General features: G+C 40.2%; 1 protein-coding gene across 3 annotated transcripts; it reads right to left on the reverse strand.

The window, feature by feature from the left end:
* Positions 1-3141: 3141 nt before the first annotated feature.
* On the reverse strand, positions 3142-57582 carry OGDHL (oxoglutarate dehydrogenase L). 3 transcript variants are annotated; one of them, XM_072339520.1, is made up of 23 exons: positions 57453-57582; positions 54437-54671; positions 48369-48548; positions 43512-43614; positions 40482-40597; positions 38671-38825; positions 35740-35886; positions 35114-35204; positions 33932-34111; positions 33392-33520; positions 32846-33025; positions 32427-32579; positions 30947-31049; positions 30268-30396; positions 27546-27696; positions 24524-24651; positions 13028-13206; positions 9548-9619; positions 7958-8083; positions 7142-7214; positions 4895-5058; positions 4122-4276; positions 3142-3406 (listed from the first exon to the last, which is right to left on the reverse strand). In XM_072339520.1, the coding sequence occupies exons 2-23, from the start codon at positions 54641-54643 to the stop codon at positions 3283-3285; spliced, it is 3045 nt and encodes a 1014-aa protein (XP_072195621.1). In that variant the 5' UTR covers positions 54644-54671; positions 57453-57582; the 3' UTR covers positions 3142-3282. The 3 variants fall into 3 exon arrangements, with proteins under 3 accessions (XP_072195621.1, XP_072195622.1, XP_072195623.1); XM_072339521.1 differs by having other exon boundaries at positions 57403-57539; XM_072339522.1 differs by having other exon boundaries at positions 57368-57470.
* Between the last annotated feature and the right edge of the window lie 3366 nt (positions 57583-60948).

Raw genomic sequence — 60948 nt, forward strand, 5'->3', positions numbered from 1 at the left:
TGAAATGGTGTTTCATCATTTCACACAGTGTCTTTAGCAATGACAACAACTGTTTTCCCTTCTAAGTTAATTAGGCTTCCATTTGCCACTAACGACGGCTCGCTTGAATATCACCAAGGAACTGCCTGGTGCACTTTATTAATAATTGAAAACTTTGGAGAAGCCTGTGAAATCTTTTCTGCCAAAGCTGATCATTCCTAACATGTTAATTTTACCAAATGATTTTTCTTCTTGTTCTTTTTGGATAATAAGACACATTTCAAACAGCGGCATTAAGGAAAGCATGATCAGCATGAAAAGCTGAGAAATATTTAAAAAAAAATCAGAAGTGATTTGAAACAGTTTGAAAACAGGCAATATTCATTCATTTCCTTCTTTCAGGTATGTTCAGTTTCTTCCAGCCTGCATGGTGTTTCCTACACCTTGCCATGATGATGAAGAAAGGAAGTTAATCTCCACCCTTGGTTTGCACACCCTTGGTTTGCTGTAGTTACTCTGCTCGTTAACGTTTAGCGCCTAAGAAGGACAGAAAGATGCATGCGAAACGACCCTCATCTGCAGAGATTTGGTGCACTAAAACGATTTCATCAGCACAGAAGGTCTCCACAACAAGCACAGACCGAAGATCCAGGACCTGCCATCTCATCTACAGAGGCGGGGGGAGGAAAAGCAGCAGTCCAGCACCTGTCCCTGCCAGCAGATCTCGCTGATGGGGATGATGGCTGCAGCTGACTAAAGGCCAGGCATTCCCCTCCGCTCACAAAAGAAGGAATTTTTAGAGCAAAAAAACGCCAAATAAAACCATATATTTTCACACCGTCTTTAACTCGAATGTCTTTCCACACAAGATCAACCGTTCTCACACCTCAAACAGCGGTATTCTGCATCCTGAGATGTCCTTGCCCATTGCTTTCACCAGAAAGCCAACACTGCACAGTTCTCAGCCCTAGGCCTTACCGCCCCCAGCAGCTCTGAAAACAGCACAAATACCCCCACCCGAGGCCGATTCCCACCAGCCCTGTCTCTTACCTGCCCGTAGAAACACCAGCAGCCGGGAGCCCGCAGCCTCCTGCTCCTCCAGAGCACCTTTTGCAACAGCCAACCTCAGCCTCCTTCAGTGCAGTTTAACACCACAGCTCTCATCTCTTCAGGAACAAAAACGGCAGACACCGTCCCTCAAGAGCCTGGGCAGGGATCTCTGCCCCACCACCAATCACCAGAGGCCCAACTACAGCCCTCCTTTCTGGGACAACAAAAAGGGGATGTTTTCAACAAAGACGACAAAGGAGACAAAGTAAAGCCGGGAGTTTGGGACAAACCCTTGAGCTTTAAGCAGCCACCTCCACACAGGCTTGTTCCACCAACTGTAATTAGGTGGCCACCTGTGCTGAGGAACTCATTAGCACCTGGTGCCCTAACCAGGTGTGAGCACCTCCTGTATAACCTCAATGTTTTTATCACTTTAACCCAATGGTTCCTAGTAATGAGCTTTTTCCACTTCAAATGCTGCGTGTCTCCATCTTTGCCTCTGAATTTAAACAAAGGAAACTGGGGAAACAAACAGAAACCTTAACAAATGAGCTGCCCTAGCATTCTCGTGAATGGATACTGATGGCAGCCTTCAAAGGAGAAGCTGTCAAAGAGAACAGGCATAACAAAGCATTTCTTTCTTACATATTTTATTGATTCGGCTCGGTTTGTTTTTTTACATTCTCTGATGGAATTTTTATGCAACTGTTATGCCACGATCTATGATACACAATGAAAACGGAAACCTGCCATTCACCGCTTACATTTCTATGTTAATTTGGTTCCCTACCTCTGCATACGCTGCGGTGTAAGTGCATTTATCATATCTCATGCAGCACTGACCTGCTTCACGCAGACTGAGAGCACAATGAACGGTGCCAGCGATATTTAGGCGCATTCAATTATTGCCACAGAAACACGGATTCATAGCAGCATTAAAATACTTTGGGCGATGGTTACAGCTTATCAGCGTAATGTTTTGAACTGCAGAAATGAACAGGAGACCATCTTCACTGCTGTCAACCGCAGTATTTTCCAAGTTCATTACATTTCAAATGATTGAATTAACTTCAATGACAGAGAAAGCCCAAGGCAACCAGCCTGATTTAAAAGGATGCCACTGATTTTTCATAAACATTAGACTAAGATGGGTTCTGGATCCCACAAAAGCTCCCTAGCACATTGATTTTACACTCTGACACGAGGATATATCTATTTTTACCACACTATCTCCAATCCAAGTGAAGGGACAGCATGAGGTGCACATCCTCTTTCGGTAACCTGCTTGTACTAGCAGTAGGTGATCACAGCTCCAAGTTTTTCATAGAGCTTTTTACTTTGACAAGATGCTTTTCAGCATCACTTGACTATTTCCATCAAGCATAAACTGTCAAGCCTCATTATGTCACAGCCAATACAGCAACAGTAGGGTAGAACTTACTTCCAGGAACAAGAGCGTGTCCCAGGAGAACATTCAAGACAGGGAATTGGAAACAGAGGTCTACTCTATGTGCTTTCCAGTCACTTGTTATGAATAGATCAAGCACAACCCTCAGGCACTGCATGGTCAGGGGGCCCTTACACAGCTTGCTATTGTTTCCTGCCCCAATGCAGGCACAGCCATTCCTCTGATTCCTGCCACACTCCTTATTTTCTTAACTGCAAGGTTCCCTCTGACATCCTGCAAAAGGATGCTTCGAGCCTTGCCACATCAGCTTACCATCTCTTTCCAGTGCCCACACCCAGTACGTTTCCATACCTAAGTAATCCATAATCCATCAGTGACATGGTAGCATCTTTGCTTTTTGGTTTTGTTACTCCTTTCCAATATGTCCAGAACTAACTGTCAATTGCTGTCAAATCACGCATCTTGTTTCTTTAATGGCTTCCAAACTCACTTTCCTCTTTTTTGGGGATGTGCACAGTTGCATCATGCTGTCCATGCCTGCTCAACTTACAGCGATGTGAAAATGTCCATAGTCTGCAATCAGAGCCCTTCTGAGCTAGACTCTCCTTGTCCCAAAGACTTCCCAATCTAAATAGAAAAGTGGCACAGAATGGTGGAAGTTGCTTTTTTAGGGGGGTTTTGTTTTGTTTTTTTTTTCTTAGAAACTGGGAGAAAAGTGCACAGTAATGAAGTTAGCTGCTGGATCCTTACATCATTTCCAGCATTTTTCCCATTCACTTTTAATTCTTCATTTGGCTGCTGAAATTTGAGACAGTTGTAGACTGAGATGAGTCAGTGTCCTGCAGTTAGAATGTCTTTCCCTCAAAGGCCTCCAGGTTGAAAGCTGTATCCAGGAACCTTCGGAGCGACACCAGATGTGTGTTCTTGTTGCCCGTGGCAGCCGCAGCAGCAGGCTCTCGGCCAACATACCTTTGTGACAAAAAGAATTGGGCAGACAAATGAGGCAAGAAGAGAGATTATTTTGACACTAACCAGTATGGGAGCGCGCTGCTAAAATGCATTCAAGTCAACTCAGCAGATCTGAACGAATTATTATTCAATCTTTCTTAAATAAAAATATAATTAAATCTCATTTGCACCATCAGTTATACCTTCCAGTCAGCTTCCACCTCTTTCTCCCTCACTGCATCTTCTCCCCACCTCACCCACAGCAGACAGCTACACTGTCTCATAATTAGATAGCTTGCTCTTGGCAATGAAATGCTCCTTCAACAGCTGCACATGCAGATTCAAGGTAATCACCTACTGTAAATGCAAAGCTAAGTGAATGAATGTATTTCTTACAACTACTGTTTTCTCCAGAAGCCCAAAATGTAGATGGAAATTATTTATTAATAAAAAACAGATTCTTAGACAAAAGACAAAAGGCCAGAAGAGTTAAACACTGTGCAAAGTAGTAATAAACAGAGCTAGATGCTACTGATTGACTTTGAGAACTACAAAGATCTTTGTTATGTATTTGAGAAATAGTTGCCTAGACTCTTCCTCCTTCAACCAAGAACCCAAACTCAGACTTTTCTGATTTACGGACAGAGTCTGCCTTCTGCATAAGTAAAATCCTCAGTTCAAACGCCTGCCAAACAAACTGGGCCAGGGGATGAAGCAACTGTTAAAAGTCTCATACCAAATAGGTCGAGTGTGGTTCACAATAGTGCGGAAACGAGGTTTGACATAATCGTAATATCCACTGTTTTTGTGTTCCTCCTGACACCAAACTAGATCTGCGCCTGGATACTTTTCAAGTTCTTCTTTGAGCAGGTCAAATGGGAATGGTGAGATCTGGAAAGAGAGATTTGTAACTGGCAAAACTTTCTCTTATGTGGCTTTAGCCTCCGGTAGTAAATCTTTTCACCTATCACGTATTATAACCAACTATTGTAATTAACCATTTAGTATCACACTACTTGCCTATATTCTTTAAGGTAACTCATATACCCTTAACTGTTTTCATTCTGCCAGAAAGTGAATACGTGCATATTTCATAGTTTCACAGATATGAATGGAATTGGCTTATAGTTTATATTTCCTGCATTTCTGCAGTTCTTCTAGTTAAAGAGCTGCCACAATATGTCTGTAATTAGTTAACAATATAGCTTCAAGGTGTCATCTGCAACGTTTTAACCTAGCAGACTGGATATACAGATTTAAGGTACCACAGTACTGTATTGTTCATTTTGTTGTTTGGAAAACTCACCAAACCTTCTCATTGCCCACTAGGCCATTGACTTACTACTTCCTCAAACACCATGAGGATTAGACATTATATTGTTAGTTGCGAAGTGCTGTATGAAAACCAGCTACCAACATCATCTCTGGCAAGAGCTATCTTTAAAGGCACAGTGAGCCCTTGCTCAGCATCTCCCCAGCATCTGTCTTTGGAAGGATCAGGGAGCTCACCTGCTCAAGTCTGGTTATAGCTACTTGTTTCTCCAAGTCTTGATTCTTTCTCTCTTTCACAAGATCATAATACACTTTTCCTGTACAGAAAATCACTCGCTTGACCTCATGTGGTGCTTGAGCTGCCAGTCCATTCTCAGGAATCACACGTTGAAAAGTGGTACCTAATTAGAGCAATAATTAGAAAAGCACTCTCAGTGAAAGTGGATGATGGAGAAATAGATTAACAGAGAATTATATTTTAGCTTTGTGTTGTGCTTTAGAGCTTTAATTTTCAGTTGATTGGATAGCTGACTGTCCTGGTTTCAGCTGGGATGGTGCTGATTTTCTTGACGGCATTTGGTACGATGCTGTGCTTTGGCTTTGGGAGAAAAACAAAAAACAGATGAAAGGCAGGCTGCATGGGCAACATTTTCTGAGCAACAACGCTGTCACAGCAGCCATGAAACAGCAAGTTACCCTGCACTGGTGCAGACTTCCACAAGTGCAGCTTGCTAGCTATTGCTCATTGCTGGCAAAAACACGTATATCATGGTGGTAACTACGTTGAAAATACTGTCTCGTAGATGAGAATTTGCTCAATCAGAAAGTGTTATTGTGCTCTTGGTAACTGTTGTAGTTTCCACATAAATAAATGGGAGGCATTACTTACAGAGTAATCTACATGTATACACATTACTATCATTACTAGTATTTTTCCTTTTTTGACTTAGTAATTAGTATATATATATTTTTAATCTCAACTTCATAGTTTTCTTTTTTTCAGATGCATAACCTGACTGCTAGCAATCTGCTCCTCTATGGTATTCCCAGCAGAACAGCTTGCTGAGGATATATGAAAATGGAAGGTATGAAAGGCAGTAATCCTACACTGGCACGAAGGAGGACTTGAGAGTCTAGAAATTCCTTTTCTTTGGTCCTTGCTATGATTGATTAAAATGATTCCCACATTAACCAGCTGCAAGGTAGCAGACAGCAGCATGGCCTCCCAGTCTGAATAAGCACACCCACTTACTAGGAGAATAAGTGACTGTTTGAAGAACCATTTATCTTGGTGGGAGAACAGCAGCAACACAAACGTGCAAAAAGGAACTGATTTATGTCAGAATTAGCCTGTCTCACTGAACAGCAGAATTCATCATTAAAATACACTGAATATGTGCTTCACTGGGCCAGCTGTCTCAGCTTTCAGTCCAAAACAAAGCAAAAAGCGAGCTGAGAGTCAGCAATACTTCTTGCTGTCAACAAGACAGTAGGAACATGAAAATAGTCAGAACTGGATATTAACTGAGTATTTTGGCAACTACTGAAGGTTATTCCTCCTACCCCTGAAGTAGAGGGGGCTCTCATTAAAGAAAGAGACAAGTCACAGTGCCCACGGGATTTGTAATTGGACTCATTCTAAACAGTATTTGAGCAGTAATTGAAACTCAAAAATTTGCTTGAAAAGCAAACTTCATTCACTTACAAAAAGGTGATACCGCAACATTTCCAAATGTTGGTGTGCTATAGCATGCCTTGAAAAACCTGAGCAGGTATTTCTTTCTGACAGCAATCAAGACACCAGCTAGAATCTGAAACAGGCCACCACACCTAAGCACACTCACTATGAGCAATTATTTTTCACCATTTACTATGCTCTCCTCATGCCACTCTAATATATTCTAGCCAGCGCAAGGCAAGATCTACTCCTTCATTTTTTGATGTTGCATCTGCAGTGACTATATTATCTCTTGGTGCTGCCAACAGCAGCATCGGGTAGTAGTGTATAGCTCTGAACTCACTGCAGCAATGAACGCAGTGTAGATCTCTGGTTTGACAACTCAGCCCCAAAAATGGCATCAGTAGTAACAAGTAGAACCTTGGTTGTTCCAAATGGGCACACTGTGATTACAGCCTATTCTTTCCATCTATGGGGGGCAGAAATCAGAACAATCCAAACTTTCATATTCAGGTAAAAAGAGCAGGAAGATCTAATAGTCTACCTATTGTAAGGAGAATATCTCTACAGAGAAGGGAATGCAAAACTAATGGCTAGTTAGTTACTAGATAACCTGTTAAACAGCTATATCCAAATGCATACTTTTCAGCCAAAGTCTAGGCTAGAGCTTGTTAAATCTGCTCCACAGAAATTAAGCCAAAGGAAAATACAAACTCCCCAGAACAGATTCTCTTCTTCATGTTTTCAATCTGACATATAACTTGGTATAGCTGATTATTTGAACATAACACTTTAACATCACTCACCAGACACCATTTCATCAAAACTGGATTTAGCTTCTGGATGCCTCAGCAGTGACTTGGGTGTCAAAATGATTAACTGTAAAACAAAAATGCTTTATCTATGTAATTATTTGCAATACTCTTAACAATGCTCATACAAAAGACACAAACTGAAAATATTATACATCTAATTAATATGAATAACAAACAATTTGTGTGTGTGTTTTTTTTTTTTTCCTGTTTTGAAAGCCTATGGAGTTTAATAATTATTCCAAAGATTTGGGTAATTCACTCTATAAGGATTCTCAAAAACCACTGCTTTATGCCTCTCTTTATGAATAAAACCAAATCACAAGCTATAAGCCAGTAAAATATCCCATAGTTGTACCTTAGTCTTCAAGTTAAAAAAGCCAGCAGAGCTTTCTCCAAAAATCCTCCAAAAGCACAGAGGGAAAGAGTCTGGCACTGGAGTGGAGAGAGCGTTAAGACTCCAAGCACAAAGAGCCTGTTTGCAAGATGGCAGTCAGCGCTTACACAAATAGACAAAGGTTTTTTGGAGCACAAGCAATTGAACATGCAGGTAGTAATTATGCAATCTGTTTGCCACACAGTGTCTTGACAAATGCACAGGCATAAAGGAGTAAAGCTGAAAACACAGTTTTAGACTTCAAGTGAGAGTTAAGTTTAACTCCACCAAACTGAACACCTTTAATCTGTGTGCAGTTAAGGCTTTTCACCTTTCATTTTCCTTTCAGCAGTACAGCAAGTGCAAACAAAGATCCCTTCTTTACACAATGGTTAATACACCTAGAGTAATGAAGTCCATTAGAGTAACTCTACCGGTTTCCTGAATGGCAGCAAGATCTGCCTTCTGAGGACATGAAAGTAGTTGGCTGGAGTTGAACAATTCACCACAATCCAGTTGCATTCATACAGCTGGGAAACTTCAAACTGTTCGGTGAACTCCTGAGAGACATATTAAAGCCATTAGAAAAACATCTAAAAAAGATGGAAAAAAAAAAACACCTTGAAAGTCATCTTTCTATTTCTGAATCTCACCGACTCCCTTTCTCAGAAAACTCAAATAGCAGAGCTCTGTTGAGATTATATTATTAGCTTGGGAAGCATCCCTATGAAACACTCATCTTTTTACTTCTTCCTAGAACTACAGAAAAATAAAGGCAAAACAGCTCCTTTAATTTCAGCGAACTGGGAAGTCTGGAAAGGAAGGGTGAGGAGAACTAAGACTTCAGTAAGCCTAAGGCACAAAATAGAACCTCTCCGAAAGATTTAGAACAGTAATTCAATTTTTGAGAGTATAGTTAACCCTCTCCCTTTTTGTTGTAGGTGTCCTCACCTTAGTACACAAATTTCATATTTTGTATTTATTTTATACGTATATATGTTTTATATACATAAACAAATGCACAAATGGATATAGGTAAGCATGTACTTATAATAATCTTATAATAGTCTCAGTATATCATATTATAATCTTATAATAATCTCAGTATAGCTGGAAACAGCATCTTACAGAGTCACATCCTGGTTCATGTTACAAATAACTATTTAGCCCCTATGACAGTATTTACAACTTCCTTATTATGTGCAATTAAATTTGTCCTTACACATACTGAGTCAAACAGGTCCTTATTCTGCCAGTACACTGGCAAAAATCACCTTTACATTAAAAGGAACATTGCTTTGGAATTATCATTACTCCAAAGGTAACAAAATCAGAACCCAAACTGAAATGCATACATTTCTTTTTCAATTGATGAGCCGTTCAATTAATTTTTAACAGTGCTTCTTAGAAAACCCACAGTGGGAAGTGGATGCCCAGTAGCCTGTAGAGTCACGTATTTTATCTGTAGAAATGAATGATCGAACTATGAAGGTCTGAGCTTGAATTACATTTACAAGCTGGCCCTACCGTCATGCTCCCGGCAGTACAATTTAGCCCCAGTGCAAATAGCCAGGAGTAGTTTCACACGGCCTCCTTTAGAAATTTGCTAGAGACACTTATTTGCAGTATGCACAGCAATATATACAGGCAGAATCACTGGCCCTGAGGAACAACCATAAAGAGATCACGCTGCCGGAGATTAATTGTCTATGATCTCATCTTTGAGATGAAACAGCCTAGACTGTGCACTCCCGTTATTTTGACTGGGATCAAGTTAATGTTACGTTAACTCTTGCAGCCAAATCTTATCCTGATTCCTAGCCAAAAAAAGGATGATTCAGGTTAAACAAAGAAACAAACAGAAACAAACACTGATTTTTTTCTTCTGTGGCAAATAACAGAGCAGGATTTGTGGCAATAAATTGATTTTTCTAATGATGAAGCCGGCACAGCCTGAGTCAAAATAAATCTCTAAAAAGTGAAGAGCAGAAAAAAGGAACAGGGCTTTTGACATATCTACTTACTGGATAAGCATCAGAATCGTCATTGCTCATCTGCAGAAACCTTTCAGGCCTGGCTGATGAATGCTCTGGACCCTGGTAATCACATCATTTAAAACAACATTAAAAAGCCAAATCAGCAGTTAGACATCAGCTTAGACCACTCGCTGTTTAAGTACTTCCATTCACCCTTGCAGCTCTGCACCAGGCTGCACATCTGCCCCCAAATCATTGGTAGCAGCACTGAAGAGATGAAGGACACAGTGAAGGACTGCGATTCCTTGTTTCCCATTAAACACCTTCATAGGAGAAGCTAGGTTTCAATGGATTTCCAATGCTTTTAACCATGAAAGTGCAGCAGGTCTACCCGGATATATTAAAAAAAGCCCTTGCTTATGCTGGACAAAGATGTACAGGAGGAAAGTCAGGAGGAGAAACACTGTGCTTTAGCATACTGCAGTGTTCCTCACTTCTTCGGGGGAAAAGCACACCTGTATGCAAAGTTAGCTGCTGAAAGTCTATATTAGCAACCAGCGTAAGCTCAGATTCTCTCTAAGCACTGTTAAGTGATCAGTGCAGGACAAGATGGCCTTAATGAATGCTTCAGCTAGAACAGATCAAAATGCGTGTAAGCATTATCTGCCAAATTAGCCTGTGATTAATTACTGCCTCAAGAGGTATTTTGCATTCCGTCGGAGTACTGTACACTCAGATCTGCTTTCTCACTAGAAGTACCCAAGGTAATTTCTATTAACACACAAATACTGTTAGATCCATTTTTTACAAGCAAAAAGTGCGTGCTGATCATGGACGATATCAAGAATAGGAGGTGTAATAGAACATTATCTCCCCTCTCATGTCCTCATTTGTAATGGATGAGAGAAAGCTGTGAGGAGGAGAATGCAGTGTGCTTTCTTATTTATCGCTAATGCTGGCAGTCTTTGCTTGTCCAGTTACTGAACGGTAACTGTTAGGATAGACTTGCATTTTGGAGACAGTCTCCAAGTAACCTGAAGACAAACCATTACACCTCTCAACTCTCTCCATGGCTTCTAAGCTTTTTACTTTGTGTCTTTGTCTGTTATCGTAACTCCCTGTGTCAAAACATTCATGCATGCTCTTCAAAATCACTGCTATGACAGCCAGTAGTTTACTTCGATTCAACACAATTCTCTCCTGTCAAGCACAGGATTCACTCCATGCACTTATGGAATTCAGAGGAAAAAAAAACAGTTTCTTCACTCACTGTAAACGTATGAGGAACACAAACAGCCATGAACTGTACCCTGCACAAGTACTGTTGAAGTCTGTCTCCACTTTTGAGATGCTAAATAACACAGTTATAGACGTGTTAGGGCTTGTGAATTAGAAGCAGACAAAATATGGTACAGAATAACAGTCTAATATTGCTGTACCACTGCTTTACTTACCTATTAGCTGTAAAACTATAAAATCCTATACTGAGTACAGTCTTAACATGTACAAAAACACTGCTTCACAACCGAACTGAATGGAGAATGCTGGATGTTACTAAAAAGCTATTACAGGAGTGACATGGGAGGCTTCCCTAACATACCCACACACGTGTTGCCCCAGCAACAACCTCAATCCAGAGCCTCAGTGTTCACATCCATCTTTGATATCTCTGCTGACACTGCCAGTCAGATTGCCAGCTACAGCTACTTGGGATGGAGTCGGGTTTGTTTCTATTGTGACCACCTCTCTAGTGAGACCTGTACTGAATCCATTAGCTACTTCCAGATGAGCCCCCAAGGAGCCATTTGGCAGCAGAGTCTTTCAATCACAGCCAACTTGCCTGCGCATGCGTGACCTAGAGGTGAAGGGATCCATATCCCATTACGAACCCTTCCCCAAATCATTCTGTCCCCAACACTGTAGTTAGAGAGAATAACACTCCTGTAATGGAAAGCCCCTTTGAGAAGGCAACAGATTCCAACAGCTTGGTGGGATTCTTAAATATTTTAAAAACACCTGACACTTGCAGCAAAATAAGCATGTTTCTGAAGTGCTGGGCAAGTCTTAGCTGCCAAGTGGCTATGGGAAAAGAAAGATTAATGTACTGTAAATAGCAGAGAACCAACTCCTCTCAGCTGAGTGCTTCTCTGCAGAGGACCATACTTCCCTGCTGAGGGCACATTCAGGCTGTTCCTCCTGATTCATATAAAAAAAAGAAAAAAGATACGTATTTATCAAATCTCTTGTGAAATGCACGAGACCTTTCATTTCATACACACGCATGGGAATGAAAAGCCATTCATAGCATATGAATGCAACCCAGCATTTCAGGACGGGATTATAACTGAATGGAAATAAAACTGAATTGTTTGTGAGAATGGAAACGAAGCAGTTAGTAGTGAAAGGATCCAGAGTATTTTTACTGACAGAAACTGCTGCTGTGGCATATGATGCTGTTCTCAGCAGAAAACTAGAAATGTACATGCTTCAATTCCCAAATGTCAATATGTTTGAGAAGGAGAAAGCTATCCGAGCCTCTCATGGCGCATTTATAACCTTTAAAAATAATTTTCAGCATTTGAAAAACAAGTCTACCGCTGATAAGACCTTTGTGTACCTTATACACAGAGCCTATGATCTTTCCCTCTAAGACACGGCACATTCCCTACTGCTAGCCACCAAAGAAGGGAGTCAGCTGCTCCTTTCCTTTCCAGAAAATGGATAATTTATCATCGAAGTTACTAAATATCAATGAGCTTTGAAAAAGCTTTAAAACTTTGCATCATTTCAATGCAAGTGAATTTAGTACAGTGTACAGAGACATGCTTCATGCAAAATAAAACTAAGTACTGCTAGACACACAATTTTTTTTACTGCACACTAAGAATCCAGCTTTTTAAAGAGGTATTTTCTTAGGGAGAAAGAGCGAATGCACAGCAAAATCACACAATTGTTCTTAGTATTAACGTGCTGCTATCCATTGACACATTAAATTTGCCGTATAACATGGTACGCACCACAACACAGAACACCAGGCTAAGCACTCAGAAATATATCTCTGTTTCCTCTAGTTCTCACTGACACATCTATCCAAATTACTCTTTGTAGCAATGAAGCAGTCCAACACGTAAGTAGCATCTTCCCCTGCTCCACCTCGATATCACCACAGAATCCCCACAACAGTGGTGGGTTTTATAGAGTAATGGAGCTGGGAAAGGGGCTCTCATTATGAAAACATCTGTCCTCTTGAACTATCTCTGATGCCCTGGTTCCAAAGATGTGACAAAGCATTGCTTACTAATGTGATGTAGAGAATAACTGCTTTCTTTCTACATGGCCTCTGCTTATTTTTCTCTTCCTTCTTCCTTCAGTTAAATTACCATTATCTCAAACCATAAGCTTTTTTTTTTTTTTTTTTTTTAATCATTATTTCTTCCCCTCCTGCTCTTTCTTTGAAGAGAGGACTTGAGGGTGTGGTGGAGTTGAGTTGACCATCAGTGTGAAACTATCAGAGTCAGAGGCCCTTACCATTCCTTCCATGCCATGTGGCAAGAGCAGAACAATCCCATTGTGACGAACCCACTTAGCCTGCCCTGAGCTGATGAACTGGTCTATTATACACTGCGCCGTGTTGTGGAAGTCACCAAACTGGGCCTCCCAGCACACCAGGGCATTCGGACTTGCCATAGCGAAGCCAAGTTCAAAACCTAAGAACCAGATAAGCAGGAGAGTTAGAAAAGGAACACCTGATAAGAAAGAAGAGAAAGACTTAAAAAAGAAGACTTAAGACTTAGAAAGGAAAGGCTTAATGAGAATTCCGTTCACTTCTCTTATAAAATTAAATTAAAAGAAAACCAAAACAACAGCGTGAACTGGATTTTTTTAGTGCTGCTATAGATCATGAGGTTTGCAGCAGTACCATCAGGAAGATCAGCAAATAACTCTTTCGCAATACTGACCCTAGTCCTTCAAGCATTTCCTCAAGCACGTACATATTATAGAATTTTTAAACAATTAAAACTCCCCCTCAGTTCAGAATTTTGTGCAGAGTTTTCCCAAGAGCTCACTGAGATAGATATTATCTTCTCTGTGGAAATCTACTTACAGTCTAAGACTACTTCAATAACCTTTTTTCTTCATGACTTGCACACTCCAGCATAATACTGCGTTGGTTTTTTGAACTGAGTACTAATGAACATAAGATTACAGTAAGTTTAAATGAGTTTGTCCAATTCCACAGGGAAAAACCCCTGCAAAACTAATAACTAATAAACAAGTTCCTCTCTTAACACTAACTACAAGAACATCCTTCCAGCATTTTACATGACATTTTGACATAGGTAATCTATGCACGAGACTGAAGTTGCTTTAGCTTAACTTCTGTCTCAGGGCCAGGTTCTTCAGTCATCGTCAGAGTGCAAACTTTCCTGAAAGGTTAGTAGATGGACAATGATAGGATAAACTAACTGCACAAGAGAAATAGCAACCAGAGCTCCAAGTGTGATTTTTATTCATGGAAATAAAAGTTCTAACATACTGGACTTACAGAGTCTTCATAGCATAGTCCTCAGTGATTCCAACCCCGCATTTTGTTTACCATCTCAGTGGCATGAAATCTTTGAGTCACTAAGCTTCCAGAGTGAACTCTTAACAGTCCATCCATGACTCCAGCAGATGCTCATGTTCTCACCAAAAAGAAACGGGTACATTACGAGGCCAAAAGAAGACTGAGAAGTTCGCCAGACTGTCTTTGAGCTTTTACGTCTCTAAGACAGTGCATGGCTTTTGCTGACCATTCCTTCGGCCTAACTGCTTGAATGGCCTTACTCATACAAAATACTTTATATCTCTGTTCTCCTCATTTGTGTGACTCTATTGCTTTCAGCACAATGCAAACAGTAAAACAAAAAACCTACACAATTCCTTGAACGCACGTTCCCAAAGGTATCTGAAAAACAGATTTCCCTAGGTAGGATAGAATCCCATTCTAATTTTACGCAAGCATTAAGAGACCATTTCTACTGATTGGGTGACATGGTTGAAAAAATATGCAATATGTTCAAGGCTTATTTGTGCATATGCTGCTCTCCATAAGAATGGGGTAATCTAGCCTTTTAGAGAAGAAAAACCTGAAGTCCTGACTTCAAGTTATCAATAATCACACAGTGCTTTCAGAAATGTATGGAGTTATAAGTTGTTGTATTAGGCATCAGCGAGATCTCGTGCTGTAACGCGATAGGTCTTCCCATGCTCAGTAATGCATATGTATTAGATGAAATAGGAGCCCTATATAAGGGACTCACGAGGTTAATTAAACGCCATTTTACCACCCACCACATTGGTGTAAGCAGTGCGTAACTTGGCCACGGGGCCGTCGGAAGCACATTACAAAGGACGTGATTCCTTAAGGTTACTTGATTAAGGTAACATTTGGTGCCCTCTCTGAGGCACGTCCTGGGGGTAGTGTGCGACGGCTAACTGCGTGGCGGACGCAAGTCCTACGGTTAGATCCCGTAGAAGCGCCTCGGTGGGCGGAAATTGAAGCAGCTGATGTTCTACCTGCGGTTCGGTCGTAAGAAAACGAGGACCGTGGAAGACTGCGGGACTACAGGTCTCGAGTATATACAAAGGGTGCAAGGACGTACGGTGTCGCGCACCAGAAAAAACAATGGATTCCGTCATTAAGGTAGTATCACGAGTTTGTAAAACTCACTGCGTTAGAAATGTTCCTTCTAAGAAGGATATAGCTGCCGTCATCTCCTGTTTGGAGGTGGCGCAGATTTTACCCTCCCCTAGTAATCTGCTCGATTCGGAGCGGTGGGATTCTTTCACCGCTGCCATGCTCCATAGAGCAATGCACGAGTATAAAGCGGAGGAGTTAAAAACCTGGGGTTTGGTCCTGGGTGCTCTTAAAGCCGCTAAGGAGGAGAAACAAGTCCAGGCCATCGCGACTGGGGTTTTTGGTCTGGATACTGGGACGTCCGGGGTCCCGGGGGGTGCGGAGGAATCGCTTTCTGGCGGCGACTCTGCACCCAAAATGGCGCCGGCCACGCCGGCCGTTTTCACAATGGCCATGGCCGCGCCCGAAACAACTCCGGAAGAGAAGGCGGAAGTTGTGTCATCTGGGGAGGCGCCACCATATTATCCCCGCCTATACCCCTCTTTGCAAAGCTTTTACTCGCCTGAGGGGGATGGAATTTGTCCGAGGGAGGGAGAGTCGTGTGGGGAGGCGCGCCGTGGAGGCGTTGAGCCACCCCCAGACCCACCTCCGGAGGAGGGATCTCGTCCCGAGAAGGGTGAGAAAAAAGCGGAGGAAAGAAAATTGCCTATCCCCACCCCGTTTGTCTTATCTCCCGAGGAGGGGGAGGAGAGAGGGGTGGAGAGAAAGGAATTGCCTGCCCCCACCCTGCCGGTCCCGTTTCCCCAGAAGGGGGAGGAGAGAGGGACGGAAAGAAAGGAAATGCCTACCCCTGCCCTGTCGGTCCCGCCTCCCCAGAAGGGGGAGGAAAAAGAGGAGGAACGAAAGGTTCCGCCTACCCCCACCCAATTGGTCGCGTCTCCCCGGAGGAGGGAGGAGCGAGAGGATTCTCGCAAGCCCACCGATTGGTCGGTTATCCGTGAATCAATGAGAGGGTTGGGGCTTAAGGAACGGGACTGGGCGGTGTTTCCGATAGTCGTCCAGAAGAAAGGACCAGTTTGGGTGCCTTTGGAAGCGAAAGCAGTGACTCGGTTTATAGAGGCAATTGAGAAAAAGGGCTTGAGGTCCCCGATGACTATGAGTACCTTTGAGGCTCTTATGGCCCCGGGTCCCCTACTGCCATATGATATTGAAAGCCTTATGAGAGTTGTCCTTGAACCAGTACAGTTTACTGTGTGGAAGGAGGAGTGGACGGTACAACTTAAGGCTGTTGTAGCACAGACTGCTTGTGATCCGAACCACCCAGCGAATGGGAAGGAGGGAGATCCGAAAACTAGTTTAATGAGGCTTTTAGGAACGGATGCAGATCTGGCTGGATCTGCAGAGAAGCAGCTTAGGCTCCTCCGTCCGGGAGAATTACTTGCCTCCACGGGGGCGGCTTCTACTGCTTTTAGAAACTTTGTAAGAAAAGCAGAACCTGTTTCCCCGTGGTCAGAGATAAAGCAGAGTCCCTCAGAAACATTCTCTGAATTTGCCAATCGATTGATACAGGCAGTAGAAGGATCAGAACTACCTAAGGAAGCATTATCTTCCGTTATAAAAGATTGTCTTAAGCAAAAGTCTCATCAGAATATTAGAGATATCATTCGGGCGGCTCCTGATGATCTGGAGACTCCGGGTGAAATTATTAAGTATGTGCTGGACAAACAACAAGCAACACCATTGCCCAGTGATGGCCTGACAAAGGCATGGCTTTCGGTTATGACCGCACAAAATAATCAATCTAAGAACCCCTGCTTTAAATGTGGCCAGATAGGTCATTACAAGAACCAGTGTACAGCTCCAGAGAGACGGTATAAGGTTAGAGAAAAATGCCAAGCCTGCGGGAAGCTGGGTCATGAAGCCCGATTCTGCCGAAGATTTTTCAGGCATGGTTGATGGGAACCCGCCAGCCGCAACCGCGAAGTGATTCTTCAGGAAAGAAGAAAGGAACAGATAAAGAACCACTGCTTGTACCTACGAGAAGGACATTTGTTGTATCACTTGTTGTGTGTTTTTATGTATTTGTGTTTGTTACAGGGGGAGAGGGTGCTCATCTCATGTCACAACCAGAAAATATTTGGGTCACATGGTCTAATCGAACTGGGCAGAAAGATTTCTGCCTGAGTTTACAGTCAGCCTCATCACCGTTTAGTACATGCCTTATTGGTGTACCCAGGTGGGACCCAGAGGAGTTTAACGGATATGTGCGAAAGAACAAATGCGAGAAAGATGCAGTGAGCACAGTTTTCTTTATGAAGGCGTTTGAGTCTAACTTCACTCATTGGGCCAGAATGTCTGCATGCCTTATTAGATCTTTGAATACCTCCCTACCATGGGATCCACCAGAGTTGCAGCTGCTTGGATCCCAATCAGTCGGTAATGTAACATGGAATAAGAAAACTCAGAAGTGGGAACGTCCAGTTAGATGTCTATATTTTTCGGGTTTTAAGACACCGGGTCAATTGTCTAATCATAAGGTATGGCAGGGCCTGCTTGGGAATAGGACACCATTACAGAGAAGAATTGGATCCGAAACTTTCACTTTAGTTAACCCCATTCGATATGACACATATAGGTTGTCAGGGGCATATTGTGGTTTTTCTGCTGAAAGGGTGGAGGGATTCTCTCGTCCTTGTTCCGGGGATGGCTCCGAGAATGCATTTGCAGACCATTGCATAAAGGAGGGTGGGAATTGGCTCTCTTACAATCAGAAGCATGTGGTACGTCATCCTAACGGGTCCAACTATAATATCTCATGCTATTGGGGTCCTGACAATCTAGCATGCTCTGGTTGTTGTGCTCGGAAGGAACCTTTGACTGGGGAAGGATTATGGAGCAATGGTACAGCCAAAGCTCTTCCTAAGGGTATATTCTTGATATGTGGGGATAGAGCTTGGCAAGGGATACCAAAGAATCCAGTTGGGGGTCCGTGTTATTTGGGAAAATTGACACTGTTGGCTCCCAATCATTCTGCGGTGATTAATGTTATGAAAAGCATGGTTCGAGTGCAACGCCAGAAACGATCAATAAAAAATCTGGATCGGGATTGTGGGGATGAGGTTCAGTTGTGGGGTCCCACAGCCAGAATCTTTGCGTCAATCTTAGCCCCAGGAGTAGCTGCAGCCCAGGCGCTGAGAGAAATTGAGAGATTGGCTTGTTGGTCTGCGAAAGAAGCTAATGTCACCACAATGGTCTTGTCGGAACTCCTGATGGACATTAATAACATCAGACATGCTGTTCTCCAGAACAGAGCTGCGATAGACTTTCTGCTACTGGCCCAAGGGCACGGATGCAAGGACTTTGAAGGGATGTGCTGCTTCAATCTGAGCGACCACAGTGATTCAATTCATAAGAAGTTGGAGTGGATGCAAGAGCATACCAAGAAAATTGCAATTGATGATGCATTCGGCAGCTGGCTGGATGGACTATTTGGTAATATTGGCCCATGGCTTAAACAGTTTCTTAAAGTATTAATTATAGGGATTTTAGTTTTCTTAGCTTTAATGATTTGCCTACCTTGTGTGTTTCAATGTATCCAGGGTTGTTTACAGCGTATGATAGAAAGAATATTTAATGACAAAATGGAGTGCCAACGGATATATGATAAGCTTTAAGAAGAAGAAGGAACTGTATAGACCCAAGATGCCTTGGATATAATAATTAGAAAACCACTAATATTATTAGACATTGCACTACCTACCTCTGCATGAATTGTAGCTTGTCTACCTCACTTTTTAGATAACTTATATATTTTAGATTTATATGGAGACTAACATTTTTATATATTAGGTTTAGGACTAGCGTTCGCGTTGTAACGGGACATGACTTTATTGAGCATGGGGAGGGGGAAATGTTGTATTAGGCATCAGCGAGATCTCGTGCTGTAACGCGATAGGTCTTCCCATGCTCAGTAATGCATATGTATTAGATGAAATAGGAGCCCTATATAAGGGACTCACGAGGTTAATTAAACGCCATTTTACCACCCACCACATTGGTGTAAGCAGTGCGTAACTTGGCCACGGGGCCGTCGGAAGCACATTACAAAGGACGTGATTCCTTAAGGTTACTTGATTAAGGTAACATAAGTGAATTCAAAACTGGGTCAAAGCACACACACAGTTCAGTTTCATATAGTGAAATCACCCTTAAATTTCCATATGGAAAAAAAATGCCATTTCTCACTACCTGGTTGCTCACTTTGTGCTAAAAACCTCTACCAGGTGATGCTGTCCCAGGTGAAGCTGTATTAAAAGCTGTGATTCTAACGTTGATACCTTTCGCATGCTTTCTGACAGCCATAAAAGCAGTTGGGAAAGGATATCCAAATGTAATCCATACTTTCTGATTAATATTTTGAAATGAATGCTATACAAGGACTACTCTTTTACAAAATGTGCATCTGTGATATACACATCTTGGGTATCTTAGAACACATTTCCCACCATGCAAATAACAATGAGAGTCCTTAGCATTAAAAACTTTCGACCAGCAACTGTAGCTATCACTAAGAAATTTGCCAAGAATTACTACTTCTAGCTGCATATGCTGAAAACTATTAAAAGAGCAAGATCTGAAGCACTAAATATATAGATAAAAGAAATCGCTGGTGCAAAGATGTCTAAACAGCTGCAATATGACCAGCTCAGGACAAGGCAAAGTGCTTTACCTGTAGAGGATTTTTTGGGAGTACCAGATGGATCCAGGTCAGGGAAGATGACTAGAGCTAGAAAGACTTCACAGTTCTAAAGATGAGATGGGAACTGCAGGGAGCTGGTTCTTACCCAGACCCCATAATTAGGGCTTAACTTCAGACCAGACTAAAGAGTTAAAGATGATTGCTGCAGTGACTTGTACTGTTGTGTCTGCAGCGCCCAGAACTGTGCATTTCTTCACATTTCTATGCAAACTTTGTGATTGTAAAGGATTAATTCTTATATAATTAGACACCCAGAGAACAGGCTGAAGCTAAGAGGAAACCTAGTGCCATGGGAATCAGGCTCAGGATGCAGCTTTCAAAGAAGAATAGCTAAAGAATCTGCACTACCCAAAATGTGGTGGAGAGCCCCCAGCCAGCTCCTTAACTCCCAGCAGCCCCTCAGGGCTGGGAGAGTATCAGGGCACAGGGGACCAAGACCCAACACAACAGTTTGGTAATCTTCTGAACAGAGACGAAGACACAAAAGAAAAATATAGAGCACTTGACTAAGGTTGCAAAACTAATGTTTTAATTGCTGAAGTTCATTACAGTCCCTAGATGACAGGAATAGCAGAAATGCTTGTTTCTATTAGGCCAGTTCCTGCTGTGCTCCCTTACTGTTTTTGTCACTCTGGCAGAGAAAGAGGTGGTTTCAAGCAAAGTGGCAGCTTACACAGCATTATACGCTGTGTTTTTCCCCCTAGCACTTTGCATCACTGTCATAAGAACTGCAGTTTTTCCAGCTGACATAAGTAAGGCCGCAGCTTAACTCAGTACGATTGCAAAAGGATTCAAGGCACGAATATTAACTAATGGCTATAGATGGCTTGTCAATGCAGGGATGAAATGGCAGCGTGAGAGAAGTTATGAAGACAAGTATATGCTACACTTACTGCAGAATCTAAGCACAAGGACTAACATAGGCACACTCGACTCTCAAAACATGAGCATAGCCCAGGACAAATTTAAGCTAATACCTATCTGGTGGCTAACTCTATAAAATAGAAACACTTCTGCCTTGGAGCTCCATGTAGGTGCTGTTGAGAACCTGTTCCTTGATTGCTGTCCTATTTCCCAACCCAGTTTCTGACAAACAGCAATATTTGTTAGTCCTAACCAAAAACAGTGTTGTTCTGAATGAGCGGTAACATTACACATTCCATCCTACCAGTGTATTGCAAAGAAAACATTTTAAACAATACCTGTCCTTTTCCCTTAGTCTTGTATTTTAAACATGTATTCTAAAAACCTGCACACCAGTGCTGAGCTATGCACTAGTTCCAATCCCATCATGTTTTGGACATTCTCTGGAAGTTCCCAGTATAGGACATGACAGCCCGAGACCTCTCAAAGGCAGTGATGAACCTGCCGGAGAGAGCTGCTCCTCCAGGATGGAGAATCACTGGCACACAAGTCATTTTGAAAGTGGTAAAGAAAGAGAGGAGATCCTTACACGTATTTTTAAAATGCCAGACACTACATAGAGCACCTGTTAGCTCAGCTATTCTGTCTTGATTACCAAATTCAGACAGACTTCTTTGTTTAAATGACCTCATACAACAACTGCTTATTCTCGCAGACATTCTGTTTCAATGAAAGGGAAAATATACAGCTGGACGAGAGGACACGCAACTAAGTGGTAATAAACTGGAGATGGCTAAAAACAATAAATGTAGGATGTCTAACTGAGTTCTCAGAGGTTGTTAAATACTCTGATTTAATGCCCCAATATAAACACTTCATTGCTTCCTGTATACTAAACATAAGCAATTGTTTGAGTTATAACAAGACTGCCTTTGTATTCTAAGAGGAAACTATCTTGTTAGAGTACTATTTCTAATGGAGTGGTTACACTCCAGGAGTTCCTAACCAGCTCAACAATAACTTGGTGCAAAGCTCACAGCTCTGAACGGCTGCCAGCTCTTGGCTTACCCATCTTCCAAGGAAATAATCTGCAGTTTTATCATGCTGAGCTGTTCAATCCATTAGGTTAATTTCCACTTAGCTTTAATTCACAGAAATAAAGGGAATTCCTAAAATGCCTCTGACGTATGACATGTTTACACGGTCACAAATTAAAACCTTAGCACTTTTCTTGCTTTGCACCCTCCTCCAAATACTTTAGAACACCTGACTGCAAACTATTTCTGTGTAACACCCTTGTTACACAGCAGAAGTAACAAGATGTGAAAAATAGTACTGTTGTTTTTTTCCCTTCTTGTTTTACAACCCATAAAGAATCTACTCCTTGAACTGCAAGCACTCACTCACCCCTCCAGATACTAAAACCATGATGACAGCAGCTAGACGGATAACAATTCTAAGGTCTCTTATAGTTAGGAGCTATGTTCACACACTGACTGTGTATCTCACGCTATCCCTGTACAGATACAATACACAAATACAAACACATCCAAGAAGGATGGATAAAAGTTAGCAAGGGAGCACAAACTTAATTATCAACTCATTTCAACCCAGAAACAGAACAGATTTAGTAAAATAATAACCTCTTTTCAGCTGTTTCTGCCGATTTAATGCCCTTTACTGTTAGAGAAGATCTCACACGTGAGGGATTTAAAATTCTTAGCAGTTAAAAATATCAGGAACATTTATCACATCTCCTGAAGCAGAATTGCACAGAAATGGTATGCTCCTGTTTTCAGTGTAAAACAGTGTATCTTCTTATCTTTGTGCATATCCTTTCTTTTATTCTCCCATTTAGTTTAGATGTAAATAATATACACTAGTTCAAAGAGATACAAAGTTCTCCTCACGCCAATTCTGCCTAGGAGCTAAGAAAAATACCTTAAGATGTCACTTTGTCAGCCCATGCTCCAACCCTACAGTTTTAAACCTCGTTAATTCTAATATTATTAGCAACAGGTAACATGGAGCATATGCAAAAATAATTACGTGGTTGAATATTTCTGGAGCCCTGAAGGAAGCAGTTATGAATTACCATCTTTACAACAATGCTTCATCTTCTCCATTCATACTAGTTATGAAATGGTTATTAAATTGCATTTCATTATTTATCTATAGGAACAATAACATATTTTAATAAAGTTATTAGATACATTTCTCCTGTGCTTCACATTCCTCTTGCTACCCTTCTCATGCCAGAAGGTTATCCATTCACTAACTAAAATGTCTAAATGTCTGCCCTGTACCAACAGCATACTCTACTATGATTAATGCAACCTGTAACGATGACTTGTTTTCTCAGTATAGCATATTCAGTAGAGCACTTTAGATGAGGCTAGGCTAGATTTTTGCAGTCCTGCTACCAAGCGTTCTTAATTGTGCTGATAGTTCCTCCCCTTTTGTTCAAGTATTAGGTTATGTGTTCCAGAGCTGCCAAGGTCAACCACAACAGATGGATACTTCCAACTGAAAGTCACAACTGTGGAAAATGAAGATGCTTTTCTAAGAGATGCCAGAACTTGAGAGGGAGAGCTTTGATATAGCTTCATATACAACTCTTTCACAGCCTTTCTCTACACCCTCTTCCTTTCTGAGCTCGAAGTGTCTTGCCCAGTGAAATTCATCCTGTCATTACTACATGGCTTCCTGTTAAATACTAATAAGATCAATGCTGCCATTTGTGTAACGTTTGTAGCAGAAGTTATTTCAGTCTCCCAGCTGACATTTTTAAAGTACATACAGGTTCTAAGCGGTCTAAGCAAATAGGTGTCTCACTTGGAAAAAGTAGAAAGCTTTGCACTAAAAGCACATTGAAAACTACATATTCATACACCTCATACTACAGATGATGTATTGAAAACCATAGGAAATAAATTGAAGGTATCCCATCTCTTCTTTAATTTCTGCTATAGGAACTATATAGGAACTATATAGGAACTATATAGGAACTATATAGGAACTATATAGGAACTATATAGGAACACTATAGGAAGAATAAAAAAGCACGAAGCTTACTGAATCACAGAATAAAAGAGTGACATGGGTTTAAAAGGACCACAATGACCATCTGGTTTCAACCCCCTGCTATGTGCAGGGTTGCCAAACAGCAGACCAGGCTGTCCAGAGCCACATCCAGCCTGGCCTTGAATGCCTGCAGGGATGGGGCATCCACAGCCTCCTTGGGCAGCCTGTTCCAGTGTGTCACCACCCACTGAGTGAAAAACTTCCTCCTATTATCCAACCTAAACCTCCCCTGTCTCAGTTTAAAACCATTTCCCTTTGTTCTATTACTATCCACCCCACAATATTAGAGCAGTTTTTAAAACCCCTTACAATAGTAAACACGGTAAGTGTATTGTAGAATAACCCCTCCAGGGAGAAAGGCTGGAGAGGAAATCAGATTTTGGACTGGATTTTACATCCCTGTTTCATACTTCCTTGCTCCCAACTGAATCGAAACTGGCATGGATGCAGTAACATTGAAATACAACGAAAGCAAAGTTTGCTTTTAAACGTCACTAGCAGAGAGAGCCATTTATTTGTTTTCAAGGTTGGCAATCTCAAGCAGCAATGCAAAATTTGGTAGACCAAGAAGCTTAACTGCTTTACAGCTAAATCTGGAGAAAAAAAAAACAAACCTCTAAGTTAGCAGTCATCAATTCGTACATCTTGAGACCTATTTAAACATAAGCAAGTCTCACATAACTACCCCAAGACATACCTAAGACTCCGTATTCAGAAAGGGAGCTGTTGCACACAGTATAGGGGGCCTGCTGCTCCCAGAGGTGGTTCATGGGAACACACGTTCTTTTGTCAACTTCTTGATCATGAAGCACGTGATGGCGATGGCTGCAATGAGTTGTTGAAATCTGTTAGAGGAGAACACTTCTGGTTTTAACAGTGCTATTGTCAAAGATAAACTTGCAAATCGACATTCTAGAAAGTATGCATGCAACAGTTATCTCTGGTTTAGAAAACACGCTAGTTTGGTTGAAAACTTGTCTAAATACAGTTACTGCATACAGACTTTCCACTGATTAATCAAGTCTGTTCTCCAGCATTCAAGGAAATCCAAAATACATCATCACAAGCAGAACAGGAGGGCAGTGAGGTGGAGGCAGGGGGTCATTACGCAATGTTTTAGACTGACAGAAATAAAAAATCAAGTGGGAAAAGAATATTACTAGAACATTTTACTCTCCTTTGTGGAAAATGTCATTAATCTTTTCCTTAGGACAATTCTTTACCTTTATCACACACACAAAAAAAACCCAACAAATCTAATCTGAGCACCAACACTTGAAACAGTTTCATCTTCTTTCCTGCTATTTCCATTCACACCATTTACAGTTCTCTGGAACACCATTAATCAGCATTAGAATGGGGCACCAAGGAGCGCTATCAAAACAGAGATGACTGAAGTAATTACTGCAATCCATTAACTCTCTGAGCAGACTAACTGAGTGAATCACACCAATATGTCCAGCTTTATGACTGCAAACAGAAGGACAGTTATTATACTAGTAACAACTACTGTGTGCTGTATAGCTGCCAATACAGAACTGAAGACTGAGTCCTTTTGTGCTTCCCTTTGCTACAATGAATGCGAGCAGAAGAGTTCCGAAATCTATCTAGAAGTCAACAAAATAAAACTAGGAAAAGACAGAGTCTCTAAAGATTAACACAGGGAGGGAGGTAGAAAGGAGAAAATACACAAGGACTGCTGCTATAGAAGAAATAACTGTGATACTATTGTTTTGGTTCTGTCATTCAGAAGAAGATAAAAAGAGTATTCAAGAGATAAGCTCCTTGAACCTTAAGTTTTATGCCCTCAGCAAAAGCCAATTACAATGAGCAAAGGTGGATAGCCAAGTTGCTCCGAAAGTAATGCCTCCATATTTATTTCCATACAAATGACAACAGACACAAAGAGCTTAATAACACTGCTTGAGAGAGCAAATTCTCAAGTACAAAACACTGATTTTCAACATAGCTATCACCATTAGCTGTGCATTTTTGACAGTGATGAACAAGTGCTCTTCATTTCATGGTGTGACAGCTGCGCATGGCCAACCATAACGCAGCTTGTCTTTCATATCGCAGTCACCACTGCTGAAACGCACCACCCACTGCCTCACTGTGCTCTCATTCACTATTTGGTCTCTAAAACATTCAGCAAGCATCAACAAGTATCAATGGGTGCCATTTTTTCCACACGGAGGAATTCAGTTCCACATGTTTGCTTCATACACACTCAATGTCAGATGCCTTTTTGCAAGGCTGTCCCTCTGCTGCCATCTGTTGCACAGCAATAAAATGTAATGGAATGCTGGTGGAAAGGTTCAACCCCTACTGTCCTACCACCAATTGCCTCTGACATTGTGGGTCAATATAATAAAGTAGGATGCATTACTTTCAAAGCAGCCCTTGTATACAGACATGCAAGTCACATTTTGCTGTTGTAACAAACTTGTCAGTTTGCTGACATCAGACTGGTACAGAATCAAGTCTCATTACATTAATTCATCTTCAATTCTTTTTTAAAGGCTGAAGAATAAAATCCTGGTAGGACACTAATTTTCAGGTAGTCTTTGTCAGTCAAAATAGCTTTTACTTGTAACGTTTGTTTTGTGTTCTCTCTGTATTTCTGTGAGCACAACAAACTATTGTCATCTTAAGCACTGAGAAAATCTAGGCAGTAAGTCTGGAAAATCCTCTTCCACCAGTTGGAGAACTGGGAATACAAAGAATCAACCTTCTTAAGACAAGTCCATAGGTGCATGTTAGACTTAACTAAGCACTCACCAGAATTAGGTAGTTAGCTTGCTGAACAATAAACATGCATTCCTCCCCTAGGAGGTTCTTGCCATTTATAAGACCCTGGTACTGAAATCAGGGAGGATGACAAACTGGGAGGATGAAAGATGAGAACCTCCAGGTTTTCAGCTTTGTTTTGTTGCCTTCTCTGAAGGATTCTGTCACACTGCCATCAGAATGTGAGCGGGGAAAAAAAAAAAGAAGCCCAGTGACTGGATACCAAATGAAGCTCAGCACAGAAACAGAACACTGCACTGCACGACAGAAGTCAGGTGCCAAGATTTTTTTTTCCCTGCAAGCATTCACAATTAAGCTTAGTGAAGCTGTTAGTTAACTCACTCCCAGCAACAGGGTTCGCATCAAAGGGTTCAATTAAATACATCATTAAGATTTTACTCCGTGGAGAGGCAGGTAAAGCAGCAGAACTGTATATATTTTATCAAGCGATGAGATTTACTATTCATTCATGCTCCACGGTCTTTAAGAGCCTCAGTACAAAGGATCTTGTTTCATTTAGAAGAGCCTTGCCAACTGGCAAGATATTTGTTCACAGCATAGTGGAGTTTCAAGAAGCTACCACTATAAAGGTATTTCAAGACTTAAGTATTTGTAGCAGGAAATGCCCTTCTCTGACTGTTCAGCAATCAGGTGGATTGTAGCAGAATTTCCACTTGAAAAGCAGACAAAAATAATTTCCGCTTTTTAGTCAGATAAGGAAGAGAATATCTAAAGGCATTTATTTGTTAAATACTACTCTTTAAAATACTCCATTTACAGACATGGGAGATCAACTGCTTGAATCTATGACATTAAGACTGATATTGAAAAGCCAAGGTTCCCTCTTCCCTCCAAAAAACATATTGTTTAAAAATTGCTAACGTTTCTTGAAGTATGGGACAGATTTTAACAGTCATTTCAGTACTCACCTAAAAGTACCCCTCTCCACATCTTGTCCACTCAATCGGACATGAATCCCTTCTTTCAGAAAAGAGCCAAAAGCCATGTATTCCGCCAGGGCCCAGTCAACAACTCTGTTCTTGGTCATTTCCAAGCGGGCTCTCAAAATCCGGGAGAGTCCTATTAGAATAAAGATCAGAAACCAGTCAATCTACTTCAGAGATATTTGACATTCACATTACATACACCATTTTCCCCACTGGATACAGTGTGCTAGAAGAGGAGAACCCATCAGGAGAACTCAAAGACTGCTGCTTTTAGTCTTAGTTGCTGATCCACTATCTTCATGAAATGCAGAAGAGCTGCAGTGAAATTAAAACGACGTTAACTTTGTAGACCATATTAGTTATTCTAGGTCTGAATCGCTAGCAAAGTAAAATAACTTGTTTCCTAAGCAAAGGTTTGTACATTGTTCATGCCTTGCTCTATCAGAAGAAAATAAGATTGGCTGCCAGAAACTACTGATAACAATTAGAATGACTCATGGTCAGATACTTCTTAAACATTTATTTTCACATATCTACACAAAGTACTGTTTTGTGTAAGACTGAAAATGTCATCTACTGGGTTCTTCTGTCTTTCTCATTCTCATTTTTTCTTGGCATTTGTCTTATAGGATTCTGGAGATTCTACAAAGAAATGGGCAAAATTGATCAATATGATGAATATCTTATAAATAGAAAACTATAGTAGCTACTGAAGGATCTACAGATGGTAAGTAATGGTTGCTTTTAGGGTAGGTTTTCTGTTTGTTTTGCTGTTCTTTTTAATTGTTGTTGTTTGATTTGTTTTGCTTCCTTTTTAAAAGTCAAGATTATATACTGGTGAATCAAAGTACAAGTCGCAACACTGCAATTTTTAATGGAAATAAGGTGTCCTTTAAAGTTGCATACAGGTGTTTCCAGCTGAGGCTATATAAGTCTAGAGAATTCAGTGTCACTTAACACTATTTTATTTGCACTAATGTGTTTGGCAAGGTATTCCATTTGCTATTTTCCTGTTCTTCCCTTTGCTGCTTTCCCAATCTTTACAAAAAACCATGTAAAACTACTCTCTTAGAATTTGTCTCTATTTAAATAAAGAAATCTTGAAAACTGTCCCTTCCACAGAGTATACAACAGAACACTCGAGAAAACAAAATCAGCTTTCACTTTTTCCAGAAAGACCGGGAGATATTTTTTCTAGTTGAAGGTCAAAGCACTTTGAGGGTGCTCTTCCCATTTCTTTTCTCTTGTGGCCTTTTAAGCTGTTTAAAAGAATCTAGAAGACCAAAGTTAGAGAATTATTTGCCCACATGGAATAATTATAATGGCAAATAATACTTGCTGTCAAGGTCAAGTTAATAAAGAGAGGCTGCCTTTCTAGTTAGAATTCCTCATACTAAATTTTATTGGCTGACTATAGTTTAAAATTACAGCATCACCAACAAAGCATGCTAATCTCTAGAAGAGTTTTAAAGTTCATCTTTAGCTATATCTGCTCAATAAGCTTGCAGTTGATAACCAGGGATGCCCTATTATCATTACTTGTAACCATGTTTCATTACTCCAGTGGAACATAAACACATGGAACATCTTCAGCAGACACTTTAATCCTCAATGGGTGATTCTGGAGATTAAAGGGCATCTGGAGATTTTGCCCAGAAAACAAAACAACAACAACAACAACAAAAATAGCTCTTTTTTTTCATCCTAAGTACATTCCCTAGTCAATAAAAGAAAAAAGATCACTTAACAAAGCAGTTCCATGTTCCACCAGAGAAAGAACGTGTATTTGTTCCCTGTAGAACTGCTAGACTTCAACCTGACCAGGGAGTAGAAGAACTTACTCAAAAGTTGGACACGATGCTAGGAGTTCCCCAGTGTGACAGGCACATTTATCTTTTTACTACAATAGATGCTAAATTCAGAACTGAGTCCCTTCGGACCAAGAGTTAAGACTTTTTGAGAAGAAGGTAGATCTATGCCATCAACGCTGAATGATAAGTTGAAAAGAAAACTGTCTGAATTAGCCCACACGGAGTCTATTCAGCTGTACTAAAATTATTCTCATTTCATAGCAGCAGTGATGCCAGGCCTGAAAAGATCAAGATGTATTTCTGAGCAGAAAACTATCTACCTACAAGAAAAGTGCCTTAAGTAAACCTCAATTTAACGCTGCTTTTAGCATTTGTATAAACATAAATGGTGTTTTCTGAGATGGATGCCTTACTTCCCAGTAAGTCTCACCAATATACTGCACAGAGGCAGCATTTCTTCAAAAGGACTTGACAAATTAAAGGATTACTAATTGCACATTACAAATAGTTTAACCTCCCTCAAAGAAAAATGTATTTTAAGCAGGTAGCTAACAGAAATAATGTGACACTGAAAGAACAAAAACAAGCAGTGAGAATCTGTGTTTCAAAACCGTTTTGATGTGGTGCTCAGGGACATGATTTAGCAAAGGGTTGTTAGAGTTAGGGTAGTATAGTTAGGTTGTGGTTGGACTTGATCATCTTGAAGGTATTTTCCAACCTGAGCAATTCTATGATTCTAACCTTCACTGTTATATTCTCCCTTTCCCCCAGGGTAAAAGAGGTGAAATACAGACATTTTCCTCTTTGGAAAACACCCAATAGCAATTCATTTGCAGAGAAACAAAATCTGAGCAAGAAATACAGACGCTAGAAGAAACAAGATTCCATCTGACCTGCGTGTATTTTGAAGTCTTTGACTGGCACTGAACTAGCTACATTGCCAATGTGAGTCAGCAGGTCTTCCGAAATGCCAGTAGGAGGACAGGACATGCTCTTGGGTTCTCCATCCACATTGAAGAATCCTGGAAGTAAAGAACTAGTGAGTTTTCAGGGACTGATTAACAGATTTCTCTGTACAATTTATTCATCGACTCACAACAATTAACAGATATTCTAAGTAACAGCCTAAACCTGTTCTTGGCCTTTCAGAGGCAGACAACCGTATTCCCATTTTCTGCATGACAACAATACTTAATCTTGAAGGCACAAAATGATCTGCTTTATTTCTACTTCTTGTGAAAGAGGTACAACTGCGTGGGCATAGGTAGACAATAAAACGCCTACAGCACTTAAATCACTCCAAAAAAAGAGGATGAGACATATTTCTTCTCCTCCTTGTGAACCAAAGAGGGCTTCTTAAGAGTCAGATCTTGCTTTGCACATTTCTTTTTAAGAAACCACCTTCTTTCAAGCTGATCTGGCAGAATGTTTCATTTACTGTTAACGTGGGCAAAGCAAAGGTTTATTTTAAGGAAATACTGGCTGATAAAACATTGAAGAGTTCCAGATTTAGGATTCAAAACAGAAGCACAGTCACATTAACACCAGGTTATATGAAAGGACAGTACTTACCAGGCCAAGGTGAATCAAGCCAGTGCTTAATGTGCAGAATCTTATTATCCTTAGATCTAGTATATGCTTCTTCACATATTCTATCGTACTTTGCAATTTCTTCCTGTAGAACAAGAATGTTCTTTTTAAAACATCCTTGCATTTACACATGACACCTACCACACACTCATTTAACTTCAGAACAAAACTTTCTTAAAATTATGGAAACCGTTTCATTTTATCTAGGACAAAACTGTCTTCTAGAAAAATGCTTATCCACATAACTCTGAATAAATTGTTTAGTTTATTGGACAGAGGAGAGGACTGAGAGACAACGAGACAAGCAGTACTCTTAAATACAGAACTGAATATAATCCAGTTCAGCATTATCCAGATCTTACTTCAGGCTACAGATACTACTAAAGACTAGAAAAGAACCTCCTAGAAAACCAGTCTGATTCTAGTTAAGAATCTGTGAGTCACACTCATCAGTGGTAACAGATAGAGAACTGTACTCTGAGGGAGAATAAACTGCTCTACAGTACCCGCATTTCTATTCAACACCACATCCAAGTGATTGAACCAGTGCATCTTGGAAGTATCAACAGCAATGCAGACCTTAGTCTGTACAGCAAAATACCCAATCAGGATCCTGAATCCAGTTAAGTCCATGCCAGCACTGGTCCACTCTTAGAGCTATTAAAGATACCTCGTTCTGCATAAACTGTAAGCATTCTTATGAATAACAGAATGCTTTTTAATTCACCTTCAATACCAGCTTCTCAAAAGATCCTTTGTTTCATCTGCACTCTATGGACTCCCTTTCAAAAAAGATCAAAGTGAAGACTTAATTAGCTCAATAGGAGCATCAGACCCTACATTTCATCCTTCTGGAACATTTCAAGTTATCTCTGTCTGAACCAAAGTATCTGAATTACTGCAAGGAAATTGTTGGGTTTTTTTTTATTTTATTGCTGACTAATTATAACTGCCACTTGGTGATGAACACAAAGCTACAAGTTATACCTCTGAGCACTCCAACACCATCTTATTGCTGATTTGGAGATGAAAAATTGCTGTTATCTCCAACATCTCCAGCAGGTGATGATGCATATCACCCACCTTCTAAAAATCTCAGAATCAATTTTCTTTCTTTCTTTTTTTTTTTTTTTTATTATATGTATTAATTATTTCACAGTACTTTCCATTTCTTTGCTATAGGAATACACACGTACATTTATGTAAAGTTTGGTCCTAGTAAGATCATAAGGCAAGGGTTAAAGTAACACAAATGACTGAAGTAGCACCTCTGTGGCAATGAGCTTTAAACTCTGGTATTTTACATAAAAATGCAAACTGAATTGGAACAGAAAGTGTTAAAGGGTGAAGACTCAATCACAGTAATGAAAGAAAGGTTTGTAAGCAGACAACATGCAGTAACAACCGTGTCTTCCTGCTGACAGTTCTGTAAGATCCTTTTAATTCTACTGATAAACTGTACCTCAAATTCCTGCAGTGTTACAGTCCCATCTGCAATCAGTTTGTCAGCATATTTTTTCAGCACTGGCACCTGCTTGTGAATCTGCTTGTACATTAGGGGCTGGGTGAACATTGGTTCATCCATTTCATTGTGTCCTCTACGACGGTAACAAACCTACAAAAGGAAAGAACATTTCCATTGGTGAAAAAGGATGTAAAATGACATTCTTCAATTTCATAGTTTCACAGTTACAGAAGCATTTAGTATAAAAAAAGTTTATCGATTAATGCAGGTGGGTTTTCTGTTGTTTTGTTTTTAAAAAGAGGCTGAAAGTCATTCAAATCAAACCACGTTTCTTGAATGGGTCTTCTAAGCCACAGAAGACTTAAGAGAATTATACATACTACACAGAAAGAAACATTATGAAAACCAAGACTTACTAAGTCAACAACCACATCCTTGTTGAATGTATTTCGCCATTCTGCAGCTACACTGCACACATACATCACTGCTTCGGGGTCATCAGCATTCACATGAAAAATGGGAGCATTGACCACACGAGCAACATCAGTAGGATATGGAGACGAACGCGCCATACGGGGGTCTGTGGTGAAGCCAATCTAAAAAAATCCAGGAAATTCCATTACAATGATGCTGGTGTCACCCTCTACTTTGCTTTGAACGCTTTGGTTTTCATTTGACAATCACTTATGCATCAGTAGTCTTAGCTTTTCATTTTAGCTAGCCATATGAGCTTTTTGCCCTTCACTCCCTGAAGAAGTGAGGTGATGAAGTGTTATCCAGTCAGAGTTACTAGACACTGTGATTGTTTTCAGGAACATTCTAGTCATTCTAATGAACAGAGCATACAGGACAACAAGCTAATAAACAAAAATTAATAAATAAATACACAAGCAAAATAAATAAATAAATAAAGGCATCAACACTCAGTACACAAATTGATTAGAAAATGTTCTATTCATTACCTGGTTGTTGACAACAACATGAATGGTTCCATTTGTGGTGTAAGACGGAAGGTCACTAAGATGAAACGTCTCATAAACCACACCTTGTCCTGCAAAGGCAGCATCCCCATGTAACAGTATGGACATAACCTAAGATGGAGGATTGTACGCACAAAACCATACATATATTAGGAAGTAAAACTCAATTCTCAGCAGGATTTTTCTGTTCTGTTTCTGTAGTGCTTATGAAATAGAACCATATTTTTATAATAAGTTATATCAGCATCCTGCATTGTATTTTACAATAAACCACAGACTTGTCAGCATTCTGCCGTCTTTGTTCAGTTCTCAAATGAAATGGTTTTAAGACTGCTTTCTGACATTACCCTTAAGGGACCACGTTGAAAACTTTATCTAGTTAGATCTTTATCTAGGTTACCATGTATCCCTTCTGGGAAGGGGGCAGAAAGGGAGACTGCAATACAAAATTAGAAGTCATTTTTATTAAAAATCCTTTAGAGTCTACTAGTGAGAATTACTATAACATTAAACAACCTTTACCTTTTTCCCTGCAGTATCCCCTCGATAAAACTGTTCAGCCTTTGTCTTCCCCTGCACAACAGGATCGACTGCTTCCAAGTGAGAAGGGTTAGCCATCAGGGATAGAGTGATTTTCTTGTTTGTTGCTCTGTTAATCCTCTCATGATACATTCCCAGATGATACTTTACATCTCCAGATCCCTAACGTGCAAGATGTAGTCAAAGCTCAGGAACGCTGTACATACAAACTGCATCTACATACAAACTACGTCTAAAAATTGCGCTTCATTCTAACAAATGGATCAAGCTAAATTAGTATCAGTATGCGCTACCATTTTATGGACTGAACATGGACCCCAACCCCCTGTGCTGTGTGTGGGGGGGTGGCCGAACAGGATGGATCAACTGGAGAATGTGTTTAGCTTGCCTTTACTCCTCACTGCTCAAGTCTGTTGGTACTTGGCAATAAATTACATTGATCTCCCTATGATGAGTCTGGTTTTGCTTGTGACGGTGGTTGGTGAGTAATCTCCCTGCCCTTATCTCAACCCAGAAGCTTTTGCTTCATTCCATTTTCTCCTCTTGCTCTGCTGAGTGGATAAGTCAGAGAGTGAGCAGAGGGTGCAATTCAGCAGTCATGACAGTGGGTCACCTCTGCTGGTGTAATCTCTGTGATCATAGCGTGCAGGTTCTTGTTCACAGTTGGTGAAAAAGCATAGCTAACGACAGAGACTATACTGAAAAACAGTGTTTTGGAGTTGAGAATTTGCTCTATCAAATTATTACTGAGCTTTTTGTATCTGTTGTAGCTTCCATGTAAATAAATATAAGGCATTACATTCAGAGCGACAATGATTCCTGAATATAACATACTCAGTTAAATCATCTGGAACTGAGATATCTTCACTCCTTTTTTAAAGGCTCTGTAACTAAGACACCTTCTGTATGTTAAAGGCACAGTACGGTCTTCAAATTTATTAATAAATTTTATCAAATGACAGTCCTTATACAAGAGAATAAGAGTGCATTTCAGCAGCTGATAATGCTATTACAACAGCTATGACAGGTTAGGTTGTGGTTGGACTCAATGATCTTTAAGGTCTTTCCCAACCTGAGCAACTCTATGATTCTATGTCCAAAAGCATCTGAAAACTACTTTGAATGTTTATCTCTCTAGATATCTCTATTGAAGAAGCTCCTTACCTCATCAGCTGCTTCAAGTTTGGGATCAAACTGACAGAAGATCTGTTCCAGCTCTTTTCGGATGACATTAGCCAATACATTCAGCCTACCTCTAAGAAAATTCCAAACAATAATTATGCCACAAAAATGCTAATTGAACAGTCAGGAGCATAAAACATTTAAAACTGCAAGACACTTACGTCAGAAATTTGCAATTCAGAAGTTCACTTTAAACTACCAAGCTTGAAACCATTCTATCCATCTCCAGTGCATTTTCAATGTTTTTAATGTCTGCTTATCCAACTATTAGCAATTAATTTTGCAATTATCTAGCAGTTTTAACAATATTAATTCTTAATTAATAGACAGCAAAAGTATGTCTACCTCACCATGCTTTCTCAGTTCTAGACTCAATGGGATAAATATCACAGCTGCTGCCACACTTGCTTTCAGTGCCAGAGTTCACCTGTAAAGTCTGTAGCTCTCACTGATACGTCTGTTAGATTTCTGCATAGCCACTGCTCACTGTAACAACCTCCTGCTTACACAGTTTCCCTAACACCAACTTTATTAATAACATTCAACTGCTCATAGCCTGCCTGCCTTAAGACTAAATCCATTCACTGGGAGGTTTCTGTTGGCATTACCTATGAGGCATCCCCATGATAACGTATTCAATTCCCATTTCACTGGATTTATCAATGATGGTCTTAAGTGCAGGAATCATTACTTCACATCCTTCCAGACCAAATCTCTTCTCGGAAGACCACTTGCGAGCAAGAAAGTCTTCAAATCTTTACCATAAGAAAAAAAAAAAAGACAAAAACAACAAGAAACAGTATTAGTATTACAAAAATGTAGCAAACACTTTTTGTTAAAATCATTTAGCAAATAAAATTACATTACCTTGTTTTAAAACGCCTATGAATACATGCTTATAGGCCTTCAGTGATCAGTCACACTTTGGGGAAAGGGGTAGAGAGAGGAAGACAGGACAAAATTAAGTCCTCTTCTTCCTCCATTTGAGAAGTATTTACCCTGACTTTGAAACAATAGGGATAGGCAGAAGAGTCTCCACCTTGGTCAAAACTCAAGATAAACGCTGCCTTTTTCCATGTATAATCTTTCCTAGAAAAGAAGTCTACTCTATGGATTGAAGAAGACAGAGAATCTGTATTTTCTGGAGATAACAGTTAAATGCTCAAAGCAAATAGCAGCAGAAAGCATGCCTATTTCAATAGCAGAGCTCTACAAACTGCCTGATGTAATGGCTGGTAACTTGCCAAGACCAAAGACACTGGAATTTCTGGCCCAACTGCATCTGGATAAAGACATCAATCCTTGGCAATTCTATGCTTTTTCATTCTTTAATGCATTTGGACCAGAGGCAGTGCAAGTGGTTAAAAAGTACCTTTCAACAAATACTGAAATGGTCATGTGTTATCAAGCGTGGAGATAAAAAAATACAAAGAGATGCAATGAATGGGCAATATTTGCAATGTCTGGGCTTATAACGCTGCCATAATCCATTAAGACATGGATTATTCCTCACTTAAAACATTGACATCTACATCTTCAAAATGAAATTGAGAAGAGAAATGAAGAGACTCTCCTTAGGTAAACACTGAATACCTCAGCTAAAACATGATGCCATAATTCTGAGGAAGTCAGTGGGGTCATGCCAGTTCATATGAACTGAAAGTGGGGTCCCTATGCAAATACCAAGCCTTATAGAGCAAACCAAAAAGCTTTCCTTCTCTTCGTAGCTGCAAGCCAATACTGAACTATTAGAAAGTTCATCATTTAAGTCAAGCTGTCAATAAGTGTGTAGAACTACAATACTTCAGTCACATTTTGCAAGGCCCCCTGTATGCTGTGAGTTTACAAGGGCAGGCAAGCTGCTGCTGCTGCTACGCACATCTCATGCTTAGCAAGGAGCATGTTTTATGTAAGACGACCACTGACAGAAGGGGAAATATAGAAAGACTCAACCCTGCACAGGTATAAGATGCCCAGACTACACAATCACTGTCCAGCACTGATATGTTGACTAATGCACACAGAAGCTTATATATCTACAGACACTGCTTTATGAGAGGAAGATCTTTTGTTCAATAAACTACACGTAATCATCACAAAGAACGAGAAAAATCCTGCTTTAAAATACAGTTTCAAGTACCTGAAGCATGCACTTAGAAGTAACGATTTTAATAACATCATCCCTAAGCAAATTGATGTAGCTTTACAAAGTCTCTTTACAAACTCTTCTCAAGAGCAAAATCAGTTGTTCACAAAACCAGATTCCCTTTTTTCATGTCCATTTTCAGACAAAACTCGCATGCTAGAGATAGCTGGAGAGAAACTTAAGTAGAACTTTTTTCTTCCATTTACATCAGAAAATTAATTTGGTAAAAGATGAACATTTGGCTGCTTCATGCCACCAGAAACTGCAGATTCTTCCACACTTTAAACAAACAACATAATTAAATAACAGCAAAAAATTTATTGCTTCTGGAGAAATGAAGATTATTTAGACTGAGAGCTTGATAAACAAACTTAAGCAAGTACAGTATTCACTTGACCAGTGACTAATTTCTGTTTAAATTTTCACTGGACAACCTTGTCACAAAACTGGCAAAGAAAATGCCTGGCAAACTATCTTCCAATGGATGCTTCATTTTTAAGTCTTTGAACAGAGCTACTTAATCAAAAAACGTGCCTTTAAATACTGCAAAATTCTTCTGTTTATCAAGGGAAATACAATGTGTTTCGAAACATACCAGCTAACATACACCTCATGCCTGGGAAGATAATCTAATTCAGATTCTGGAAATAAAACATTTCTATACAAACAGTCACAATGGCAGTAATCAACGAGATGCTTCCAGACATGCTTTCATATACTGCAGAGAACAAAACTCTTGCTGCCAGGTTGCGCATCAGTCCAGCACATTTCAGCGCACCTCAAAAGGCAGAGGGCAAAAACTGGACTTGAAATAACATCATGCCCTTCAAATCCAGTCCCATCTTGACACAGCTTTCCAGATAGACTGTTAGTATCCCAGTGAGTCAAACAAAGCTCGTGTCAACATTTCACTCATCTAAAAATTCTCTTAGAATTTACAGGTACTATGATTTCATTTGAGCACGTGCTACCAGAAAGATACACACATGGCAGAGTATCAGCATCCAAAATAGTTGTTATAGAATCTTTAGAGATGGAATGGACTTTATTACGACACCTGAATTTAGAAACAAGCTATGAATGTTCTGACATTGGTATCATCACTGAGAGATGATACTGCTGAGACATTTTTCCCTGCTATTTTTCCAACAGCTAATGCAAACACTGCCACATTCACCACTCAAGTCTGTGCAACTGTTAAAGATCCAGACCCTGATAAACCTCACAGTGCATGCTCTCCTTTGATAATGTAGCCAGGTTAACTACATACGCTTGCATTCCAGGATTCATTTCAACTCTTGGCCTCTACCCCACATTTACTGAGCCCACCATCTTCCAGTGTCAGTGTATGACAGCAGTCACAGAACAGTTTCCCAGCACCACCCCAGCATACCTCATTGAGCGCACCAGCCGTGCCAACAAAGTCCTTTTTTCCTCATTTGTAAACTTCATAACACCTGGTGTCTCAAACTTCTGCCGGATCCACTGGCACTGCTCCACATCATTGATGAACATAAATTCCAAGCCTATGTGTTGGCAGTAAGTATTCTAGGGCGTAAAAACACCAATACGGGAGGCTTTAGGAATTTGTGGGACATGAAAAAACAAGTAGAACTTAAAAATTGTACTTTCTTACACTTATGAAAGCCTTGTCTTCTCCCCTCTTCCCCTAGATTCTCCTCACACTAATCCTATGGGCAAATAAACGATTTTATTGAATGCAGTTTTTGCCTCATTAACTTGAAAGCTTTCTCTACAAAATAACACTTAATAGTTTCGTACTCAAAGATTCTCCATTGGATTACCAAAAGACTTTCCAAGTAGGGCAATATATCTGCCTTAAACTTACTGGCATATTTCACCTAACTCAAGGACTCCACTTCGGGACTTACATAGTCCTTTCCTATACACAACAGCCCAGATTCCAAATAAATCATTAAAACAAGTCCTGCCTTTTTTAAATGCCACCTGAAGTGATAAAGACAATGAAAAGATAATTAGGAAGCTTCATGCAAGTAATCTGATAGCTACAAAGGATGGAAATCCAAAAACAAATCCAAGCAGCTGAGAGCAGAGACAGAAATGAAAAGCAAAAACTACGCTGACACTTCCACAATTTTAGCATCTTGTTGTATTTATTTTCTTCTTCTTACCTCAAAATGAGTATTTTTACGAGAAAAATTATGTTCAAAATACAGTCAATAGAAATAAAACACTGTCAATTTGAACACATAGCATGTGCTCTCTAGTGCATCTAAAAAGTCATTTAATTCAGCTTCAATGGAAAAAAAAATAATAATCCAAAGCTCTGGTGAGAGGAAGGAAACTGGAGGGTTTTTTCTGCACTAGATAAGCTGCTGTAACAATGGGTCAGATGTGCAACCCAACATATCCTCTTACGCCTCAGCAGACTAAAACATAGAGTTCCTATATGCTCAGTATTTATTTTGCTTGCTCATAATTCAGTTCTGTATTTCACCCTTTTAAACCACACCTTCACCCTCAGCCCTATCTACTGCAGTGGATTTCATTACCATGCTACAGAAACCTCTACTATTTCAGCACTACAAAATCCTGAAAAAAAGCACAGTGAAGAACACTCCACACCTACTGGCTTAGTACTTTACAAATTCTCTACTAGATCTACTTATTATTATTATTATTTATTATCTTTGATGGCTTCACATAGCATGGCTCTATTATTGGTCAGAAAACAAAACTCATAGAAGAGAACTGGGGATAGAAGCAACAATCATCACCACCTAGAAACTACAGCTGAGCTTTCGTCAGTTTGGTAAGCAATCCTGTTTTTTAATCAAATGAAAGTCTCACTGAAGATAGGACACCAAGAGAAATCCCTGCACATACTAAGTATTGTTTGCAAGTGCTTTATCTGTGATAGCAAATAAACACAAGTTAACAAGGTTCTATTTGTTTCAATCCATGTAAGTTCTTTTTTGCAAAACTATGGCCTGAATTTGTATTCTACGTGTTCCTTTTTAATACTTTTAAATCTACATATTTCAGATGAAACTAATGGAGCTACCATCTGTAAAAGCAGTACAGGGGGTATTTTTTCTGCCATCTGAATTCTATGTATGCTGTATTAATAAATGACAACTAAGTTCTCTGTGACTTACAATCGGAAATAGTTCATTTCTGCAGGGATGAAAACAAGTCACAAATCAAAGATGTCATACTGACCTCCAGCCGTCTGATGATCTCTCGTAAAGAAAGACTGTTCTCGTTTCCTCCTATGAAGGTGGTTGTAGGTAGCTGAAAGACTTTGTCCAAATCTGATTCATGCAAGCCGTAAAACCCTAAAACATGTGTTATCAATTTGCAAAGCATAGTGTAAGGCAAAAAGGAAACCAGAATTGTTTTTCAGAAACTGAAGTTTAATAAAGAAATGCTGAGAAAGATTAAGAATTGAAAAAGTGAATATTTTGAAGGTATTCCTTGTCATAATGCACTTTACTCTGTATTTTATAATTTATTAATTTTAATTAAATTAATTTTAATTTAATTTTGTATTTTATAGTTTATTAATTTTTACTCTTTATTTTATATTTTATAATGCACTTTACTCTGTACACAAGAAATGTGTTCATTAAATAGTTACAGTTTGACTGAGAGTTACAAACCATTCTTTCTGAAACACTCTTTAATTTTATCATGTAAACACTGCCATTGACTCATTGATGCACCGTACTGTATTTTGTACTTCACTGTTAAGTGAAATGACTAATTGTCATGATTAGGAAGTGTTCCTTGTGTGGAAAAAACCACAGCAACAACAACAAACCAAACCAAAAAGAACAAGCTTTCACAGACAGAACCAGTTAACCAGATAGTTAAATGCCTACCAGATTGATTTATCCTATATTAACAACTACAATAGCAGAACACATTCAATGCAACTCTGCCCAAACACTCAGGTAGAATTATCAAGGTATTTCTTCCCCAGCCTTTTCATGGGGAAGTCAGTTTCACAGAACACCGAAATGACCTGTACAGCACTATTTCCAAAGCAGCTTATAAAGCAGATTATCCCTCTAAAATAAAGTGTTGTTCAAGCATATCATCTCATCTTGATTTAGAGCTATACAAAATCCATGGTTGAGAATACAATTAAAGAAAATATTTAACCATCGTGCAGTTTCAAAGGCCAAAATACAGCACAGGCAAGACTGGCATCAGTGCAAGTTAAAGACTCTGTGAGACAATGTTTAATCTTGTCTTGTTAATGAAAAAATACATACAATCTTCAAATCTTTATTTTTAATCTGGAAAAGTTGCAGGCATCTGCTTAAACACTGATCTAAAATCCAGCACACGGCTCCCAAATCCTCACATAACAGTGCTGTGTTCTCAGTTAATTTTTATATTATAAAAGAAAGTTAATTAAATAACTACAGAAGTTTAGAGCTAGAAACAAGCAAAGGACTGTGCTGCAAGACTTTTACTATCCAGCACTTGCAGTAATTGTGTTTTGAAGTTAATACAATAGATTGTAAAATCTAATTTTGCTTTTTCATAACACCAAAAAAGAGGTGGGGGGAGGGAGGTGAACAGTTCCTCTGGAAACAAAGTAGTGCTACCATTCTATATTCTTTTCCTTTGCCATCTGCCAGACTTCACAGACTCTTCATCCTTAGTCATAAAAAGACACAGAACATTCACAGGCACACATAGAACACCTGTGCTTTGTACTGCAGCACTGCATATTTACACGCATCACTTCATATTTAAAGAGCCATAACCTTAGTGAAATTGAAGATTTCCTTGGTGCGATTCCAGAACTTGAATGTGCATTTTAAAAGCATCTCCCAGAAGAAACTTCCTACCACAAAGTTGTGACAAGGAAAATGCAGAGGAAAACAAAACATTAAAACACCTTCTGTACTATCTGAGGCTGTTCTTATGCTCTCTGCCTCAAACACTCAAGGATTCCTGTGGCAGACAACATTTAAGATCATTTCTAACCCAGTCTTTGGAATGGAACTTTCAGCTCCGTTACTAAGCTCTCAGACACATCCTTCCCATCTCATTCAGAGTCCTATCTGTCCAATCACTGCACTAAACTACCTGTAAAATTTTAAGAAACCCGTACTGACATTGCAACAATCATTTATGACCTGAACAAATTATCCATTTTATCCATTTTATTTTTTAGTAGGTACTTCTCTTTAAGGCTGACAAATTTCACAGCGAACCTTAATTTGTGTAAGCACTGCTCTACTTACAGACTTCAACACTCCACTGCTTTTGAATGATCAAGGATCAGAACAGCTTCTTTTTGTGCCACCAGAAACCAAAAAAATGGAGACGAAGCAGCACCAGGTGAACTTACAGTAAAACTAAGCAGAACGTGTTTTATCTGCTACTTGCACTACGTTTTAGTCCAAAAAGCTTCCCTATGTATCAAAGAAAAATTGATTCACTGTTCTCATCAGGCAGAATACACCGCCTTTTAAACAAACCAGGAACGATTGAAGAGTAGAGAAAAATCCATCAGATGTTTCTCTATTCAAGTACAGCAGGAATAAAGAAATCAGTCGGTACTACTTCCTGAAGACATGCCCTCTTAACAAGCAGAAACCCTCACCCTTACCAACCCTCGCAAAAGGAGATACTTGTTTATTATATTCTTCCAGCAAACTAAAATAATCATTGTGTGAATACATTCAGTTCCCAAGCTTTCTTTTGATAATTTCAGATTTCGCTTCTTCAAGTGTAACAGAAAGGATAAATACCAGAGGCTAGTATCCAACTTAGCTATGAAATTCCTGCCACATTCCCCTATCCACCATTCTGCTTATTGCTTGTTTTGACTGGTGACATCTGAAGTTTAATCAGGATTAAAAAAAGGGATCAAGCACAAAGGCACAACAGTGATTTAGATCACCAGAAACTTGGTCTGATGCACTGATTAGGAATAATTTCCAGTGTTAAAAATTGTAAGAATTTATATCTTTATTTTACTTTATATTTGTAACCATTACCCACCAGAAAGTGAACTCACAGCAACCTTAGCAGTGACCTCAGCAAAGAAATTCTATCTTTGTGAAGTTTGAATCTCGTTACACAGACTCAAATATGTAACTATTTTGTGATACCATCAAGCAAAAAAGTTACAAGCTTTCCTGAAATGTCTTATTCAATCACCTCAGCCTAAGGAGATAAAAGAAGACAAGTAACCATTGCAAGTAACAAGGTACGCTGTGTACTCACCGAGTTTATCGATTGTAGTGATTAAGTCAGATGGAACAAACGAATCCAGGTCTGCATCCAGAATCCCAAGAGGATCCAGCTGAGCCACATGATGGCCACGGATCTGAAAACAGAAAGTGACAGAAAAACAAAATCACACTAATTAAAGTCAGACAAAGGGAATAAGTCACTGCTACCTCTCCTAAGCTCATAGAAAAGCCATGAAGTCAAAACAAGCAAACACTGCTAAGTCAAGAGAGCGTCAGATTTGCAAAGTTTGCCCCTATTGAACTAGTATTAGGCATCATTAATATCTCCAGATAGGTACATTATCCCTATTAGTAACTGCTGACTACACATTAGAATGCAAGGTTTATTTTGTTTGGCTTAAAACTTGAAGTAGAATTACACAGAAGTCTAAATAAAGAAAACTGATAGAGATGGTAAAATCTGAACCCCTGCATAAAAAGTTCAGAAAAATATTTATATCATTTTCCTATTCCAGTTACTTTGTATTTTCACCCGAATCTTCTTTTCAGCAGATGCAGAACACCAAAATATGGTATTAATGACCTTCAAAAAATAGATTGATGAAAAATAAATTTATATCAGGAGTGAAAAGATCAGCCTCCATGAGCCCTGCTCCACATCACAGAGCAATCCCTACTCTCATTTGAGAAACTTGGGAAATTCAGTCTATGATGTGAATGATACTGAAGATACTAAAGAACACCCAAGAAGTGGGGAGTTTAGTCAGCTTTCAGTTATCAGGACTGCTGCTGTCAACACACACCACAAGTTGCTATAGATTAGTGCCTTACGTTAACACACAACAATACTGCAGAAGAAAAAACTAATTAATTCATTAGAGACACACACCAATGCTTTGTTTTCTTTTCACACTACCTCTGTTATGCAGGAGACTCCAACAAATTATCTCATTAAAAGCTTTTAATTGATGAATATATGACTACTTTCTCCTTACTACTTTCCAGGGAGATATTCAGATCACACAAGTAGAATTAATTCACACCGCTAGCATCTTAATTGCTTCTTTATATTAATAAACAGCAATGTTAATAATTTACATCACAGAGTAATAGAGAGGGATTGCAGTGTGGCTCATTTATAAGGAGTGACTTACAAAAATGCTATTCAAGCCTTCTGTATTTGCTGAAGATTTCACAACAAAATCCATTCCACTCATAAACTAACAAACAGAAATAAGGCATCTTTTTTAGAACCACCAGCCCTGCAAATTCAGTCTGGCCTCTGAGACTCTTTGCATCCCATGAATCACGAGTAATAAAGCTCTGACAGGCAAAATGATGCCCACGGCAACATCTGTGCCACTTCATTGTTTACAGCAGCACAAAGTCTATCTGACTGGAACTAAGCAAACAATTCTGTCTCCAGCGTCATCAACAGGAAAGAATTCACCTCCCTAAGCTACATCTGCTCTGCAGTATTAGCTGGAAGATTATTAGTAAGAATGCCAAAACCCATAAGAGCAAATCAGTAAAGTGCTGTGCCATATTACATGCCAGAAGCAGCTTGGTCTTTAACTAAAACACAGTACGCAACACCCACTGTGCCCGGTTTTCACAAGAGATAGAGAGGGTAAGAGTGAAGGAGAGGGTAAAGGATGAGCGAGCACAAAATTACAAGCAAACGTGAAAAAAGAGAGTGAGCACACATGAGCAAACACATGCAAACAAGCAAGAAAGCAAGCAAGGTAGATCTTTCAGCTCAATCAGATGAGATAAAACAGTCTTTAAGTGCTCCATTTCCAAGCTTAGCAAATCTGTCTTCTACCGAATCACACAGTTCTTTAATCTGGAAAATATACACATCTTCTCAAGTCAAAAGAATTCACACAAGTGACTCCTGGTTATTAAAAGGTAACATTAAGGGCTAAATCCTGATTCTCTTGAGATCATGAGACATTTCACACTAAGAGTTCGTATAAAAGACCTCTTAAATAACCTAGCAGTTACTGCTGAGGACGGCATATCCTGTAAGTGTGGCTTGTAGATTGTTCCCTGACAGACACCCCGTAGCACAATCAATTTCATGCATCTTGTTGGACTGAACAAAACTAGGTGAAACAGGCAAACAGAAATGACTGATCGTTGTCAATGTCTCTACTAAATAATATTGTATTAGTATTACGTCTAACGGGCAATTAGCAAAGCATCACAAAGCCATCCAGCTAAAAATATATATTGTTACACGCAATAACTGTGACCATCAAATGAAATTTACAGTATTTCTGTACTACACTTGGACTTATCATTTGTAGATTTGCAATTTGCAGCTTGTGGAAAAGAAGTTTCATTATTTTTCTTGTTTTAAAGCAGGATAATTTAGAGACTGGGTATTTCTACTCTCCTTTGCAGATCCTTGAACATGCAAACAAATGCATTTCTAATGTGAATGAAAAACAGCTAGTGGAGATCGAGGCATGACAAGAACAAAAATTAAGGATGCCTCGCAAATGAAGTCAACATTCTGCAAGCCATCTAAATGGCTAGTGCATCAAGGGCAATCTTCCTGAAGCATTTCACTGTTGTTGAGAAGAATGTTCTTTTTTCTTCAACCTAACAAAAGTCATACTTTTCTTTTTCAGTTCAACACTTCTCAAATCAAAGTGTTTGCCTCCTATTACAGAGGCTTTGGATACACCATCCTCCACACCTCCAGAAGGCTTTCTGCAGTAACCACAGCATTAAACTCTGCTCAAAAACAAACAAAAACAAAAGGAAACAAAGTCAAATGGATAAGGCTACTCCTGTACTTTTTGTAGTATCTTATAAGAAAAGAAACAAACTAAGAAAATTTATCCCTTGTCTGTCATGAACTGCCATACTATGTGATCTACCAAGTTCTACAAGACTAACTAGTTTTATCCCGTGTCATTTTATGAAAACACTGTTTAAGAACATAGTTATTTTCAACATGAGCTCATTTGCTGCATCCTAATCACGTAACATTTAGCAGAGGTGCTAATATTTATATACTCATTGAGCTGGTTTCATTTGTTAGGAGTTAAACGATATTGAAGAGACACACTCAGTGTCAGAAGAGACAAACTCAGAGGAACCAAGCCAAAACACTGAGTCAGCGCTGGTGGGTGGAGACAGGATGCCAAAAGGGATGATTCTGTGTTAATGCCTACTTGAATTTTTCAAATATATGCTCCAAATATCAAACAAAAATCCATGACTATTATGCACTGGTATAGAACTTTAAACCCCACGCCCAATTCAGCTTCAAATTAAAATACAATTGTCGTTACTTGTATCAAAACAGTTGCTTTTTTTTCCATGGACATCTCACTAAATCACAATGCACCAAAGCAGGGGTCAGAAACATCATTCTGACACAGATTCCAAATAAACAATAATTAAATAAAAGAGGAGCCAAGATATACAACTTAAAATCATTTTGATGTCTGCGTTCATTTTTGTTAAGCACATACTTTCTATTGGAAATCCTTTCATTGTGTTCGATGCTTTGCATTAGAAAAGCAATAGATTAGCTGCCTTTCCAGAAGACCTGCTCAACAGACCACAAAGCAGTTCACCACAAAAACCATAAAACAGTGACAGGTCTGAGAAATGAAAATTCTGTATCTTTCTCAATTTCATTTCATTATCAGGCAAAGGAAGGTCACAAATTGATCTAATCCCTTCAACGCTGAATTTAGAGGGTATTAAATACCTTTTAAAAACAGGCAGTTGCCTTAGGTAATCCCCTCTCCTTGTTTGTCACAGACACATGGGTTCCTGCCATTTATAAAGACATTTCTATTCCATCACTTCAGTCAGATAACACATGCTTTTAAACTAAGGAAACAGAACAGCAATCCCTGAATGAGTTTCAAGCAAGCGTTATCGAAAAAGCTTAACGTTCCCTAACTTTTTCCAATTCTTCAACAAAATTATATTGCAAGCAGAAGTTAATAGGCTGAAGGAGTTGTTTATCACAGAGATACTTCAAAGTAAGCTCTGTATTTTCTCTGCATTCTCAAGCCTTTCTACTCCCTTAGAATATTTCTCCAAAAATTGGATTAACAGGATTCATATCTGAATCAACGGTGACAAGGCAACAGATATAGAAGAGTAAGTTTTCACACGGTTTTTAAGCCCTTAATGAAATTAAGATACTAAACACAAGACCAAATAGAAATACTTAAACTTGTTGTAGACTTAGCAAACGTGTAACCAAAACTGCTGCGTCACGTCCAAAGTACTTTTTTCTTTTAGAGGAAAAAGGAAATTACGCTACTTCTTAATTTAATAAAAGGGTTAAAAAAAAAAAAATCAGAGTGTGAAATAAAGTCAATATTGATGAATAGCTTCTCTAAAAGAAATTCATCAAAGCTGACCTAAACTCAGTACTTCAAGCCTGCCAAAATTCAGTCTCTGCTTCATTTGTTATTTCTCCTCTCTTTTTCCCTACAAATAATCCTGCTCATATAAAAAAACCTCAACATTCACACTAGATGCGTGAGAAGGTAAGGCATGTCCTCCTGTCTTACAGAAGACTGAAGTATTTAGAACTGTAGCAGCTTCCAGCTCAAGAAAGACTTGAATTGTGGAAAGTTTTGTTGCTGAAGAGTGAGAAAAGTCCTTATTTTATTGCACACATCTGAGCATCTGTACTGCTCTACTCCCTTTTCAAAAGATGCAAAATTAGCTCAGGTAATTATTACTTAGCATTCCAATTTGGTCAAGTAACTAACTCAGTTGTAAAGAAAAAAAAAATCTTAAAAGGCAGATAATGAGATGAGAATTAAAACAAAAACATTAAAAGGAAGGAAAAGGATGGTCACAAAGGAATGAACTTCTCACCCTTTCCCCACAGTACACTTACTTGGTACGCTCTTATCAAAGACTGCACAGCAAGATGATCTTCAACAAGTTTTTCAGCTTTCCCTGGAGTTTGGGCCAGGCCATGGCTCTGAAGAAATGATGCTTTTCTTTCCAACTGGTCTGGTAGATGAGGATCACACGTTTGGCCAGCATTCGCAGTACGGAAAAACAAATCCCAGGACTGGACAGAGAAGAAAGAAAATTCTTTACCTTAGGTGAACGCTTCAATCAAAAGTAGCAACTTCAAGCTGCACATTGTATCTCACTGCACAACAGTATTAAGTACAACTAACAGCAACAAAAGAGCATATTCAGTGCAGGATAAAAGCTCTATCATTTCTGTCTCTGTAACATCATAAGCAATGATATATAGAAGACACCAGAATATACCAAGATGGAAGGGTGCCAGAAGGGTCATTAAGTCCAGTATATATTTATAGGTATATGCATATATGTTCCACACCTTTGCAGCATCCCCATGTTTTCATTTACATGGAAGCCTTCTTATCTGTCTTCTTAGAATAAGCTTATTCAGTGGAAAACTCCAGCACTTACAAGCACCCTGATACATTATTCATTCAAACAGCTCTTTTTAATGGCAAAGTTGATTCACACAACAAGTAACAGGTATAATACCCCGCTGTTAATAAAGAGTTATCAAGCCTTGAAAACTGAAAACCTAAATAATTGAAATGAATCCATTCCTTTAGTTATGCTTAAGTAGTTTGTGATACTTAAGACAGTGAATAAGTTGACTCAGTCCTTAAGAACTTTTCTTAAAGAAACCATACAAAAGCAACTACAGCTCTGCTGAGTGAGGCTTTTGGTTAAAGATCCCTTCCTTGCTAGCTCAGGACACCTTACTATGAAAGAAATCAAGGCTCTGGTTTCAGTTTCATGTGACAACTTCAGTAGAATAAACATTTCAGAAACAAAACAAAAAATCCTTTTATTTCCATCCATGCTTTTATATAACCTACTTACAGAATACACAAAGGAATGAAAATAATGCAATACCAGTTAGGCAACAAGAAAATATTTCTAAAGCTATTTTTTTCATGAATAAAGACAGTCTTTATACTGACATTTCTGCAGGCTCTAAAGCATTCAGGAACACTACAAGCAGGCCAACCTATGGGGGAAAAACGCTACTCAGTTTTCCAAGTTTAAGTTGCAGAAGGAAGGGGCAGCATTAATTGAACCTGTAAAGACGAACTCCTCCATGAACAAGAGCACAAAGCCAGAAAGAAACTCATTAAGGCACCTCACAAAAATGATAAACATATCTAATTATTCACTCATCTTTTATACAGGCTTGATGTAATACAGTCTCATTTGTACGTGCCTTATTAAATCAATACAGGCGGATCATATGTGGTGTTTAGTTTTAGGAAATAAGTCATGCTTACCATCTTTACTCTTCTTTGCTTGACACCTTACCTGTCACAATTAGATTAGAAGTCCGAATTTATATAACATCCTATAAATGGCCTTCAAGAGTCTATTAGTCCAACTATATTGCCTCTGGTATTCTGCCTATATATCTTACTTCATGTTAAGAACCATATTGTTATTCTACACCTACAGAGCACACAGCCTCAGAGAGTGCAGATCCCAGACCACAGTAAACCAATACAATATCTGTGAATTGAAAGTAAGGCTACTTAGACTGGAGGAATTATTTTGGCAATACAGTCATTAACTTTCATTATATAAGTTCCAAACACACATTTGGAATCATGACAAATCTGACACTTGGTATTCAGGCAAAGTTTTAATAAAGAATGTGTTTTGCTTATCTTAGGGTTCTTCTTTTCCCAGCAGCGATACCCGTATCTCTTTGTCACAGCACGGGACCACAGAAAAACTGAATATTAAACTAGTGGAATGCTGAGACACCTGCTAATAAAATCCAAGCAAATCTGCCCAACAAGCTACCGGGTCAAAACTAAACACAGGAGCCTTTCTGCGTGCAAATTCACAAATACAAATAAATACCTCCAAAATGCTTAAATATGAAGACACCGTCAGTTAGGAGAGAAGGAAGCTGCACTATTTCTTAGTGCATTTTTGAACTTATTGATTTGTTGAGCTGGTTTGACATTTAATCAGAGGGGAGGGAAAATACATCATTTGGCTACAGAAAATTAGTTTTTTCTAGACACACATCCATCAAAGCCTTTAAAAATTTCTGTAGTGCCTTTCAAGATTGATACCAGATTATAGTCCTCAAGTCTCGCGTATCAGTGCCAGTTTCTGGCAACAGCATTTACTAAGTGACTGAGAAGACTGAAGATAAACTTGGTCTCAAGGGTGTTATCTAAAGGTTCTCAACTAAATTAGCGATGTTCTGTAAAATAAGGTAGAACTTATAATAGAAGAACACATCTATGAAAAAAAAAAAAAAATCTAAAGTAGCACATAAGTGATACATGATATATTCTTCTACTTTTTTCTTTTTTCTGACAGCAAATCTCTACTGCAGTTAACCACTATTTTAATTTCTCAATTAATTCCACACAGTTTAAGTGATTAAGTGGCCATATTTTACTCATATAATAAACAGTATTACACTTGAGCAACTAAAACATCTGTTACCTTGCCAACGTTTTGGGTTGTTTTTTTTTTCCTAGTGACATAATATTTATCAACTGCACTAAAGAGAGTAAATCCTTAGAAAGATGCACACTGAGCATCACTACATAAAAAACAGTCAAACAGAGGAAAAAAACAACACCCTTTTTCCAAGTACACACAACAAAAAGGTGATTACGCGCTCAAGGTAGAGCAGCTGCATACAGGATAATATGAAAGACATTATGTACTCAACATCCAACCGTGCAATTTGTAATTAATCATGTGATAGTTATAACTGAGCCTTGTCAAGCTTCTGCTTTATGATCTATGGCTCTGACACCACAATTCAAGCAGAAATAATGATGCCTTTCTCAAAGCCCACTTCATTTTATTCTGATTGTTGTTTTGGCTATGGTAAGGATGGGAAAATTCAAAAGACAAGGAAGAGCAGGAAACCATCAGGAATGTATTTGTACAAGGAATAGAAGCTCTAATGAAATAAATATTAGCAAATAGATATGCATGGTATATAAAGAAAGGAGACATCATTAGGAATAAGAGGCTAAGGAAGCTGGGGCTGTTTAGTCTGGGGAAAAGGAGGCTGAGGGGAGACCTTATCGCCCTCTTCATGTACCTGAAAGGTGCTTACAGTGAGAGTGGGGCAGGTCTCTTCTCACTGGTGACAAGTGACAGGATGAGGGGAAATGGCCTCAAGTTGCGCCAGGGCAAGTTTAGGTTGGATATTAGGAAACACTTCTTTACAGAAAGGGTAGTTAGGTACTGGAATAGGCTCCCCAGGGAGATGGTTGAATCACCATCCCTGGATGTGTTTAAGAGCCGTTTGGATGTGGTGCTCAGGGATATGATTTAGCAGAGGGTTGTTAGAGTTAGGGTACTATGGTTAAGCTGCAGTTGGACTCGATGATCTTCAAGGTCTTTTCCAACCTGGGTAATTCTATGATTCTATAAGAATGTTTTAAATACATTTTCAAATAAACATACATGGCAGGACATACCTAATCAATTCTTTTTTGAGGGAGAAATCACTTGAGTAGCCTTGACTAACTGGAGTTTCTAAGTATAAGTAAATAATGTGATCTTAAAAGTCCAGGGGGGAAAAAAAAAGAATGAAAGAAAGAAGAAGAAAAAGCCTTTTCAGCTCATTAACAAAGAGAAACAGCACTGCTGATAAGAAGGAACTACCCATGAGGAAAAAAAAATGGGAGGAGAATGTAACATTTAAAAGCCTAGCACAAAGGTGTGTCTCTGAACAATGCAGGACATAATGGATAAATAATGAAATCACCATTTTCTGTAACAGAATGACAAAAACAGAAATTCACCTCATGCCATACAACTATGGCATGTATTTTCCTTATTTTTAGGAAAATAAAGTGACTGAAGTTCTCAGTATTTTCTTTTTTTCAGAGGCTCACCTCAGCAACTTCTGTCAATACGGGTAATTTTCAAGAAACCAAAAATGAAATTCACTGATGAACTAAAATTTAGAAATTATGTATGATTACAGCATTAATCTCCTCTCTCAATGGGAAAATAAACAAACAAACAAATAAATAAAAATACCACAATTATTTAAGCATGAACGTTCGTAAAGTAATGCTGTCAATCATTTACTTTTATACTCATAGACCAAGCAAACTCAGGTTACTCCAGTTCATTACTGCTGTCTATATTATGTACAATTAGCTGGAAAAATAATCCAGACATTTTTAAAACACAACCTTGCTCCCTAGATTGCACCCCACTCCACCAGCATAATTCCATTCCTCTGCCAATTTGTCCCTGCTGATTTATCTGTTGACATTCAACCTACAAACTGCAACATCTCATCAGGATCCATACTATTTGTGGGATAACTGCCAGATGAACTGGACAGACCCTCGGTAGGACTTTTAGCATCTCTGCCCATCCGCAAGCATCAAAATAGTAGAGAGAAGGGCTAGAACACCCACAACAACCTCCTAGGTCCTATGGGCTGCTTTTCTCGCTACGAGGGCGATAGGGCTAGAGAGGCTCCCGCTGCGCGGCCGTTTCAGCACCACAGACAGCTCCCGGGTTCGGCACTGCAATCGGCCACGCTGTAAAGGGTCTGAACAAGAAAGATCGTTCCCCCTAGTGAAAGGAGGTTGCTAGAAGTTGATGCAACTTAAATAGATATCTATATAAAGACACCACCAGATGCAGCACTTAGGAACGTGTTCATACGCACAGCATGCTCACAACGAAAGGGCTGATAACAAGCTCTATCACCAACACCAGGCGAAGGCCCCTCATACATTAAAATCAATAGACTCACACTACATACTGCCTTGCTCTACACTGGTTGCCGATGTAAGTGGCAGTGACAAGATGAAGAATCAAAGAGAAATGGCATGAGAGAAGGAGCCACCCCTGGAGAAGGTCTCTAACTGCAAGTTAAGGGACAAGACAAAAGTCCTGGCACCCGGCTGCTGTTTAAACAACAGCCAGACTTAAGACTCATTACTGTGCTTTTCATCTTCCAGCAGAAGATCATACTCAAGATTCAGAAAAAAACAAAGCAGTTCCAGAACTGCATACTGCAGTCCCTTTTTACCTCTCAACATGCATCACCTGCACACTACCTGTCCTGCAAATTCCTAGATAGATTATCAGACCAAAGCAACAAGTTCTAAGTGATATTTTGATGTATGTGCCTCAAGAATAAGGGAACACACAACCAATTTGGTAAAACGTTTCATACTGCTTCCTTCTGTAGCAAATGACTCATTTGCCTTAGAATTTATCTAACTTCTCATTTGCTTCTTAAGTTAATAATATACATGTATCATCGTAAGGGAGCCTTCCTTGTCAGCAGAAAGCTTATTAAACTAGAGTGAGTCTATGTATTTTGCCCATAAGACTGGATTTCAGCAACACAGTCTAAAGAAAAAAACCAAACAACCAACACATATCTGTAGCCTGGAGAGAGGCAATGGAAGAAGCTCTTTCCAAGATACTTCAGAAGGCTTTCCTTCAATATTGTTTTTAAGGTTAAGACTTGCACAGTTACCTGAAGGAACACTCATCCATCTTCTTCAGAAGCAAAATCATCAACATAAGCCACTGTACCCTCTGATATAAACTTATTATGACGAGCTAAAAAGTTAAAGGCATTGCATTTCTTTGCACTTTCTCAAGGTCTGATTCATTACTTCACAATCTGCTTTAACAACATTTATGTGGAAAAACGCTGAAGGTTTCTGAGTAGCTCGCTGCTTCTCAAATGGACTTCTCATTCTCCCAGCTCAGGTCACTGAGCTCACAGCTCCTCCATACCTTTGTTTTGCTGCAATATCACATCTTAGATCAATCAATATGTGGGAAATTAGTTTCACATTTTTCATTTCATACAAGATTTTTTTTCCTGTTTTTAACTTGCCTTATAAGAAGTCCAAAAAATCGATTCTACTCAACCTAATAGTATCATTTGCAGTTAAGTTTCTTACTCACCTTATGTACACTTTGAGGGTTTTCAAGCCACGCGTAATACATTTCCTCCACATAATTTGAATTACTTCCACTCAGGAATGGCTCCGAGGTTCCTGATGAGACATAGCGTTGGCCATGGGAGAACACCCTTCTGGTTACATCTGGCTTTTGCAGAGTTTTAATGCCATGCCACTTCACCATAGCTGCAAACAGCTTCAAATGACTCATGATTGTTTATTAAATGGGAGATCCAAGTCTATTAATAAGACAAAACAAACAAACAAACACAGAAAATGAATTACAGACACATTCAGTCTCATGGTGAAAAGCTTCTGGCTGGAGTATTCTTCAACAAAGCCCACACGTAGGCATAAATCACTGTCAGAAGAGATGCCACTCCATGGCCATCGGTACAGCTACACTTACAGCTGTGGAAGTGATGCTGATCTCTATCCCCCACACTGAGCAGCTCATGTCCCAGGTCCTGTAACTGGTAACATCGCCCTGGTTTCCAGAGCGAAAGCCATCACAACACCATTTGCACTGCTTGTCCCCTGAGCCCAAGGTCCCTGGGAATCAACAAGACTGCTAATCATTGACTTTAGAGGAGCTCTGGGCAACCATAACCGCAGTCACGCAGCTGAAGGAAGATGTGACCTCTTACAGAGCCAAACGGGGGTTAAGTTCAAGGCACAGTTTCAACCACAAGCACCGTGGCCGAAAAAAAATATATTTATATTATACCACATGTAATGATCCTGATGAAATAACTATATACTACTAACAATGAGCATTAGTTAACCCTTCATACTGACATATTCACTTGCCATTTCCCATTTCACAGATTCAAAGCTTGTTATGCCACTGACTTGCTCCTGTCTCAACACCTTGCCCATGACAACCGCATGAAGATGAACATTCTTAACACTAGTCTGGAATCAAACGAAGTCCCACAAAAGCTTACAGCAAATGAGAATACAGAGTTAAAAATAAACTGTCCCTACACAAAATTCTTTCTATAGGCATAATAGCACTAAAAGCACTATAGATACATAGCATAATTTCATAGAATTTAATAGGATTTCAAGTGTTACAAAGTAAGAATTGAGATATCAGCAGGATTTCCTATGTGTGCCCATCCTGCCTGCAATTATCCTTGTACACCTGACTCCACGTCAGTCTCATCCTCTACTACCAAACATCTGCACAGGTACCTCAGGGGGTGGGAGTCTGTTTCTGAAGAGTTACTTGCTCTCATTTAAAGTGTTTTGATGAGATCAAAAGGTATGAAATGAACATTTTCATCGTATTACAGCGACAAACTTCTTAAGCACGTGTAATTTCACATTCCTTCTTGCTAAAATGCCTGCCTGGAGATGTGTCTATGTCTTCTAGCACTCAGCAAAATAGCTTATAAGGGAGATTTGAAAATGGATACCAGTTCTGCATACAGCATTATTATATAATGGAAACAAAGAGTTTACTATAGGCACCGGTCACTTCCTCCAACTCCAATTTGAATTTCAAAACATGCTCGGAGCCACAGTCCAAATTTAACTATTAATACAGAATCTACCAAGACAGATACGCCACAGATAATTTCTGTGGAGGTACAAAAGTCACTGGTGAATAAAACAGTTATCACAGACCTTATTCCATGCATATCAGGGACCCCTGATATGTTCATAGACCAACCCAGCCCACCCAGCCTTGTGACTGCCAGTCAAAAATCAGCACACAGGACAGCATGCAGAAGCTGTTAGGACTGCTCCACTCTGCTATGTTTCCTAAATCAACTCTGAAATGGAAACAGTGATTGACAGGGTATCGTGCTGAGCGAGAAACAACCTACAGGAAGATATTAATTAAATCTCTACCAGAGGTCATAAATAAGAAAGAAGCAACGAACCAGATGAAGAAGAACCTGATATTTAATGCACCGAAGCACCTTCAGAACAGTGAAAGTAAATGAAAGCTGCATGAATTTCTCCAGTACAGTTCTGCAGTACTGTGTGTGTCTCAGGATGTGAGCCAGCTTTCACCTTGGCACTCGGAAGCCATGATGTAATGTCAAGGACAGCCTCATGAATTCTTCCAGACAGGTTTCTAGAGGGTATCAAACAACCAGCAAAACGCTTCCAGTAACAAGGCATTTGTTCTGCTTTCTTCTAGATTACATCAAACAAAGATGTTATGAAGACACATGAATCGATATTCTCCTGGTACCGCCAGCACCAGTGCTTAGCTTCCATAGACCTAAAGAGTGCTGATACCAATGCTAACAGATGTTCCTTAGCACCTGTCCCAATGCTTGTTCATCCACTACTGTGTTCACCTTCTCCTACATACTGCGTGCCACTCATTCTGAGAGCTCTTCTTTAGATAAATAAAAGAATTCTAATAGAACAAGGCTAGTAGTGGGGGGAAAAAAACGAAAATCATACACTCAAAAGCTTGCAGTGGATCACTGAGAACAGAGGCACATATGCTGCCATGCTACACAAAGATGCACAATTGTCCAACCAAGTAGGGCTGGAAGAAACTCACAGGCACATATTTATTATAGGGCAAGCCTTAGGCCGCGGGGGCACCTCCATGCAACTGATCTACCCGGTACAGAACCGCCCCTTCCCTTAAGGAAAGGACATGGTTGGCAGCAAGGAGACGTGCTTCGGGGCGATGAGTGTTCGAGAGCCCAGGCTGCCGGCACCTTCTGAGGCCTCAGGGCAGAAGGCCGGACGGCACAAGGGCGGCTCGCTCCCCTTCCATCCCCACAAGGACACGACAGGGCAGAGCCCCGTCCTCCCAGCTCCCCTTCACCGCGGCCCGGAGCCACCGGGGCTGCCGCGGGCCTGCGGTCCACCTGCCCCGGCTCCTGCCGCGGGAAGGCCGGGCTCCCCCTCGCCCCCACACCACCGCCCCTCGCGCCCGGCCCGCCCCCACAGGCCTCACCCCCTCTACGCCGCCCACCACCCGCGCTGTCAGACCTGGGGCCGCACTGAGGGAGCGCCGGGCCGGGCCGGGCCGGGCCCGTTACCTGCGTCACGTGAGGCTTGGCGCTGCGGCCGGTGAGCGCGCTGAGGTCACGGCGGGGCGGGGCGGCGGGGCGCTGTCCCAGCGCTGTGCACACCGGAGCGGCCGCCGCGCCCAGGCCACGCCCCCGGCCCCGCGGTCTCTCGGCGGCGCACCACCCCGGCGCCATTTTGGGCGGGTCGGAACCGTGTGGGATCAGAGCGCGATGTCGGGTTTTTGCTGGATAGCCGTGAATTCCGGACTCCTCAGCTCAAAAAGCAGAGCACTGCTGCAGAGTCCGGCTAGAAGAATGGGAATAGTTTGCCCAGCAAGGCAGTGCAGGCAGCACCGTACAGGGATGGGGCTGGCAGAAAAGGGGCTGCCAAGCTGCACAAGGGGGCTCATCAGCCCTGTGGTGAAAGATTGTTGGTTGCTGCAGCCACTAATTGAGTTTTAACCTTATTACGAGCAGACAGAAAACATCTTTAGAGCAGTCGTGCTATGCTGACTGAACATGAATTCAATTAAAAATAAAGGTGAAGACAAACAGACCTCCCTTCCATTTCAGAGGGAAACCCACATGTCAGAGGTGACCTTGAATACCATTGCAGTGAAAAGGCCCTGCAGTGGGCAATTGGCAGCTCCTTTGGTACAGTTCCAGTTGTAATTCTTCCATTCACAGTTCTAGCTGAACTCACCCATTTATGCATCCATTTGTTTGCTTATCCCTCCCTTTTATCCCCCTTTTTTAGTGGAATGGAAGACAGATAGGCAGTTTTCTGTTGTGTTGGAAGACACACCGCCTCACCGTGATTTGAGTTTACACTTACCTTTATTTTCTGCAGTAGGTCAGCTTTAATCTGACATGCTTTGCTGTTTGTTTGTCTCACGTCTTAACTCAGGCAGGAACGAGAAGAACTAGAACCAAAGCACACTTTAACAGAACTAGAACCAATTTCTTCTTGAAAATGGAACGTGTTGCCCTTTGGTTCTCTTGAACAGCGAGGAGCACGATTTGATTTGTCATTTCCCTACTGTCTAGCATTGTGTGACTGTAATGCCTTGCCTCTGTCCTTGCTTGGTTTGGTACATCGGTTTCCTTGCCGGACCAGCAACTACTCGCAATCAGCACTGAGGTTCCTGAGGTTAATTGCTTCACACAGCTCTCAATAACACAGCATGACTTCTCAGTAGGTTTGTTCCTTCAAAGGGTAATCTCATAGGAGGTGGTCTGGATGCAGGATTACTCAGAGAAGGACAATCTCATTAAGAGCTTCCCCTCCTGAGATAGATGTATTTATTTATGTATTTTTGGCAACTCTTCATTGTTACCGGTAATTTCACTGGAGACGACACTTATCAGAAGTTCTCTTCAGCCAAGCACAGAAACTCCATTTTACTTTATTTCCTAACGTATTCATTACAAATTAAGCCTAAAACCATAGATCGATAGATTCACATCTGAAGTACTATCTCTTAAGGTAAGACGGCTGTGAAATGGTAAACACAGACTCGCTTTGGGCCTAACAGTAGAGACAGCGAATACCCTGGGCTGCTTGCTCAAGTTGGTTCAAGTGGGTTCCAGCATCTAGGACTGCCCTTCCCTGTTTGTTTTCTTAGCAGGTGCACAGCCAGATTCCGAACATTTTGCTTACAACTACAAAGTCAACAAGTGAATCCACAACTCTGAGGCATCAGAAGCAGATTTCCAGTCACTTCAGTGCTTTCTCACTCTAATATGCTCTCTTTTTTGTCAAGTGGTATCATTTATCAAGCTTTTCTCCCTCCCTTGTCCTATCTAGGAGAAACATATTAATTATCTATGACTTCTACAGCAGCAGAGTTCAGGTGTTGAGTTACACATTGGTGATTTCCATTCCATTTGCCTGCAGAAACCTTGGCTTTGTGTGCCATGAACTTCAGTAATCTTGCTGACTTCCCAAACTATACGTGGGCTGCTGAGTGTCTGAGGGGCACTAAGATCATCTCTAACTGCACACTGCTTCTTGTATTGGGTAGGCTGACTCAGCCTGGCAGTGAGGACAGCCAAAAGCATGCCAGGCTGTGCCAACAGAAGCTCTTCCTTCAGCAGCTGGGATAACTGGGAGCAGTACATAAAGGAGACAGAGCCATGCTTTCTACCATAGCGCCTGGCAGGAGGATGAGAGACTCTGAAATAGGGATGGTTCAGTCCGGAAGGAAGGAAACATCAGGGTACCCTGACATCATCACACACGACAGGAAAATTATCCTCATCACTTAGTCTGTACCGCTGGCTGTGTTTTCTTCAGGAGGATCTATTTTGATTTTTAATGCTCTTTGTCCTGATGAGGAATGTGTAATTATCTTACATACGAGGCAAGATAGCTCTCTGTCACTTAAAACTTCCAGGGCATCTGAGATTTGCAGCTTTCCCTAGGAGTTAGGATTGCTAATGAAGCTTTTGAAGCTACAGTGGCAGCGTCTGATTGTAATTGCTGAAAGGTGACTCTTGAAGAGGTTTATTTGCACTAATCAACACCATGTTGTGCCTCAAAGCTAGAGTTCTCTTAGATGCACTGTCCCTACCGAGTCATGCAGCAACAACTAAACAACCTTTTCTGTTTACTTCTGTTCTGGCACCGTGTCTGTTTTTCTGATGGCATCCTTTGAAGCTGCTCTCCATCCTGTTGTACAGTTAAAACTACATAATTCCTTTCTAACACTTTCCTCTTGCAGCTCCTGCCCCCTCCAGCCCTGCTGCCTGAAGCCAAGGGGACTCGTCCTACTCATTAACAGGAAGCAGTTGTGGTGCTCTGGATACAACAGCGTAACTGTTTCAATAGCTCTGGTCTCCTCATCAGGACGGCGAGCTATGGATGCGCTTACAGTGTTTGTTTCACTGTCATGAAAACAGCACAGCTGCAGCTCTATTTTAAAGCACTTTGAGCTGTGTGAAAGTCTGACAAGGCATAATCTCACCATCAGTGCACAGGACACTGCATAAAGGAGAAAACTTAGGAGAAAGGTAGAATCATAGAATGGCCGGGGTTGAAAAGGCCCACAGTGATCATCTGGTTTTCTGCAAAAAACCTGAAAACTCTCTGGAGATGTTTGCAAAGCGAGAAATAAATCCTACCTTGTCATCTCTGACTCAATCCAGCTAGCAAATGATGATCTTCACTCACTGCCACTGCTGCACGCTGTAGCTGGCAAAAGATCTCACTCTGAAAAGCGAGGACTGTAAGTCCCTTTGAGGACTCCAATTAGCCCGAGCCTTACGTAAATGAGCTTGAAGCAAACAGTTCACTCCATAGTCCACACATACCATCACCACAGGGCTCTGCATGCAGTAGAGGCTTGGAGGAGTGAGCAGGAAGCTGAATTACGATTCCTCGTGCAGACGGGGTGAACCTTGCAGACCATGGCTGAGATCATTGGCTAGACACTGCTGAGCAGGAGAGCGGCAATGAGGCCATCGGACCGCAGAGCAAGGATATAAAGAGAGCTATTTCTGTAAACAAAGACTCACAGGGAATTAA

Source organism: Excalfactoria chinensis, chromosome 6 (assembly GCF_039878825.1).
Source record: "Excalfactoria chinensis isolate bCotChi1 chromosome 6, bCotChi1.hap2, whole genome shotgun sequence".
In the NCBI taxonomy this organism is placed as follows: domain Eukaryota; kingdom Metazoa; phylum Chordata; class Aves; order Galliformes; family Phasianidae; genus Excalfactoria; species Excalfactoria chinensis.

Bases quoted from the DNA above. Each gene is read 5' to 3' on its own strand.
- OGDHL (XM_072339520.1), bottom strand. From the start codon at position 54,643: ATGAGTCATTTGAAGCTGTTTGCAGCTATGGTGAAGTGGCATGGCATT. The intron at 43,615-48,368 runs GTAAGTGTACTG...TTCTGTTTTCAG, and splicing joins CTTTGATAAGAGCGTACCAA to ATCCGTGGCCATCATGTGGC. The intron at 33,026-33,391 runs GTAATGAATAGA...GGATTTTTTTAG, and splicing joins ATGTTGTTGTCAACAACCAG to ATTGGCTTCACCACAGACCC.